The sequence below is a fragment of the Gigantopelta aegis genome, chromosome 9 (assembly GCF_016097555.1).
Source record: "Gigantopelta aegis isolate Gae_Host chromosome 9, Gae_host_genome, whole genome shotgun sequence".
Lineage (NCBI taxonomy): Eukaryota > Metazoa > Mollusca > Gastropoda > Neomphalida > Peltospiridae > Gigantopelta > Gigantopelta aegis.
The window spans coordinates 34,401,376-34,473,464 of record NC_054707.1 but is presented as its reverse complement, the minus strand read 5'-3'; the positions used below and the strand labels follow the sequence as shown (position 1 = coordinate 34,473,464).

The window sequence follows — 72,089 nt, the reverse complement described above, 5'->3', positions numbered from 1 at the left end:
CAAGTCTCAGAGCAACATTTCTTTGCGTATTGCCATCCTGAAGCCAAGCAATAGCCCTTCCTCGATCTTCGATAGTCAGTTGAAGTTGTACCATTGTCGAATTTGGTGTGCACCGTACATGAACGCAAGCTCCAATTATACGGAAATTCAGCATTGGGAACATGGAATACACGTGCAAAGCGTGCAAATGAAGCGCTTTGTGAAAAAGTAAGTTATGGGCACTTAGCAGACCTTTCGCTTTCGCCCTAATTTACGTGCAAATGTAAGCATGTTTTCGCCATTAGAACTAGTCGACAGTGTCAATGACAGTGGATTTTAATTCATTTATGGGTTGCTTAGACCCACTTTCGTCAAAATGGAACAATACCATGCGTGACATTATGGTCTAGCTAATATAATTGACATTCAGAAAATAATGTCGAAAATATCGTCTGACCCTTAAATTCTTTTGAGTAGTATATACTAGACATGGTGTACTGGCTGGAACAAAAAATAACCCACTGGGTCCACCGACGAGGATTAATCCCAGACCGACCATGCATTGAGCGAGTGCTTTACCTCTGTGCTACGTCCCACTCTACGGTGCCCAGTACTGGTTATACCTTTAATACCGAGACATACAGAAAAGTAAAGTTGTATTTGTTTAAAGCTTGCACTAGCAACATTTACTAACACAATACACCAAACAAGAGTTATTGTCAATTATTTCAATAGCTGGTTTAAACTCTTAATGGAGGAAACTGTTTCCTCCAAGTCTTTTGTTACTAAAATTTCTCCGAGTTCCTTAATTTACTAGATGCTACATTTTGTGATGTCAAAGACCATGCCATGACCATTGATCTACATAAACCAGTGATACATGGATTGGAACAGAAAATAGAACACAATGGGTCTACAGTTATACTCTGAGCTGGTGCCAAGACCTAAAATACACCTTGCTCAAACATTGAGAGAAAAACATTAACAGGAAGGAAATGTTTTATTTAACAACACATTCAACATTTTAATTATGGTTATATTGTGTTGACATATGGTTAATGACCACACATATTAAGAGAAAACTTACCGCTTTCACACAATTAGCAGCAAGGGATCTTTTATATGCATCATCTCAAGACAGGATAGTACATACCACAGCCTTTGTTACACTAGTTGCAAACACTGGCTGGAATGAAAAATAGCCCATCATGGGGGTCAATCCTAGACTGATCATGCATCAAGCAAACGCATGATCAAGCAAACACTTTACCACTGTGCTACGTTCCAGCCAAGAAGTAAAAACAACAGTAAAAAATATCAATCAATAATATTTTATTAACGATAACAATTTTTTGTATGTTAACAAAGTTCAAGATTCACAATGGTTGATGATGATACAATCTGAACAAATTTTGTTTTTAATAACAATCTCGTAGGTATTACATTTATGAATCATAGTAATATTCATGGTTCATAATGGTTGACAATGCATACACGTTGCAACGAGTACAACCAGAATTGTTAACATAATCAGTCTTGAGCACCAAATGTATTCCTCTAGATATATTCAGTTCATCAAACAACGGAAATAACAGGACAGCACCATCCAGTCGGCTGCAACTGAAATATTCTAAAACCATTTTATTAGTTGAACAAAGTCAATATATGCAGGTTGATTAAAAAAACGGACACATTTTCAGTACACCAACATGTTTGTTTGAAAATGCAAGGTTACCTTTTACAAGCAAAGAATAGCACTGTAGTTTTAACATCGATAAACGTGATGAGCTTTAAAAGTGGCTATAAGCTTAAAATGTCTTGGGATGTCCCCACATTCCACATTTCTGGTCACATACATTTATAGGCAGATGAAAATATTTTTTAATAACTTAAAGCTCAGAATGTTGAGTGGGCTAAGGGGAGATATTGATGCAGCTGGTAACACACCAACATTAATGACCAGTCTACTCTGGCATTATATGTCATATTTTAAACTCCTGAGTACTAAGCAAAGTTCTGTGTATTTCTGGCTAGATAGAAGTATATTAACTAGAAGGACGTTCCGTTGATTGCTCACGACAATTACAAGTAAATTTAGTGGTAACTATTTTCTTAGTTCACTTTAACTAGGTCATCTGAACACTGGAATGTGTGATGGTAAAAGAAAGTATTTCTGTCTAATTAAAATATTTCTGTCTAATTATAAAGTAACAACCAGATCAAGTGATGTGATTTTCACAAGAGTACGTGAACGTACATCAATGCTAGCAACAAATGTTCATTCGATTCAGTGCACTATTTTGTTAGTATCTAAACTACACGAATTACTATTTGTTTTTCTAAAAATATTTGCTTAAAAAACTATAGTAGTTTAGATATTGACAAATAACATACTGCTCTGAACAAAATAAACTGATTTCTAGCATTGATGTGTGTTCATCAACACTTGTGCATATCTTGCCAGGCATACACTGCTCGTACGTTGTAAAGTGCACATTATAAAATAACATGGTACCCCATAAAAGCAGCCTTATTATGGCCTTTCACTAGCTACTGTGTCACTACATATGCTTATCCTTCATATCCATGTTGATTATTTAAGTTTATTTAAAATGCAATCTGATTAAAATTAGCTCTACTGGTCTACCAGTAGATCTAACAGCATTGCGTGGACTCCCATGTCCAGGTGACATAACAATTTAAATATCGACCAATTACACTTCGCCTGTTATAGCGTTATTCGGGAGCAAACAAACTCTAAAAATATAGGGCGAGACTATTTATACAATAGGCGAACTTGTTGGTCCATTTCAACAAAAAATAGGGGCAAAAGTGCAGTAATAAACTCTGGATTGTATACTAGTATAAACAGATTTGTTTTTTTCGTCTTGAAACGAACTTTATATAAAATTTTATATTGAAATTAGTTACCAGCATACTTCGTAATTCACCCGAATCTTTTCGTATACCCTCTGCATAATCCTGAATGTTTTCAAATTCTTTTCAAATCACTGGCATGATTTTGGAAGTAAGGTTTGCTTGGTCGAATGAAAGGTCAACTGAACATGAGCTCCAACGGGGTGCTGTTAGATCCACAGGTAATAGTAATTAACCAGTGGAGCTAATTGATTTAAAATGCTGCCTACTGGGTCACTATATATGCTTATCCTTCACTTCCATGTTGACTACTTAAGTCGATTTAAAAAAAAAATATATATTGTATATATATTAAGATGGTCTCTATGATATGTATGATTACTAAACAGTAATACTAATGGGCATCCAAACAGTTTGGACCAAACTGAATTATAATTTTGAAAATGCAAAGGAAAAACCGCCAGTAAAGTATTCGAAAGAGAAAGCACTGAATCCTTAGGATTGTTCACAAACAAAAGTTTTTATAATCAGGATTATTGAACACTATTGTTTGTATAACAGTTTTTAGAAATTATTTTTAAAAGACATCTTATTATTGTTGTTTTAAAATGACCATTTCTTGACCTGTAATTTGTATAGTAGTAGTATTTTAATGTGTTTATGAGTATTGGCAAATTCATCATAAGTGAATGATGACACATACCAGTACTCAAACCGGTATATAATGTCTTCAGCAGTACACATTACGGTTACATAATACAAGTATACTTTTACCCTGTTACATAAATCTGACTTTACCCCGATGTTATCCGCAGATCTATTGCCTAATCAATTAATAACCATTCAATGTCTTGAGACATTCATTGGTCACATTTAAATGTTTACATCACACAACCTCAACAAAAGCCTTCTTGTCAGTAGGACATGTATGAATATAAAAGAATGTGGGTGGAAAGTGTTGCCAATGCATGTGGTGCCTGCCACATTTTGGATCTGCACCCAATATCACCTTACATTTTTGTTTGAATCATGACAACCTATTTGTTTAACATACTAAGATGAATAAATCAGCAACAGTGACCTCTGGACAATATTAATTTAAGGTTACTTACGAATATTGTAAGAATCGACCCATGCTGCCCCAAACCAATGAAACAAAACCCCAACTTGATAATAAATGCTTGTCTAAAGATAACCTTGCATTATATTATAAACACTTATTACTTGTTTCAATTATAATTACAGCACACAATGTTAAGTTTTAAAAATAATAATTTTTAAAGCATGCATATATAAACATAATTCACAAATTAATTTAAAACCAGTATCAAAATATGTTTTAACTCGAGCTGATTAACATAAACCAGTTTGTAAGTTACGCTTAGTCTAGTCATTTAATGCACTTGACTGCACACTGTATTTGACAGACGTTGGTATTTATTAATACAGTATTGATGGTTAAAACTGTTATCATGTGCATGTATACAACTGTTTCATTCAAAAAGACTAATCTGATTTTGCTGTCATTGTGCACATATTCCAACTAACAGAACCTCTTTAACGATCAAAATTACATAAATGCACTACATACATTTTTGTTTATAATATCGGTGTCTTTATATTCTATGATTCTAATTGTTGTAATGTTTGTAGTAGTTCAAACTTCATTTTATTTCCTAATATAAATGTTTTTGTACATACAAAATTATTTGAAGGCAAAATCAAGTATGGGCTACTACAAACCATATAAGTAGACCAGAAACACACTGAATGTAAAAACACTGATATTCTAAACATTAAATTAATATGTAAATTTAGTCGCTTTAAAAGGGTTCATCACTAGGAAATGTAATGGCAGCAAATTCTAGTAAAGTCTGCGAAGCAAAATAACTTCCACCAATGGAAGTCTAGGATTTTATTAAAACTGGAGAATGGATGCATTTATAGTCGAAATTACAAAAAAAACCTGAAAATGATATTTATATTAAATAAAATGCTCAATATTTAAACTGTCAGTATTTTTGGTGTGTAGTAATTATTTTAATTACCCTGACAAATACAACTTCGTAAAAGGGTTATAATCAAAACAATGAAGTTTGTTATTTAATTACCGTATCTATAATGCTTAATACAAATTTAAAGAACGAGTGAATATAAAATTGCTGTCTGTCTTCATGTAGATCCCAGAGTCACACAATGAATGTATATTTAATCTTGTCCATACCCCTAACCCTAAAACAACAGAGATAAAAAGACAAAATTTAATGACACAGCTTTTACAAGTACCGTATTTGACCGGAAATAAGCCCAGGGGGCCAAGACAACTCATTGTGAGCTTAGCATGGGGTGGGCTTATTCCCAGACAAGGGGCCAGTTTTGTTGAAATTTTTTTTAATAATAATAATTAAAATAAATAACAATACTAGGAAGAAAACAAAAAACGTTGAGTAGCACATCTATTAATTAGTGTTCCATTTGTTATTAATAAATAATAATTGTTTATTAAATTGTGGGTTTTTTACTAGTATCTAAACACACCTTCTATGTCACAATTACTTACCAGTGCTGTTTATTTACATCCAAAATTAATGCTGAGAAGACTTAAAACAACAGCAATTAACAACAAACTCAATAGCGTATACACACGTTTCTGACACAGGCAGCCAGCTTGCACTACAAAGAATTGTCAATCTAAGGTCATTGTTCTTAGCCAATCAGAATAAGGTATTTGCTTAATTAGCATTAACTGCGGACCCAGTGTGGTGGTAAAAATAGACATTGGTTTTAATTTTAGTTCATACTTGGGCACTTCAGAGAAATACTGCAGGCATGAAATTGAAAACAATGTTACACACTGTTATTGTTAGACTGCTAAATCTCACTGGTGGTAAAATATTGTGTTACATTTGTGTTTAATTATCTGCAGGAGGTATGACCTTTTAAATTAACTTTGAGCAAACTTGCAATTTCATGTTATTTATAAGGTGACGAAGTTGGGGATGGGCTCATTTACGAATGAGGGCCTAATTTCTTAAATGCTATCAAAACGGAGGGGGGCTTATTCAAAGACATGGGCTTATTTCCGGTCAAATACGGTAATAATGTCAGTCTAAATCAATATTACTTAAAGCCTTAATAAACAGTTATCATTTTATGGATGCAATTTCTTTTTTAATCACCATTTCGAGAATGTGATTTCTGGTTCACTTGGGATTTTCAAAATAATGTCTGCTTTATAAATAAAGTGATTATTAGGTAGTGTTAACCCTGTTTGCAATCTGACATGTTTGTGAGTGTCATAGTTTTTACACAGCACACACACACACGTACACAAATATGATTATCATCAGAAATGAAGGTGCCTTAAAACAGTAAAAGTAATGAGGTTGTTTTTCTGTGGTCTTGAAATCTTTTTAGAGACATAAAAATCCTATAGATGTGATACTCAATTTACCAATTTGTTTTTAAGATACTACATTATTTGTCGATGTGTAATAAATAAAATACCACACTCTTTTTCATTAGATATAATTTTTACAAAACTTGTGAATTTCCCATGATATCTGACCTCAATTTTGTTCGGTCAGCTCCTAAGAAAGTTCATTTGTTTTACAAAAATGAAATCCAACAAAAACTTGTGCAATCTATATTAACCATACTGTCAATACTACAGTGACTCAATCAAGTGCAAAATAGTTTTATAATCAGTGGACAGTGAAAAATAATGGCATATGGAGTACAGACAAATAATACATTTTAAAAACATTCATGTGCTGTCTTTGTTTTTCATTTAGAGTAATGTTTAAAATAATGTACACTACAGTATAATTAAACATGATTGTCTGGAATTATAAAATTATATTAGATCAATCCTTCAAAATACAACATTACAACACTCAGCTATATTGTTACTACCAATATATTAAACTGTTTCATAATTGCACTGTTCAGTAACCTAGATAACCTGTAGAAGTACTATAACCTGCAGAAGTATTAATGACACATATTGATGTACAGTAATTTAAATTACATTTAAATCACTTACAACAGATAAAGGGTTTGCTAGGTACTTTAGAAATAATGACAAACTAATTTAAGATTCCATTTTAAAATACTGAAACTTTGTTTAACGTTATAATCTAAAGCCAACTTTCCATTAACACGATTCTGTGCATTTCCACATGTAAATTTGCTTTTCCATATTCGCATTTTTGCTAGCAGATTACTTTTCAAAATCTGATGTTGCCCAAGTGTAGATGTACTTTTAATCCACTAGTAAACTCTTCATTGTGCAGTATAAATCAATCAATTACCCCCACAGAAACGCTGAATGCAGAAACGCATATATGGAAACGGTACTACGGATGTGCACTATATTGATAAACTCTCTTGTGGAATCACATGCAGACCTAACAGGTGAACAGAAGTAGTAATAAAATCAATATAGGAGATGTGACGCAATCCTTGATGACTGATGCAATACCTAGCCAAACTTTGAGAAGTGTGTGAAGTACAAAGTAAACCCAAGCGTATGCAATATATTCTACGAACCCTGCATCCAGTATGTCAGTGTTTCTATTAGTTTTATATTTAGAATGACAGCGCACATGTGTGGTTTAAATTTCTATATACATAGTACAACGGTTATCTTAAGAAAGACAATTCAAACCAAATGTATTAAAATAAATGTAGGAGAAATAAATTGCATGTGAACTCTGATCAACATTAATTGAATGCTTTGTAATATATATCATGTAAAAAACAAATAAAACATTTAACACTTCACCCCAACCTAATCACCCATATCCAATGCTCCACATAATTATTAAAAGAAAAGAGTATTAAAGAAACCAAGACATAATTGATTGAACATTGTTGACAAATGTATAAAGTCTCATATAAAATGGCAACAAAAATCCAAGCCACACAAACATTAACTTAACGGCTAACTTCTCTTTTCAGCCAGTGCAACACAACTGGTGCATCAAAGGCGATGGTATTTCCTATCATGTCTGTGGGATGGTGCATATAAAAGATCCCTTGCTACTAATGAAAGAATGTAGCGGGTTTCCTCTCTAAGACTGTATGTCAAAGTCACCAAACGTTTGACATCCAGTAACAAATGATTAATAAACCAATGTGCTCTAGTGGTGTCGTAAAACAAAACTAACTAAAGTGAGGTGTCCTCATTACATACATGTGTATTTGTTATACATCTATATCCCCTGTATCTGTTCCAATCAAATTACTTCAATTGTAACACATGTGTATTTGTTATACATCTATATACCCGGTATCTGTTCCAATCAAATTACTTCAGTTGTAACACATGTGTATTTGTTATACATCTATATACCCGGTATCTGTTCCAATCAAATTACTTCAGTTGTAACACATGTGTATTTGTTATACATCTATATCCCCTGTATCTGTTCCAATCAAATTACTTCAATTGTAACACATGTGTTTTTGTTATACATCTATATCCCCTGTATCTGTTCCAATCAAATTACTTCAATTGTAACACATGTGTATTTGTTATACATCTATATCCCCTGTATCTGTTCCAATCAAATTACTTCAATTGTAACACATGTGTATTTGTTATACATCTATATACCCGGTATCTGTTCCAATCAAATTACTTCAATTGTAACACATGTGTATTTGTTATACATCTATATACCCGGTATCTGTTCCAATCAAATTACTTCAATTGTAACACATGTGTTTTTGTTATACATCTATATCCCCTGTATCTGTTCCAATCAAATTACTTCAATTGTAACACATGTGTATTTGTTATACATCTATATCCCCTGTATCTGTTCCAATCAAATTACTTCAATTGTAACACATGTGTTTTTGTTATACATCTATATACCCGGTATCTGTTCCAATCAAATTACTTCAATTGTAACACATGTGTTTTTGTTATACATCTATATACCATGTATCTGTTCCAATCAAATTACTTCAATTGTAACACATGTGTATTTGTTATACATCTATATACCCTGTATCTGTTCCAATCAAATTACTTCAATTGTAACACATGTGTATTTGTTATACATCTATATCCCCTGTATCTGTTCCAATCAAATTACTTCAATTGTAACACGTGTATTTGTTATACATCTATATCCCCTGTATCTGTTCCAATCAAATTACTTCAATTGTAACACATGTGTATTTGTTATACATCTATATCCCCTGTATCTGTTCCAATCAAATTACTTCAATTGTAACACATGTGTATTTGTTATACATCTATATCCCCGGTATCTGTTCCAATCAAATTACTTCAATTGTAACACATGTGTTTTTGTTATACATCTATATCCCCTGTATCTGTTCCAATCAAATTACTTCAATTGTAACACATGTGTATTTGTTATACATCTATATACCCGGTATCTGTTCCAATCAAATTACTTCAATTGTAACACATGTGTATTTGTTATACATCTATATCCCCTGTATCTGTTCCAATCAAATTACTTCAATTGTAACACATGTGTATTTGTTATACATCTATATCCCCGGTATCTGTTCCAATCAAATTACTTCAATTGTAACACATGTGTATTTGTTATACATCTATATCCCCTGTATCTGTTCCAATCAAATTACTTCAATTGTAACACATGTGTATTTGTTATACATCTATATACCCGGTATCTGTTCCAATCAAATTACTTCAATTGTAACACATGTGTATTTGTTATACATCTATATACCCGGTATCTGTTCCAATCAAATTACTTCAATTGTAACACATGTGTATTTGTTATACATCTATATACCCGGTATCTGTTCCAATCAAATTACTTCAATTGTAACACATGTGTATTTGTTATACATCTATATCCCCTGTATCTGTTCCAATCAAATTACTTCAATTGTAACACATGTGTTTTTGTTATACATCTATATACCCGGTATCTGTTCCAATCAAATTACTTCAATTGTAACACATGTGTTTTTGTTATACATCTATATACCCTGTATCTGTTCCAATCAAATTACTTCAATTGTAACACATGTGTATTTGTTATACATCTATATACCCGGTATCTGTTCCAATCAAATTACTTCAATTGTAACACATGTGTATTTGTTATACATCTATATCCCCGGTATCTGTTCCAATCAAATTACTTCAATTGTAACACATGTGTTTTTGTTATACATCTATATCCCCTGTATCTGTTCCAATCAAATTACTTCAATTGTAACACATGTGTATTTGTTATACATCTATATCCCCTGTATCTGTTCCAATCAAATTACTTCAATTGTAACACATGTGTATTTGTTATACATCTATATACCCGGTATCTGTTCCAATCAAATTACTTCAATTGTAACACATGTGTTTTTGTTATACATCTATATACCCTGTATCTGTTCCAATCAAATTACTTCAATTGTAACACATGTGTATTTGTTATACATCTATATACCCTGTATCTGTTCCAATCAAATTACTTCAATTGTAACACATGTGTATTTGTTACATCTATATCCCCTGTATCTGTTCCAATTTACTTCAATTGTAACACATGTGTATTTGTTATACATCTATATCCCCTGTATCTGTTCCAATCAAATTACTTCAATTGTAACACATGTGTTTTTGTTATACATCTATATCCCCTGTACTGTTCCAATCAAATTACTTCAATTGTAACACATGTGTGTTTGTTATACATCTATATCCCCTGTATCTGTTCTCAAATCTTCAATTGTAACCATGTGTATTTGTTATACATCTATATCCCCTGTATCTGTTCCAATCAAATTACTTCAATTGTAACACATGTGTGTTTGTTATACATCTATATGTATCTGTTCCAATCACATTACATCAATTGTAACACATTGTATATACATCTATATCCCCTGTATCTGTTCCAATCAAATTACTTCAATTGTAACACGTGTGTTTGTTATACATCTATCACCTGTATCTGTTCCAATCAAATACTTCAATTGTAACACATGTGTATTTGTTATACACATATCCCCTGTATCTGTTCCAATCAAATTACTTCAATTGTAACACATGTGTGTTTGTTATACATCTATATCCCCGGTATCTGTTCCAATCAAATTACTTCAGTTGTAACACATGTGTATTTGTTATACATCTATATCCCCTGTATCTGTTCCAATCAAATTACTTCAATTGTAACACATGTGTATTTGTTATACATCTATATCCCCTGTATCTGTTCCAATCAAATTACTTCAATTGTAACACATGTGTATTTGTTATACATCTATATCCCCTGTATCTGTTCCAATCAAATTACTTCAGTTGTAACACATGATTAAACAGCAGTCTTGTACACAAAGAGTGTTACTGAATGCTGAAAAGTGTCACTGGAGACTAAAAAGTGTAATTGTATGGTAAAATCTGTACTGGATACACATGCATGTTGCAATGGAAAATGGATGTCACTTGTTTGTTTACCTCCCTCGTTTTCACTAACACTGCATGACCTAAGACAGAGTTAAACACTGCTGGTAATGCTGTCCAAAGAGGCAAATAAACATACTCTTCACCCAACCTAATGTATGTTTTAGCATTCAATAGGCTCAAATCTACATTTCCATTTGTTTTTTAGGTGTGAATTATAACCATCAGAACATACATGCTCATCACATACATATATAATTATATAGATCTATACTTGATGTGTTCACTCGGTGTGTATTTTCACCAACCTATATCTGGTTGTGTATTTAGGACAGAGCTCTCACTCTTCATTACATTTTGTTATTCACACTACTAACAACGGACAGCCACAGCAATGAAATGGAAGATAACAAATCAACATCACCTCAGAGAACTATTGCAGGCCGTTCAGTATATAACAAAGAACAGGTACATAGTTGACCCTACTCACAAGACTGAATGAGATATAGGAAGGTATGATAGATACAATGTCGATCTGCCAAACAGAACAGTTGAATCTCTATTGTTTCTTTCACACTGGGAATACTTGTTATGCTAAAGGTACTTTTGTGGGATGGTGAATGGAAAATGAGTATTAAGCAGCAATTAAAAAAAAGTCACCCTCTGGCCTGTTATACCCTACGAAAGTGGGAAATGTGTTGTGTCTCATTAGAAGGGTGGAAATACTTTGTAATTTTATTTTTATTTTATTAATTTGTTTATGTTAGCAATATGTACATGTGGATATTTGAACTCATACGATGCATACTGACTAGCAGGCTAGTTGATGTACAGATTCTACTGACTAATGCTGGCATACTTTTTCAGCAGTGTGTAGTTCTGGACAAAGCATAAAAGCCAATAGGGATTGCCAGGATAATGCAGAATGACAACAGATGTGTAAATATCAAAGAGCAAATTTCTTCAGTATCTATACAAATTATCTGCAGTGTGATTCAGATACAATTTTACACGGAGCGTAATATAGCAGAAGTGACTGCCTAGGAAGAAATATGCTTAAACAACTTGTCCGTACAGGGTCTCATATCAAACACTCTCTCAAAACCTGGATATCCAGAAAGGACAGAACACTTTGATTAGTGAGTCCAATCTGTTTGGTTCTACATATCCAAAGATGTAATTTTTTGAAAATATAATCCATAAGATGTTTCTGAAGCTCATCTAAGAACAAGAATATTGCGGTATTAAATGTCTCACCTACCATAAATTTGTTCAGTGCACTATGATGAACGTTCATAGGTTTAACTATAAACCAAGCTTGAATTACCTGGGATTTATAATTTGTTACAAACTGATCTAATCACAAAACTTTAACATTAAACTTTAACACAAAAAGTTGACACCGTCACCATCGCCACTGCCATCCGAAAAGTAAAATATTTGTATCTGTATATCTGAGACAAAAATGGCTTGAGGTAAACACTTGCTTTTTCATCAACTTTGGTTGCCATGTGCACCATTATTATTACAAACAAATTATGGAATCTCAATATCAAAATGAGGCAGGGAACCACTCTTTCATATGATATTTAAAAATTCCCATTGAAATATGCTATAAATACGATTGCACTGGGGGGGTTCTCAAACAACTCCTGGATTGTTGCCAAGGTTTGGGAATTCGGCCACTGTAATTGGTCCAATCAGGTTACATGCTAATGGCAGCATCCATCAGTCATCATTTTTGTAGGGTAGCCAGTCTCATTTTCCAAACTACTTCTCAAGAAAGAAACACATCTCAAAGTGTTTTATATCAAAATATATTTGTCATTATGAACTGTATCACAATCATGAATGGTTGCAGAGTAAGCTGAAGGTGATCTGAGCATCATTTATGATGCAATAATGACGGAAAAGGCAGCAACGGTGCAGGAAGAGTTGGCCTACTTTGTATAGCATTGCTGTAGACACTGCTGCATATAAATACAAAGTTGACAAATTTACAAGAAAATAAACTTCAGGAAGGTAAATTTTAATATTTATCTGTGGAAATATGCAATCCAAGCACTTTTCAAGATATGTCTCAAATTCAGCACTTTTCATGGGGTTTGACAAAGTCCAAGGACTTTTCATCATGAAACAGTCAATTTGAAGCACTTTTAAAATCTGTATAACTCTGGTGAGTCACTATACAGCTGCTATGAAATGTTCAGGTTAGAAAATAGAACCAAAATGAATTTACAATTAAATGTACATGGCATGAGCAGTTATACTTGGAACTCAAGAGCAATCTTTCTTGTTTTTGACTCTGAGGAAGAAGACTGTTTTAATGTCTATTAAATTATTCTTCTTGTGCTTTACCATAACACATTTCTTATTACATGTTATCATCACACATTTCATGCCAAATGGGAACTTTGTACATGAAGAACCCAAAATCACAGTTACATATTACAATCAAAACAACACTGCCTTGTGTTTAGGATGAGTTCAGAATGTGTGCCTGTATGTCAAGTAAAGATTCTACAACTAACTAAACATTTTGACAGTTGGCTGTATTTTAACTGTTCGCCGGTTAAGTACATTTGTAGCTGTTATTAACTTGTTTTACATGTAACAAATGTGTTAAGTTGGCTTAAAAGGCTAATTTTAATGGGGTCATGCAAACTGATCTTTTATTACGGTACCATATCTAATGTAATATATGTCTGACCACAATTGAACTTTTTTTTTTTTTTTTTTTTTTAATATTACATTAACTCTTTCACTGCCATTCTGAACTGTTGTCAAGACATGTAAAACTAACATAAAAAACACATTCAAGGCTGTAGTCGAGATGTGATTAGTCTTGGTAAACACAGCTGTCAACATTCACAAGAGTTATCTATCTTGATTCTGTGAACACTAGAACATAAAATAGTAGATTAACAATCGGGCAGGTTCAGTGTATTTTTTAAACTCGTGTTTGAATTTATGTTGTTATCGCAACATCAAACAGAAAACAAACATAAAACGGTCTACATTTTTGTAGTGTGCACATGGGTCTTATAATTTCTTGAAATGTGTAAATTATTTCTTTTAAAACGATAATTTAAAGGATATATTTGCTGACAATGAGAAGAGCTTTCATTGGGATTACTCATCGTCAAGTGAAAGTAAAATTAAACTATGTTCGTGAAAAATCATAAATAAATGTCAACAATATTAAATAAGTTCTTGAGTAATTAGACTCATTAGGATGTCCGCTAAAACGTTAGACACATCAAGATAGGTTTTTTTTAAGTTGTTTTCTTACACTCTGAGGTTGAAAAATGTACCAGATAAGTTCAAAATGACAAATTATTTTGGAAACTTGATTCAATGATGATGTTTTCTGAGTGTAAAGCTGGATGCATAAGATAAAAATGGAAGAAAAAAAATAACAGAAGAAGAAATTAAGAAAAGAAAATGAAAGAAGTTGGATTCATTTTTATGAACAATATAAGAGCTATTCCAGAAGTGATCACTCAGTGGGGATGGGGGAAGAGGGGGAGGAGCAGGTGGCAACTTAATCATTTTCTTGTTCATTATTATCTTGTTAATCTATAATTATTTTTTATTTCTATGCATGGGTGCATATTATTTTATTTTATTTTTGTAATGTTCCCCCTTCCCACCACCACCACCACCACTGACAATATAATTAATTCCAGAATAGCCCTCATGTTGGCACTATTAGTGACATCCAAACTAAACAAGGTTAACTAAAACATGTATAAAATACTAACTTGAATACCATACTAAAAAATTATCAAACAACTTTATGGTTTCTGTATCATAAAGCATTCTGTATGGCATTGTGAAATTCTTCATGATTTATCATGTACAGTAACTAAATAGTGTTATAAAAAATATTAGCAGCTTATATTTCCAGACAATCATGTTTAAAAGCATGTACATTAATTATTAAAGTTTACATTTATAACAAACATGTTGGTGTATGAGCAAATATGTATAGAGGAACAAAGCCTGAAATACAATAAAACAATGAAATATTTAAAAAAACCTATAACATACCGTTAGTCAGGGTGCATATCTGTTATCAGCAGAACTTCTAACTGTACTTAAACAAGTGGTCTTGGGGTGGTCTGAATTTTCTTCTTATCTTACCACAGCTTAATATGTAACCTACTATGTTAATATTAAAACAGTCATAAATATACCTTGTGAATCATAAATGAGTAAAAAAATAATACCGACTCACAACAAAAGTAATATCTGCTATCAGACAACACAATCACACAAATTTATGTAGACATGTAAGACAACAGAAATTACCCGTTTCGAGAATTAGGTGATTGGCAGTGAAATATGTGTATCAACACAATTGTAGAACATTTCTAAAACATTTGTTTATCACATATATGATGTAAATGTATTTTTTTTCATCATCTGAAAACATGGTTAAAATTTATCTAAAACATTTTAAATGCTTATAAAATAATTTTAAAAAATATATGTAATAAAAATAACTGTCAAAAAAGGAACTCCTTCTTGCAACAACAAATATCACACTAATGGTTTATCGAATTGCAACATTCATAAGATTGTCAAAGCATCCTCCTGACTCTGCCTTGTGCAGAGATATGATTTTGAAAATTTTAATGGTTTTCTTTTTCAGATTTACATATCATTAAACAGTGTTAAGTTCAGAAAGTAAAACTGGTGAACAGCATTTTTTTTTTTAAACAAAAAGTATGATTATGTTTAAAAAAGTATATTAAAATTAACTTACACCTATATAATTTTGAGCAATTGTGAGATGTGGACTTCATCACAGTAAACAGTGATAATAACAGAATTCACCTGTGTTTAATGAAACGTTGTCATCTAATGAGAAATGAATGACAGATTAAAATTAAAATAAATTAAAATGTAAAATACTCAATTCTGGGCAAACTAAGTCTTTCAAAAAGTTTATATAAAATAAAAATAAATGTTGACCATGATATCAAATAATTTAAAGACAGAGAGTTAAAAAAAACATCAGCTTATCGTACACTTAAAATGATAGAAGGATCATAAACATCTGGTATTAGGCCTACTGGGGAAAATGCATATAAGTATTGCATTACTTTAAAACAAAAGAACAAAATGAAAATTATTTGACTATTCAATTTAAAAAGACTAACTTAAAAATTATTTCCACAAAACAAAAATTTTAATTAAAATTTGATGACATACTGTGAAATCACTTTTATTCATAGGTGTGCTGTTTTTCTGTTGACAGTAATTTGAAAAATTAAGAATACAACAAAATACAGCTGTGCAGTCTTCTGAAATTAAGTTCAAATTATGCTAATTAGATTCTATTTTAACCCTTTGATGTGGAGAACATTTACATCTTTTACTGTTTTACAGGAAAAGCGACATCTGTGTCATTTTAGAAGTGTGGTGAATCAAGCATGTTTTTTTACTAAGCATTGCACACGAATGTGTTTTTATCAGTCATTAATTTAACAGGAAATATAATTCTATTAATAATAAAGGTAATTTGTTTACTTTACATCACTTAGTATTTGGCAAAGACGTAAACAAAATGGCGGTGCCCATGAAATTTGCATGTGATTTGTTGGCTATTTTATTTACAAAGCAACTGTTATAAACTGTATATAAATTATTTTAAATTCTACGTAGTTAAGTAATATATCTGTTTTTACTACTTTACAGTTATACTTTTTATTTTATGAATTAAAGTTGAATTTAATTTATTTGATTTTTCAGTGATTTTTGTCAACTCAATTTCCCCCAGGGAGGTTTGGCTTAAAAATATATCTCCCCTTAAAAAGGTTAATAATGAGTGAGTTACCTGTTATTATCACATTTGGATGTACTTCCCCCCCCCCCACCCCCACTTACAAAACCACAAATTTATTACCACCATAAAAAGTATTAAAAAAAATATTTTATAAAAGCTTGTGTCCATCTGTTGTACACCATCTATATAATTAATTTTCATCTGCACATTTAGCACTTACTTCAATATGTTTACCATTTACCCTTGTGGTATACCATATATGACAACAATAAATTGACTTCAAAAATAAAAATTAAACGGGTGCCCATGCAAACAAACAAAATGCAATTTCACAGTATGCTCAAGTTACTTTCGATTATGGTCATCATATTAAATTCTAAAATAAAAATTTTGCTAGACTGAATTTAAAAAAAATATTTTAATAAGAAAAATTCTAATTAATCAGCATATTTCAGTTATTAAATGTACCTACAATTAATTTGACACCTATAGTTTATTTTACCGACTATATTTCGTAATATCAACAAATTAGGTTTCTCTATTAATCATTCTATCATGGTGATTTCTCAAGGGAAATAACAGTAACTAGTAACTAAAAAGAGGATGGCACATAGGATCATGGTCAATAGATTTAAAAATGAAATATCAAACTGAAGTATTTATCTGCATAACAATATTAATTTACGTATTACATGTATATATTTTTGAGTGGTTTTGCAAGTTTATAAGTTAATGTGAAAATCTGTGAGAAAAGAAGCTAAAAAGTTGTTGGGTTTTTGTTTTGTTTTTAATGAGCAAATTATATTAACTTCATACTGAAAAAAACAAAGGAAAAGGTTTCAAGTGTATTTGCCTATTTCATGATAAATAGTAACTTAAATGCAGTTATGTTTTCGAAATTTAATAAACTATACATGATACATAACCTATTAAGACTTTTAACTTTATATTTTAGTCCTTACATTCACAAGGAATTAATTTTAGTGGAATAAATTATCCATTATTGTTTTAGGGTTTTTTCCCCCAATTAGTATGAAACACTGTTTTGTTTTCACCATAGTAAACACCAATGACAAAAATAAATAACAATTAAAACAGTAATATATCTAAATGAAAAAAACCCAGTGAAATATATTGTTGTTTATATTAGAAAATATTACCGAGACAGAAAAACAAATTTAGTAAAAAAAATGGGAGAAACTAATGAATATATTTCTTAAAATGTAACTAGTTATATCACGTAATACATCACCAGTATGTTTCTACTAAAACATAAATCACTTACGGTACTTTATCCAAATATAATGTAAAACATTATATAGTAGCTATACTTAGCTTATGCAAGATCAGTTATACTAAGAAAGCTCTGAATAAAATTAAGAAATGCATTCAACATGAACATATATTTATAATCAGTAACATATGTGGCAAGAAAACTATTGTTATGCAGCAATAAGAAATTGTTTTTAACCTCTAAGACCATAATGTTTTTTTAATGTATTTGATTTGCTCAAAGTGAACACTTATTGTATATCAATTATTTCAAAGCTGAAAGCTTAAATCAGTGATAAAACAATTTATCGTGCACATTTACAGTAATCTGATAAAACTTATTTGATAATTCAAGTGTTATCAGGTTAATAGGAAGTGATGTCTGAGCATGACAACTGCAGCTAAGAAAATAACATAACACAGAGAAAGGGTTGCTGCGAGTTTCTCGTCAAACAACAAAAAAAGGTTTGCAGTAGCACTAAAATCCTGAAAAATCTTTATCATTTTCATCTCTACAACTGGATTTGATTGCTTAGCCATTCGATTATAATTTCAAGAATGAATGAATGAATAAATGAATGAATAAATGAATGAATGAATGAATGACATCCAGTACAAAGAACACATCGGCTAATGGAAGTTACATGAATGCAGTGATTAGAAAATCAATATGAAAATTCAAAACTTAAATTAAATCACAGTGTACAGAGCTGTATAAAAATATAAATATCACAGGTAAGCAAATTAAAATCTGAAGCAAAATTCTGAATCTGTAAAAACAATTTAACACTAGTTCAGGTTGGAATCGAAATAATTCCATCACATTTCTCCTACCAAATATATCTTTGTTTGATTAAGATGATTGCACTCCACCAAAATGTAAAATTTCAGAAATAAACATTCACTTTACATTTCTCGAATCCTCTATACTCTTCATTCTATGTTTTTTTAATAGAAAAAAACCTCTTGTATTATTATCATGCAATTTCAACTTTCAAATTTCAGTTCTAACATAGTCTTACCTACATGTATGTTGAACATTACTATCTATTTATATTAGGTTTTAATATTTTTTGTTTTGCTGTAAACAAGTGAAGCAAGACATCTGTAATTATAAATATTAAGGAATTTAGATAATTTAGAAATAAAAAACAAAGAAATGAATATTTGAAAAAAGAAAGAAAGAAAAAAACTATTGATTCCAAAGTAGTTTTAAATATTTATTGCGATAAATCATTCTTTTTCAAATGTGAAAATTACTAAGATTAATATAGTTAACCTTTATTAAATTGTATAAATTGATTGGTAATGGTATTTAATTTTTAATTAATATAGGGTTTTTTTTATTAAAAAGAAATAAATGTTTTAAATGTTTGCCCTCAAATGTAAGCTTTAAAAATTTATTAAACTAAATACAATTTAGACTTTTTGATACAGACTTGAAAGTCCAAAATATTGGACTCGAGGGTCAAACTCGACCTGGACCTGAGTACCCGACACTAGATGATAATGAGATTAAGAAATAAAATAAAATAGTATTATGTATTTTAATTGCAGTGCTGAACATGGATGCTGAATCATGTCATTGTACTGCACACAGTCTCATAGCCCTGTAATGTAACTGGCTACAACCATGTGGCAAAATGTCGTCTAAAAATATAATTAAATGAGAATGCTCTTCCTTGCACGGTCCTTGAACCCTAATTGGATATAGGTAAGTTAATATATTATCCTATCCTATTCATTGAACGGGTACTCGAGTCCTGTGAACGGACTTGAGTCTTGCCATACTCGACCCGTGCCCGTGCACTCGAGTACTTGCAAGCATCATTTTTCATTAAATTACATCAAAATCCATTTGGATTCCTTCAACTTTACATCAATGGAATCCATAAGAATGCTTTAAAAAAAAGAAGAAAAAAAAGAAGATGTTATTGGAATCTAATTTGAATGGCATGATTTTTACTGACAGAAATATTATGGGAATTGATTTCCAAGAATCCCTATCAAATGTTATAATATTACTTTAACATAAAATTAAGTTTTAAGTTAAATAAGGTTAAATGAGGTTTAATGTTATACTAACAATGAATCAGTACTAAGCACTTTGAGATGTGAATAATTCTTATACTTTTAAAACCAGATTTATGCAAAATCTTCCAGTGCAGTCTTCTCCGACATACACCATAAACTTACTATGAAACCAGGTGAATAAAGGAATAAACGAATAATGACACACCAGCATGAAAAAAAAACATGCAAGAGGCTACTGTGTGTTAAGCAAAAGTGTGTGTATGAAAAATGGATGATCAATAATTTATTTAATGACACCACTAGAGCACACTGATTTATTAATCAATGGCTATTGGATTAGGATGATTAATAAATATACAAATTTAATTTGCTATTAAAAAAAAGAAAAGATATGGATATAGGTCTAAGATTAATCACTTCAGCTTAATATAAATTTACTAGATATGTTTTATAAATATCTGAGAGGTACACTGTTAGTTTTAGTTTCAAAACTCTGTGTAGACAAAACAAAAAATATTAATATAAAAATATGTTAGCCATATCTGTAGAAAATAGACACTGCAATTAATAATTAATTTTAAAAGAATAATAATTTATTATTTTTAACTTTTAGTGTTTTCATTTATTTTCCAGATATACCTAGGAAATATTTTAGTTTTTATATTTTAATATTAACCTACAGTTATCATTATGTGCAACACTTTTACTTGCACGTTACATACCTCAATACATAAATTTATGTAAGAAAATGTAATGGAAGGGTTGTTGTTGGTTTTTGTTGGTTTTAAAAAAAATAAAAAATTCTTAATTTAAATCTATAACTCAAAACTTGGAAAAATACTATAAACATAACACTGCTGTTAAAAATAGGCAACAGCAAAAAAACAGAAACCTGTATTAATAAATAAAATGTTTAGGGACACAGTCCATCACAATACAAATATCGGCTATTAGGTAAAACCTATCTATATATATATATATATACCTATCTATATATATATATATATATATATATGTGTTTAACTTTCAGTTAAAATGTGAAATTAACAATGGCAAAAACACCATTTTCACTTCTTTTTTTAAATATCAATTTCAACATCAACATAATTAACATGTTTTTAAAATAATAATGTATATAGGAATGTATAAAATATATGTAACATCTTTGTAAAATTTAATAAATACTCACCAAGAGAACTTGATAACAATGTCATCAACACAATAATGACCTACTATTAATGAAACACAGTGTGTTGTAATATTCTTTTCGTTTATACTTTCATTCGTGGAACAAACATATTCCACAAATTTCCACTCACCCTCACCCCATTTGAAAACACAAATTGTTTAAACATATACAGACATTATCTGTACAAGTGCAAAAACATTAAACAGTGAAAACTGTTTTAATGAAAGCAATAGAAGCTGCTTGCTTACGTTAAATTAGAAACATACAAACATACTACACCACAAAGTTAAAAAGTAAACCAAACAAAACTTTTGGATGATAATAAGACATGATTTTGTTTTATTACAATAAGACATCATATTTGGAAAAGGAATTTCCAAAAATACAACATGAATAATCAACAGAATATTTGTTGTTCTGTTATTTTTCTGCACATTATCATCAACACATTTGTATGAATGTCTTTAACAACTGTACATTATCTGTCTGAATGTCTTTACCAACTGTATATTCTCTGTCTGAATGCCTTTACCAACTGTACATTATCTGTCTGAATGTCTTTACCAACTGTATATTATCTATCAACTATAGACTGTCTCAATGTCTTTACCAACTGTACATCATGTCTGAATGTATTTACCAACCGGACATTATCTGTCTGAATGTCTTTACCAATTGTACAGTATCTGTCTGAATGTCTTTACCAATTGTACATTATCTGTCTGAATGCCTTTACCAACTGTACATTATCTGTCTGAATGTCTTTACCAACTGTACATTATCTGTCTGAATGCCTTTATCAACTGTACATTATCTGTTTTACATTATCTGCTTAAATGTATTTACCAACTGCACATAATCTGTCTGAATGTCTTTACGAAATGTACATTATCTGTCTGAATGTATTTTTCAAAAGTACATTATCTGTCTGAATGTCTTTACCAATTGTACATTATCGCTCTGAGTATCTTTACCAACTGTACATTATCTGTCTGAATGCCTTTATCAACTGTACATTATCTGTTTGAATGTATTTACCAACCGGACATTATATGTGTGAATGTCTTTACCAGTTGTGCATTATCTGTCTGAATGTCTTTACCAACTGTACATTATCTGTCTGAATGCCTTTACCAAATGCATATTATCTGTCTGAATGTCTTTATCAACTGTACACTGTCTGAATGTCTTTACCAACTATACATTATCTGCCTGAATGTCTTTACCAATTGTACATCATCTGTCTGAATGACTTTATCAACTGTACATTATCTGTCTGAATGTCTTTACCAACTGTACATTGTCTGTCACAATGTCTGTACCAACTGTACATTATCTGTCTGAATGTCTTTACCAACTGTACATTCTGTCTAAATGTTGTTACCAACTGTCCATTATCTGTCTGAATGTCTACCAATTGTACATCATCTGTCTGAATGTCTTTACCAATTATACATTATCTGTCTAAATGTCTTTACCAATTGTACATCATCTGTCTGAATGTCTTTACCAACTGTACATCATGTCTGAATGTCTTTACCAACTGGACATTATCTGTCTGAATGTCTTTACCAATTGTACATTATCTGTCTGAATGTCTTTACCAACTGTATATGATCTGCCTGAATGCCTTTACCAAATGCACATTATCTGTCTGAAAGTCTTTATCAACTGTAGACTGTCTGAATGTCTTTACCAACTGTACATCATGTCTGAATGTCTTTACCAACCGGACATTATCTGTCTGAATGTCTTTACCAATTGTACAGTATCTGTCTGAATGTCTTTACCAACTGTATATTATCTGTCTGAATGTCTTTACCAACTGTACATTATCTGTCTGAATGCCTTTACCAAATGCACATTATCTGTCTGAATGTCTTTATCAACTGTACACTGTCTGAATGTCTTTACCAATTGTACATTATCTGTCTGAATGCCATTACCAACTGTACATTATCTGTCTGAATGTCTTTATCAACTGTACACTGTCTGAATGTCTTTACCAACTGTACATTATCTGTCTGAATACCTTTACCAAATGCATATTATCTGTCTGAATGTCTTTATCAACTGTACACTGTCTGAATGTCTTTACCAATTGTACATTATCTGTCTGAATGTCTTTACCAACTGTAATTATCTGTCTGAATGTCTTTACTAAATATACATTATCTGTCTGAATGTCTTTACTAAATATACATTATCTGTCTGAATGTCTTTATTAGACACATGTAAGTTGATTGCCCGTAACAGTTTATAGTCTGCCCCACTGGGATGACAACAGTTAACCACTGATAGTCATTTGCTTGCTTGTTGAACTTATTTAAGGAATGATACAGTTATGCATTTGAATCCCAGCTAATCTATTTAAAAAGTTATTCATTTGACTATTAATTAACAGATTAAAAAACTTTATATGCATCGGACTGTTAAATAACATTAAAAATATATTTACATATTTCTTTGCTAATTAGCCTATTTAAAAATAGGTCTGTATGACAGTTAACCTAATAAAAAAAAAGAAAACAAAAGAGTAATGTTTTATCACTATTAAACCTATTTAAAATGGTAGCCGATGTTTCATTGCTAGTATTAAAATTTAAAATGATACCTATGTTTAATTGTAAGCTAACTTATTTAAAACGAGTCACGTTTTATTGCTAGCTCACAATTAAAATGATAGTAGTGTGTTTGTTGCTGATAATCGGTATTATCTACTGTTTATTAATTTAAAAAGACAATCACATCTAACACCCGTTTATTTTTATTCCAATATAAACAGTTGGAACTTGCTGCTAATGCTATTAAAATTAACCATCACCATACTGAGGTATTTTTCTACATCTGCACACCGAAATTAAGGGAGCAAAGATACAAATTACATAAATAAATACAAGCCATGGTAACGAAGATGGCAATGTTTACCGTAAACAAAAACATTCATCTAAGAATTGCACTTCTCAAACCAACATGTTTTAGTGGGACACCATTTGCATATAGTACTGCTGGGATCTCTACAAGCTAAGCGGATTTATTCATTCCATGTCTTTAACCCACTAATCTCTATGTAATGGTACAAAACTTCATTAGCTAATTCGTTCTATATGTATCAGTGTTAAAAGAATTGCAATATTGCATTTTTACATATTTATAACGATGATGCTAATTAAACACATTTAAAATAAATTGTGCTTTTCTTTAGTAAACTGAACTCAATTAAAATGAAGATGATGTCTTTTTTCACTATTCACTAGTTGACAAAAAGAGAATATTAGATTTTTAATACCAGTCAACTTACTTTAAAAAAATTAAGTTTGTTTTGTTTAATGACACCACAAGAGCTCATTTAAAAAAGAGTTCTATGTTTCACTGTTAGCTAACATTTAAATCAAGTGTATGAATGAATGTTTAACAAAACCCCAGCATAAAAATATGTTAAGTATGTTGTTTGACTTTGATGATGTGAAGATCGACTCATGCTGAAAGTACCTCATGATTCTACCCTAACCACACAAGTCCAACTCCTGTCCACAATATTCATTCAGATTATTTATTGTGTTGTCACCTTGTTTAGTCTACTGCCGACGGATAATTCATTCAGATCTACCGGTTGATGGGGGTACTATTGCCATCTGTGTAGCAAATCAGTTACCGTGTTTAACAGTTCTAATTCTGAGTAGTTAATCAGTGGTCTTATATAACACGTGTTTCTCTGATGATCTTTGTTTATTCTTACCAGGATAACAAGTGTATTAACATTGTTTTATGGTCTAGCTTGTGCAGAAAAAATCTACTTTTAACTAACAAGAACATAACTAAATGAATAAATAATTATAATGTCATTTCCATTTTGGTGTCAAACATACTTTTTTTTTTTAACTATCTTTATCAGAACACCTTTGCTTCATTAGATGTTCGTTTTAACAGAATTATTTTTATTAAATACATAAATCTGTTTTAATATTTTTTTTGTAATACAAGAGTTACATCCCAGGAGGCAGACCTACATTTTGTAAATATTGACGACAGATACACCTTTGGGAAACCATTACTTGAAAAAGTCCTTCAGAACCAATAGTTCCATGACTGACTGTTCAAAAACAATTAATTTTCTAATTCGTAGCCATGGAATACGTAATAATAAAAAATCTCCCAATGCCAGTTATTTCTGGCAAAACTCCAAGTCAACTTGATTGTCATTTATCATAGAAAACGTCTCAACTGGGTCTCAGCTTCTGTTACAAACAAATAGGTTGTAAGCCTGTCACACGGCAAGTTAAACAGAACTGAAGTTCTGTTGAGGTAAATATTTTGGGTGACGGGAATTCCCTGTCACACCCACAGAACAGTGGACTCTTCATAACATCTGATTCTGCACCAATTCATTGTCAGTCTCTCTCACACAGTACATATATACAACAACAACAACAAACAGTGTTGTCAACTTGAAGACTTGATCCAGGGGACTCGGGGTCCTGGTCTTGTTCTTTCTTGATTCTTGCTTGATTAGAGCTGGCTGTCGTGTAAACGATGCACAATGTTGTAGCCTTCATATTTTCCATCTTGTATCAAGTCTTAATGTTCAGTATCTCTTGAAACCACCAAGTTTCTTCAGGTTAACAAGATCAGCAATTAGCTTCAACATATCATCATCATTTCAACACTTTCTCAACATATCATGATATCATTGGACTCTCAACAATGCAAACTTGCATTCTTGAAGTCAGATATACAATATATATATACATCTAAACAATATGTCTGACAGCATTAACTGCCCTCAGTTTCTAACCAGCATATTAAAAGCAAGATACTTTTCACACTGAACCCATAAACAAAGGCATCGTCCAACATAAACTGAGAACCAGATTACAGAGTACATATACAAACAAGCATTGTACGTCATCTAATTACAGTGATCAAACTTTGTCATGCCGGGGTACAGCAATGGTGACACTTTACTTTACCATCATTAGAGAAGACCAACACCGTTCAGGATGACAGAACACGGACTGTGAGGTGAGACAGGTCAAGCATGTATCTGAAAATCAAACAGGTTTTTTTTATTAAACAAGAATTTTCTAAAATTAAATGTCTCGTCCAACATAAACTTTTTCGGTGCACTGTGATGAAGGTGCAACTATAAACCAAGTTTCACTGAACTAGGACTTAACAGTAAAGTGAGAAACTAATCTAAATGCAAAACTTTAACATTATATGTGAATGCAAAATTTGAAGCCGTCACCACTACTGCTGCAGGACGAGTAATACCTTTATCTCATCTTTTTACTTCATAAATGTGAGGCAATAAAAGCTTGAAAGAAAACGAGCATTGGGAGTGGTTATCTTTTGAGAGGACCAGGGTTCACCCTGGATCAAAAATACCTGTAGCCAAATGGAATTTTTATTAGCCATATTGAAAATGCTTTAGCCAAATTTGTTTTACGCAGTACTGTATATAGTATTTATATATGAATAAGAAAATGTATCTTTTTCAGCTAATGGTGTATAAACTGGAATAAATAGGAATAACAAAACCTCAATGGGGTAGGGGCAGTTAATATATTACTTTGATTTTTCAGAAGCGGGGTGGGGATGGGGTTATGCATTATCTTCAGAGTTTGAAGTCAGTACCCCATACACCCACCCCCACTTCTAAGGCCTATGACATTAAATTAACAAACATACAGAAATATGTAAGTGGATGTTTATTGAGGGTAGTTGTTTTTTCTTTCTTCCTTTTTTCCCCAAATAAAAATTTGAGAGCTTTTTTTTTATATAGAGCTCATTATTTCTTTAAATAGCAATCTTTATGTTAATTAGAATTTTTTTTTGACCCATCAATTCCCTACCCCGAACAATTTCATAATTTGTGCCATGTTGTTGATGTTGATTTCAGCGTCGTGTTAAATGCTTGTTGTGATTTCTGCTTGCAAAATACCTCGGCTAAGAATGTCGACTTCACAGTATACTCCATTTATTTATATAAAAAAAAAAAAAAAAAAAAAAAAGTTAATAAAATTAAAATTTACGGTCTTTTTAAAATCCAGCTAACTTATTAAATGTCACCTCACAGTCTTACAAATTTATAGCTAAAATTATCTAACAAATATGATTATTGTAAACTACTTTTATTCAGTGTACATTTAAGTTTAACTGCAATTTGTGTAAATACTGCATGTTCATTTCCCGCGATAGCGATCTGCATGCGTGCTCTCGACCATGGGTACGAAATTAACAAAGACAAAGGAATAAACAAAAACTGCAGTTAGGTATTCATTAATGCGAACAACTATTGTTTTTCTACAAATTTACATCAAGATTTACTTTTGTGTAATCGTATTGTTTAATGTCCATCCCTTTCTCCTGCAAAAATGTTTTTTGTAAATAATTTCAGGTTTGTTTGATGTAAGAAGAAAAGTAAAAGTGGTTTGGAAATAACAAGAAAATACTGTTTTTGTGTCCAATTTTGAAAACAATCAGCTCAGAAATAAATAACTTGTAGTCATTTCCATAGCATGAAAAAAGGTGTTCCCTGTGGAAGTCTAGTGCTCAATCACCACGCTACATCCCACCCCTGTGTAATAACACAGATTGGTAGTTAACATTTAATGTATCACATCTTTATCACTTTTAATGTAGTCATTGAATCTTCTTTTCATGAAAATTCAACAATGTAATTTTGAGGTGAATGCTTTTCAGAGTTGTTTAAAGTAAACTGTATAAACTATTATAGGTCTAAATTGGACATTTTGTTTATGCAGTTTGTTCAAAGCAGTCTAAAATCTTTTTATTTCCCTTCCCATCAGCTCTATCACTTCAGGTTTCGTCCAATACTCAAATTTATCACAGAACAAGCCTGACCGTACCTGTTATATTTGCCCGTAAATTCAGCAGCATGCACTGGATTTGAAAATGTAACCATGGCCTTCTTTTGTGATCTGATCATTGCAACTGACTGAAAGAAAGGAAAAGAAATGTTTTATTTAACGAGGCACTCAACACATTTTATTTACGGTTATATGGCGTCGGCTGATGAAAGAAGACCCATAAATACAAATATTCTACTGACATTAGTTTGTGAACACTTATGCAAAAAGTACTTACATTATGTGACATAATAATTTGGTCATCACAGCCATACCATCTAATGAAATAAGCATGATCAAAACTGATTGCTCTGTGACATATTAACTTAAACTAAAACTGATTGCTCAGTTTAACTGCAAGCATCCTAGATTTAAAAAAATTATTTTAAACTTTGTTTTTGAGGAAACAGAATACTACTTTTGTGTCCTTTTGATACCATTTACCTTACAAACATTGTTTAAAAATCTATGCAACTTGGTTTTGCTCATTATCATTTCAACTTATTTTCGTGCTTATATCCAATTAAGGTTCAAGCACGCTGTCCTGGGCACACATCTCAGCTATCTGGGCTGTCTGTCCAGGACAGTGGGTTAGTTGTTAGTTGGTTTGTGGTTAGTGAGAGAGAAGAAGGTGTAGTGGCCTTACACCTACCCACTGAGCCCTTAAGAACTCGCTCTGGGTGGGAGCCAGTACCGGGCTGTGAACCCTGTACCTACCAGCCTGTTGTCCGATGGCTTAACCACTGCGCCACCGAAACAACAAGTAAGATACATGGTATCTAATGGCCACTTTTGTAAAATTCTCTATAGATGAAAAAGATTTCTCTTATTTTCATCACCATTAATCAGGGCCCAATTTCACAAAACATTGTAAGCCTAGTTTTGCACGTAAACGTAAATCTATGACAAAGCCACAATTCTTATTACTGTTAAAAATACAATAAATATAGTTTGAGCTATACATATTTAATTTTTGTTTGTCATTAAAATGCTCGATCCCAAGTAATGATGTAATTTTCTGCCTGAAATAGATGCCAAACACAATGTAAACATATGGCCAGTTTAATTGCTAGTCGCAGACGTAAATTTACAATGTTTCGTGAAATTGGCCCCCGGATAGTCTTTCTAGCTAAGTCTTCAGTTGGAGTATATGACTAGTACTTAAATCTAAAGTTGATTACTTACAACACAGACAGTAAATAGTACAGGAGCAATGCTTTATGAGTGAAAAAAATATGTTTAACATGTAACAAGCATTTCAGAAAATAGGAAACACATAAAAACATTTAAGAACTAGCCCACACAAGAAGAATGTGAACGACTGCTATAGAAGAAGTTACAGATGTATTAATTTTTTTTGTAAAAAGTCAAACCTCTGGTTCTCCAACTGATTTGCAAAGCTTCCGAACATCTTCCTCAGATGTTGACGCAGAAAGGTTGTCAATGGATACTAACGTTGCGCCTGTCTTTTGACTTACAACACGCTAAAACAAATAATTTTCCATAATTCAATCATTTTAGACATATAAATGAATACACACGATATGAAATAACTATCCATTTTACTTTTTAATACTTTCTTGTTTCTATACACTGATTGATTCCAATAATGAAAAAAGAAAAAAGTCTTCAATCCAATCAATCATATGTAACTGCAGACTTCATGAGATATCAGATATTCTATTTGTTATGTAACTTTCAATATTTTGTATTTTTTTCTGAAAAAAGTCTAAGAAAGTCTTCTTCTTCTTTTTTTATCCCACTACCCCCTTTTCTTTTACTCCTTTGAATTCCATCTCATTTCTTCGTGATCTAGCAACTCCTCCTAACTTTCAACTTCTTTCGCTGTCCACATCCACATCCCAGTCCTTCTCTCCAACCGCGACAGGTGCTTGTCTCTTGTGGCTATCTGTGCCACACACCTGTCATTCCCCATCAGCTTTTAGCTGTGGGCTTAGTCTGACCACTTCGGGGAGTGTTCAGTAGTTACTTCTGGCATTGTTAAGAGGCACTATGCACCCCTACTACCGGTGGTCGTTAGTTATGCCGTGGGTCAGACCAGCTTTATTAGCGGCAGAGGACGAGGATGCCAGGTGGGTGCAGGGAAATACACAGAGACTGCATCCGTGGAGGAAGTTGAGACAGGTAAGCGACAAGAGTTCGACAAATCCGCTAGCCCGACGCCCGTGGCTAGTGTTTTTTAAGTTCAGGCTAGTGAGAAACGCAAAACCCCCTATCCTTATCACTCGATCGTGTGTTTTTTTTGTTTGTTTTTTTCTCTCAGCTGAAATTTTATTTAATAAATTTGATTGTGACGTTTGTCATAGAATAATATCAACAACACCATCAGTATATAATAATAATCTTACAAAAATTAGATAAAAATCCAGTTATAATTGATCAAGAATTTGGGCTGGTGCTTTATCTTGGTGGGCTAGTGGTTTTCACAAACGCACTAGCCCTGTGGCTAGTGACTTTTCAAAATATTTGTCATACTCTGTAAGCGATGGTGTGGACAGCTCAGAAGACAGAGTCGAAGGAAACTGACAGAAAGGGTCGAAACAGATTGAAATCATGGGAGAAATTGGAAAGTTTTTTATATTAAGATAATGAGAATGATAGGCAGAAGGTGATAGATGAGAAAGATGAATGAATGTGTGAGCCAGCTTTGACTGGATTTGAACCACTGTCGTCAGCTTGATTGTCCAGCAGCTTATCCACTAGACCACGGAGCTCACTTATTAAAATCACGGAGTATGTATTAGCATTATGATTAACCAACACAACAATGTAGTATTTGTCATACATATACAGTACAAATGAGAAATAGAATTTTACGTCTACATGTAATTAGCAGCAGACAACCTATTAGGAATATGAGTAGTAATTCTGGAGTACAGAGATGTTGATATACAGACATAAAAAAAAAACCCATCAGGTTGTAGAAAAGTAGAAAAACATAAAATTCTGTATTAAAGTGGAACAATGGAGAATGTTTTTGTTCTTTTGTTGGGTTTTTTTTTTGGGGGGGGGGGGGGGGGGGGTGGGTGGTGTTGTTGTGTTTTTTGTTTGTTGTTTTTGTTTTGTTTTTTTGTTTTTTTGTTGGGGGTTGTTTTTTTTTGGGGGGGGGGGGGGGGTAAATATAAAACAAGTAACATTAGTTCATACCCTTCCAGAGTTGGCCTGACCTCTCCCTCGTGCTGCACCAGGCTGCTTGGACACAACTGTGCGAGGCGGACCACCCATCTTCACTGGAGACTGTTTAACAACCGTGCGAGTCTGTACAGGTGAAGTGATTACCGTACGCGACACTGGAATTTGCTGCTGACCGGCTTGCTCTGTGCCACCTGCTGTAGTGTCCTTGCCCCCTCCTAGGACAGGTCCTTTCACCACCTGTTTAATGTTTTGGCGATTCCCCACTGGTCCGTTATTAGCCTGAGTTCTTAAGGAGGCATTCCCTTGCTGTCCCATGTTCATAAACCCTTGCTGATTGACACCAGCCCTGCCCCTCCCTCTGAAATTTCCTTGATTCAGTCCCCGGTTCATCATACCAGGGTTCATGCCCCTGTTCATCATCCCCCTGTTCATCATCCCCCTATTCATCATGCCTCTGTTCATACCAGAGTTCATACCCCTGTTGACCAAACCCCGGGACATGTTCGGATTCATCCGGAGATTCACGCCTTGGTTCATTCCGGGCATCATGCCTTGGTTCATTCCACGGTTCATGCCATGACTGGTGCCTCTGTTCATGCCATTATCCATGCCTCGGTTCATTCCACGATTCGATCCCCTGGCCCTGAATGCCTGCCCTCTGCCAGTGAACTGCTGTGCTGCATTCCCTTGCATCTGCATGTGATCATCCCCAGTGCCATGCATCTGTACACCGTCCTGCAAGACAATGTTCTTGACCACATTCTGCTGAGACACGTTGACACCCAGCAAACTTCCAGGCTGGCCTCGAGTCATCCCACGTTGTTTCTGTGGGGTCTGCTGCCTCTGGTTCACCATACCTGCCTGCAGTTCCACTGGTTGCTGCATGTTCACGTTTTGAGGCATATTGGTCTGGCCATGAGTCTGCTGCTGCTGTCCCTGCTGCTGGATTGGCTTACCTCGGGCCTGACCAGTGTGTGTAACTGATGCTCGACCACGCAGTCCTCGGCCGCGACCAGCCTGGAGTGTTTTCTTACCCTGAATTCCAGTCTGACCTGGAGACTTCAGCTGGTTCACTTTGGCCTGAGACTGAACTTGGAGCTGGGTAAACGAGCCCCGACCCCTAACTGCGGTTTTTAATCCTCTGCCACGACCGGCTTGGACTTGAGATTTGGTAGCAGTTCCCTGCCGAGATATGGTTTGGATCTGCTGTCCTTTGGCAATCTGCACACTGGCTAAAGACTTCACCGGATTTGGCTGGGCTTTAGTTTCTGCAGTTTGTACTGGGCCAACTATATCCTCTATTGATTTTCCTAAAACAAAATATACCCCGTGTTATCAATTAATTTTATGTGAATACCATAACACTAACAAATTATATATATATAATTACATTTTTTTTTTTTTTTTTTTTTTTTTTAAATGTTTTGTTAAAACTAAAGACAAAAGAATTATTTATTATTTGAAGTTTTCTTCAAATTAGTTTATAATGCACATGAACAGGGCCCCTTCAAACATGTACAACGAATCCCTATTTGAGAGCTACTTTCAGTTATTTATATAATTTTTGCATGGTAACCACCTTATCCAATCAGATTCAAGAATGCCTATTCTGTGCGCTCCCTACCGAAGCTACATATGCAGATATTTACATATACACACAACTTCAGCCAATCAGGCACAAGTATCCCATGCTCATATCCAGAGTTTCGTAGAGTTGTCATATTCTGTGCTTCATGGTCATGCATATAGTAAGAGTGTTTTTTTAAATTTCTAATTTCAAGTTAAAAGTTCAAACTGTTCCGTACAGCTACGTTAACACTCAATATAAAATGAATCATGGACGACCTACGAGACGAGGCGGCTCGCAAAGAATAATTACAACACCTTCGCCAAAACCAACTGCTGCGAGACAACGAAGAGCAACAACCCCCGAAAAAGATGACGTGTCCAACAGTCAGACGGTTGCAGACGCAAAAAAGGGGAGAAAGAATAAAGGAAAACTAAATCAGGACAACCCTATAAACTGGACAACAACCGAGCTAAGGAATTTTCTAGCGAAGAAGGGATTAAAAACCCCGCTGTCTATAATGCGGAGAGATCTAATTAAATTCACGCAGTGTAATTTGTCATCAAACGAACGCGAACTTTCTGACACGAACAGGCCTAATGTGAATGAAGAAACAGACGATTTGTTTGAGGTGAGTGCCCAGACGGGCACTATTTCTTCAGCAGAAGAAATGCAAGCCGTGTTACCGTGCGTCATCCTGCCAGTGCGCAGTAACACACGTCCAGATCTCGCACCTGCGCAAACAGTGGTTTCCGACGACAACATCCGCCCAAACGATGTCAATGGGGAAATTGGCCTACTGAGGCAAGAGGTGACAAATCTACAGGCCACTGTTCAAAATTTCATCGAGGGACAGCTGAGGGTTAATGCTTCTAGAAACCAGCAACCAACAGCAAGCCTCTTCCCACAACCGGAAAACAGACAGTTGCCAGGTATGCATTTATTACTGGGTAGAAGTACGTAAACGTAGCATTGTTGCTACTCCAACCCCATGAAGCTATTAACACTATCAGAACGATAGCTGACTCAGATGGCAATGTCATAACGATCAAAGGGGCACCAAATTCTAAAATAAACCGGTCACTATCGTCAACTGAATTAGTATTGGCATTTCAAAGTATACAGACATATTATGTGAACAAGAACCCACAAAGAGACAGGAACTACACGCATATATGCAAGATGTGGTAGAAATAGCACAACAGTTTGGCAGTAATGTGGGTTATGAGTACCATGTGGCTTTTGCTACCAGAGCAGGAACATTGTGGCAAGTTTACAACATCAGTATAGACTGGTCCATTCGTGATCCTGTGTTGTTCAACACATTGACAGCGGGAAGAAGACAACCTGGCTGCAGTCAGTGTACTAGCCCTCTACATCCCACAGACCAGTGTGGCAGGTGAGACGGTACTTCGAAATTTGCTAATGGAGCAGTATAGAGACGCCAGAGGACCCAATATCATCATGCATCAAAATAAACAAATATGTAACAATTTCAATGAAGACAAAGGGTGCTCCCACACATCATGTGTTTTTGTACATGCACGCCTTTCATGTAAAGGAAATCACTCCAAAACTAAGTGTTCGCAAAACAATGTTTGACATCTGGACTGAGATACTGTTAAAAGGTCACCTATTAATGTGGACCAGATGAGTGCAGAATTGGTACACCATCCAGACAGGAATTTTGTGAACAACTTAATTACAGGGTTTAAGGGTGGTTTCTATACAGGGATAGACAATAAACCAAACACCACCTACCACTGTAAAAACAATCAGTCAGCCCGACATAATCCAGACTCGGTGAGTGAACTTTTACAAATTGAGAAAGAGAAAGATTTTATTATTGGGCCATTTCCACATCCACCTTTTTCAGTTTATAGGATCAGTCCACTCGGCATAGCTACCGGAAAATATTCAGGAAAGAAAAGGCTTATAGTAGACATGTCTGCACCCCATATAGATGAAGTGGATAGTCTAAATGAGCTCATTGATAAAAGGAAATATTCCATGGCATATGTAAAAATTGATGATGCAATCCGAACAATCCAAAACTTTGGGCAGGACTCATTAATGTGCAAATTTGATATTGCAGATGTGTTTAAGCAGATACCAATTCACCCATCATTGTGGCATCTCCAGGGGATTGAATGGGAAAACAAATTCTTTTTCTTCACACGTCTCGTTTTTGGGTGTCGTTCTAGTCCCAAAAATTTTGACAATTTATCGGTAGCTATTTGTTGGATAGCTCAGGAAAATTACAATGTTAAATGCGTCTATCACTTACTAGATGACTTTCTTACAATAGACAAACCAAGTTTTTGTGCAGAACGAACACTTGCTATAATGACTATGTTGTTTAAAAAACTAGGCGTCCCACTAGCAACACACAAAACTACGGGCCCAACAACATGCTTGGAATATTTGGGGATCATTTGGGATTCAGAAAAACTTGAAGCTCGTCTCCCAAGGGAAAAGATAGTCAGGATCACTGAAGTGATTCAGGAATTCTTAAATAGGAAATCATCAACCAAAAGACAGCTACAATCATTGTTAGGACACATGAACTTTGCTTCCAGAGTTATTGTTCCAGGAAGATCTTTTGTTTCCAACCTTCTGTTACTCTGCAAATCAGTTAAAGAACAACATCATTTTGTGACTCTCAACAGTGATTGCAAAAAAAGAGCTAAAACTGTGGTTATACTTTCTGACAAATTGGAATGGGTGCTCCATGTTTTCTGATCAGTGGTATACTTGTGACCATGACATGCAGCTATTCACAGATGCTTCAAGTACACTGGGGTGACTATGACATGCAGCTATTCACAGATGCTTCAAGTACACTGGGGTTAGGTGGCTACTATGACGGCAGTTGGTTCAGTGACACATGGCCACAAGAAATATCCACGGCCAAGGACAAGTCTATGGCTTTGTTAGAACTATACCCTATTGTGGTGGCAATGGTATTGTGGGGTCACTCATGGGTCAAACAACGCATTTTGTTTCACTGTGACAACGAGGCGACAGTACAGATAGTAAACAAAGGACGGTCAAGATGTGCTCATATTAATAAATTCATGCGGCGACTAACATTATGTGTCATGAAAAACAATTGTGTGATTTCAGCCAAGCATTTGCCAGGTCGAACAAATCAAATTTCTGATGCTTTGTCTCGTTTCAATTTTCAGAAATTCCGGCAGCTTGCTCCAAATGCAAGTGTCATTCCACACAAAGTGCCAATCTACAAGGAACTGACACTTTTTTGAATGCAGAGCTCGAGACACTGTGGAATGGATGCATTGCTGCATCAACTCAAAGAGCATACAGGACTGGACAAAAATGTTTCTTGCATTTCATGAACAGATATTTCCCCTGTGTTTGTAGAGGTACATGTGGCTTTCCTACAGTTGAGGAAAACGAACTTCTAATATTTGTAACCTACTGTCATACAGTACTAAATATACAGCATGTTACGATTAAATTATACCTAGCTGGGATTAGATATTCATACTTGCGGGCAGGGTTACATAACCCACTGTGTCAAGCCAATGGGGTCATATATGAACGGTTAGGTTTGATACTACGAGCAACCAAATGCTCAATTCATAATCTTCAGCAGAAGAGACAAGCAATCACCTCTGATATTTTATATCAGATGGTGAGAAAACTTCAACATGGTTGTTTTTCTAGTTTTGTAGATCTGCTGATGCAAACAGCATGTATTACCGCCTTTTTTGGTTTTCTCCGTTGTGGAGAATTTACAGTAGGTGGTATTTACAACCCAGATAATGATTTGTCTATACAAGATGTAACCTTTGATGCAAGAACATCCTCAATGGTACTTTATTTTCACGTTTTTCGCGTGTGAATGAAATTCGTGAAAATATATTCCACACGAAAATAAACTTTTTATAAAGGCCGACAAAAAATAAATAAAAATATGTCGTCTCGTTCAACTATACCACATTAGTTTCCGATGTACGAGGCTAGTAGTAACAAAGCGGTGCTCCCTCCTGTCACGGAACAAACCACAAAACACAAAAGCTGTTTAAAACTTTAAATCAAGAACACGATTGTAAGTACATACATGATAATAAAACAATACTAACACTAAAAAGCTTTATGCTGTTTTCTTTCGCATATGCTAGCGATCAGTTCATCGGAAAGAGTCTACACGTGTTCAACGACGGAAGTAAACATGCATTATCACAGTATATTAAAAATGTGGAAGTGAAAAAATCCGGACTGGGCTATGTTCAGATGTTTCACAATTTTATTTTTATTTTTGGCCTGTTAGCCAATCACAAACCGTTTTGAACTAGTATTCTGACAGCAATAAATATTGTTTCAATCACTTAAGTTACTGAGTACTAGTAGCTTGTGCCTTCAAATTTCGTTTCGTTTGTTTTCGGTTTTTGTTTTTATAACAATTATAAGGATTAAGAAAAACTGTACGCGGTAACCACCTTCTGTAAGCTTATTAACTTATAAACAATAAAGTCTTGATTGGTTAAAGCTATTGTTTTATGTGTATAGCACTCGTGTGTACATGTAGGATTAGTTCTACAGATTAAGTTCTGTTTTTAAAACAAAATTATTGACATCTGTACTTCGTTTTTTTATTGATGGGGGTTGGGAGATTCGCGAAAATAAATGTTCGAGAATTGACCCATTTTCATTAAATCGCGAAAATTTGATCCCGCGAAAATAAAGTATTCTACAGTACTTACATTGAAAGCATCAAAAACTGACCCCTTTAGGCAGGGAATTAAAATCTCCATATTTGAAAATGAAATATTCAGACCAGTGGCAACAATGCAACGATATTTGCAGTATCGATGTTCCATGTCATGCCAACACACATCTTTGTTTGTCACCTCAGAAGGCAACCCACTAACAAGGGCTTTCTTTGTAGAAAAACTTAAAGAACTGTTGTATAAGTAAGGATTAAACACATCCAATTTTAATGGCCATTCCTTTCGCATAGGAGCTGCCTCTTCGGCAGCCAAAGGTTCAGTCCAAGACCATTTAATTCAAACTCTTGGTAGATGGGCATCTTCAGCATACACACGTTATATTCGGGTTGCTAGCGAAACTATCAAACAAGCGCAATTGGCAATGTGCAGGGTTACCCCAGCTAGTAATTAAAATACTGTATTAGCAAGACAACTGTTCAGGTTTCAATGTTAATACACATACACTAGTATATACTAGTACTACTTACATTTAAACATCTTGGGGACTTTCAGCTGCATACAGCCTCAAATTTTGGAGCTTTCACTTGCCCCCAAGAATATCTTTCATCTTACATGTATATGTTATATGGATAGATATACAGTCGAACTTGTATATAACAACCACTCAAGGAACCAAAAGAAAGTGGCCATTATGGACAGGTGGCCTTTATATAGAGGTCCCAAAATATTCAATCGAGACCCTAACATATTTCACTATAAAATCTCATTATTAACTGTTTAACAGTTTGATTTGGGTGGCATTTTGTTTGTCAGTTGGTTCATAAATAAATAACTTGGATTACTCAGGTGACATGTTTAACTCATTATTAGTTTTATGTTCCCGCTAATCCAATGGTATGGTACTTGCAATGGGGTTACGTCGCGACCTGCAAACAAAATAATTTTGGTAAACAAAGGTCGCGATTTACCCAAGCATACCATGATCCCGGCTTAACTAAATTCATTAATGTTTGCCGCTTGGTGCAAACTGCTTGTGAACAACAATCATGATGATTGACAGTGGGGACTACTCAGGCACCTTGGTTATAATTGCCTTTGATAATAACACAACAATCAGATACCGTAATACATTCTGCTTTCATAGGCCACAGCCAATGGGAAGTCGCCTTGTTATTGAGTAACGATTCGAGCTGAACTATCGAATGCAAATTATGCAACCGCTGGAACCGAACAGCTGTTGACACATAACAAATTAACAAAAGGATTAAAATAATGCTTAGTATTAGTAAACGTATATTTGTTTACGACAATAACATCATATGATATAACATCACAATAAGTTGGGTTTTTTTTTGTTGAGTCAATCAAATAATCAAACATTCCGGTCACGTGACACCACAATGGCGGCATTGCAGAAAACAATGGGATTTACTGGAAACAAAATTGCTGTAGTCATTTGTGGTGGGACGAATTTGATTTATTTTTTTAAATAATATTTTGGCCGCTAATATTGTGGCCGCTAAAGCAGGTCCTGAACTTATTTTTGCTGACAAATAGTGGCCGTTGGCCGCTTTGGACAGGTGGCCATTCTATAGAGGTCAAATAAAGAAAGAAACGTGTTGGGGGGACTTCAGGGTGGCTGTTATGGGCAGGTGGTCATTATATAGAGGTGGCCGTTAGACCAAGTTCGACTGTATTTTGTTGGTAGTTTCTATATGGTTATACATATATATGTGTGTATGTTTATAAATGTTTCTATATACATGTAGTTATTAGTTATTATAAGTACAGATGTTGAGTTAAATGTAGCTCAGTTATAATTAGTATGTAGGTATTAGGAAAAGTAATGTGGATCGTAACCGGCTAGCGGACCACCAAACCTATCAGGCTGGGCTCTGCCCAGGGTAACACACACTGCCGGCTGAAGTCATGCCATGACGGATCTTGCAGTTCGTAAACAATTACACTGTCGGCTGAGGTCACTCTCGTGACTGATCTTGCAGTTCGTAAACAATTACACTGTCGGCTGAGGTCACTCTCGTGACTGATCTTGCAGTTCGTAAACAATTACACTGTCGGCTGAGGTCACTCTCGTGACTGATCTTGCAGGTTAACTAAACTGTCGGCTGAAGTTGCCAGGCAAAGGATCTTGCAGTAAACAATTAAAGACACTGTCAGCTGAGGTCACTCATGTGACTGATCTTGCAGTCATATATTTCGATCAACTTCTAAACCCATTTTTAACTTTTATATGGTGTCAGTAGTTCTCTTTACGTTTCCGTTCAAGCATTGGGTGCAGTTATGTTACAGATTCATGTATCCCACAGTAAAACTCATAGCAACTATAAATGCACCCCGTTTGTGCCAAAGAATAAATATATGAAAGATATACTCGTGTTGTTCTTGTGTGATTATAAATAAAGAATTAATTAAAAAATAAATCAAATCCTTTTAACAGTAAATAACTTAATAAAAATTATCATTCTCCTCTTAAAAACAGTTCATTCAAAACAACTTTATAATTATACAGTGCACTGTCTAAACTAGATTCTATGCGGACTAACAAAATCCACCTCCATACTCCGAGTTGTCGATTAATTCACCTAGGCTACTGTCGCTAAACACAACTGTGTGTTTGGGCTGCTTTACACAAATGCTAGTACGGACATAAAATCCTCTGTATTGATTGAATCCATACCTGCAAGTGCGATCTGCTTACCCTGGTTCGCCAGTTTCTTCAACAGCTCTTGTCGCCGCTGTTCTGCTTGCTGCTGTCTACGCAGTTCTTTCTGTCTTTGTATCATTTCTCGTTTTCTCTTCTGCTCTTCAAGTAATTTTCTCATTCGTTCTTCCTCTGGATCCAGCAGTACCTTTCGAATCAAACAAAATAAATGTTAAAAAAAATTCACACATCAAGTATTAATATAACAAAAGCTGAACACCAAATAACTTACTTTTAAGTAACAATTATTTTGTGTGTGTGTGCATGCGTGTGCATGTTTGCATGCATGTGTGCGAGTGCACATACATCTGAATATATTCACTTGTTTTAACAGTTAACTAGTCATCAATTAGCAATTATTTTCGAGGGGTTTGTTTTGTTTTTTGCTTAATGACACCACTAGAGCAAATTGATTTATTAATCATCGGCTATTGAATATCAAATTTTAAGTGTAAAACACTAACCTAGGGTATGAGGTTACTTTATTATCCATATGGTTCAACATAACCAAGTTAATAATAATCATATGAAGCACACGTGTAATAACAAGTGTAATGACGTAATGTTTGGGAAACGACGTCATAACAGTCCTAGTTAGACTGCATTTGAAATATGACATCATTTCATCATCTCCTCCTAGTTGTGGCCGAAACATTTTGAGTTGGGTCTTGTTATTCATAAACATAAAATCAATAATAATATGGATAATAAAGAAATTATTACACTCGCGTGTGAGTCATACTGATTTTACGAAACTCATGTCAGGATTCATGTATTACCCTCGCTCTCACTCGGGCAATACAAAAATCCTGACACTCGTTTCGTAAAATCAGTATGACACACAAGCTCGTGTAATAATCTCTCTATATTTTACAGTGTCTAAATAAAACTATCTGCTTCCACGAGGAAAGTCAAAATCATTTTGAGGCTGCCATTATGAAATAAATTATCACGCAATTCATTTTAAAAAATACAAACTTCCTAGAATATTAACTTAGGGATACAACAAAAACAATAATTTATAAAGAACATCCATTCTAAGCCATTGCTAAAATTTTATCATTTGATTATTGTTCAGATATAGATATTGGAAGGATTATTAACAGGCAGAACAAACAAACAAAAAGTAATTAAAAAAAATTGTGAACCCTACCTTGGGTGCTTCTTTTTTGGCTATTTTTGTTGGGCTTATAGTCATATCGCTGGTAGATGTCCGCTTCCTGGCAACAATACGATGCGGGGGTGGCGAGGGTGACGATAACACCTTAAGGTTGGGATTTGTCGCGTGCCTAACACTCGTCACATGTCTCACATTCGTTGTCTGCCTCATGATGGAAGCCTTCTTTACAACTGGGTAGACTTTCTTGTTTTCAAGCCTTTAAACAAGTAAATATCTTTGATTTGAAAAACATGTCTATTTGAAGATCGAGTAATGACTGCCATATTACCTCATAATAGTTTGTATTATTTCATTTTATGATATTTTTTGGGGGGTTGGGGTGGGGGTGGTCGGGTGTGTATGTTAAATACTGTTCGACGTGCATTCTGCATAGATGGTAAAATCATACATTTAATGTAGCAAGTAAAAGATAGAAATGTTTTATTTAACGACGCACTCAACACATTTTATTTATGGTTATATGGCGTCAGACATATGGTTAAGGACCACACAGATTTTGAGAGGAAACCCGCTGTCGCCACTATATGGACTACTCTTTCCGATTAGCAGAAAGGGATCTTTTATTTGCACTTCTCACAGGCAGGATAGCACAAACCATGGCCTTTGTTGAACCAGTTATGGACCACTGGTCGGTGCAAGTGTTTTACACCTACCCACTGAGCCTTGTGGAGCACTCACTCAGGGTTTGGAGTTGGTATCTGGATTAAAAATCCCATGCCTCGACTGGGATCCGAACCCAGTACCTACCAGCCTGTAGACCGATGGCCTAACCACGACGCCACCGAGGCCAGTTGTAGCAAGTAAGTCAAATGGAGCAATAGGCATCTCTGACATCTAATAACAACTAAAATGCCGTGGCAAATTAATTCTGCTACAGCTCTTACATTTTTCACTGCCATCATGAATTTTTAGAGCTAAAATATGTCCCTGGAAATTATACATGATGATCCCTCCCTAAACACAAAATTGCCAGGAATTTACATATTGATCAACCCTCACAAAATCCTATCTATGTCAATGAAATAGAGAATACTCGCCCAAGTGTCTTGTGATATCATAATTTATCTGCACGAGTTGATACAATTATGAAATTAGAGGCTTGCTGAGGATTTCTATAGTTTTATCAACGAGTGCTGATAAATTATGATATTACAAAACATGAGGGGGTATTCTTTTTATCATCCATTATCATTTGTTTCATTTGCGACAATTGTAAATACTGTCAGTATTGTGGGCTGAATGTCACTATATTTGGCAGCGATAGACTCATTAACTAGCAGAACGACAGTGGCGTGATGTCACCGATGATAGGTTTAGCGCTAAAACATACAGTGATGTAGCAAAAGAAGCGATATCTCCTAGGAGAATATCACAGGAGATATCGCAAATTATAGTGCCAGCGATATCTCCTACAAAAGCCTTTAATGGATGATAAATATTATATTATGGCAGAAGACACACAACATAATACTTAAATTTATAAATATTATAAACTGGACATTCATATAAATGAATAAACTGGACATTTTTCATAGTCCCTTTTGAAATATCAGCACAGAATTGAACCCCTCTAAACCAGATATCCCTTTTTACGTGACCCTATGGGTGTCTGGTTTAGAGTGGATTCACTGTACTAACATTACCTGTCAAGAGCTTGGCCACTGAAATGGCTTTGGTCCTGCATCTCAGCATTAAACGGATCCTGGTTTTGGTTCTGATTTTGATTCTGAAATGGTTGAAACTCATCAGGAGGGTACTCTTTTTGTTGAGGTGGATGTTGCTGATGTTGCTGGTGTTGTTGCTGCTGCTGATGTTGCTGTTGCTGCTGCTGGTGTTGTTGCTGCTGTGGCTGTGGCTGTGGCTGCTGTTGTTGTGAAGGAGGCAGCAGTGGAGGTGGCATGCGTTGTCGAGGTTGCTGGAATCCTGGCTGTTGCTGAAACTGTGGTGCCGTATGAATCTGTTGCATGCGGTTGGGTTCAAAATGAAGAGGCTGCCTTTGTGACCCTTTATGTAAATGAACACAAACAAAATCAATGCATGTAACTAAATGTGATCATTATTATTCATTAATTACAAAACTAGAGCAAACTGTTTTAAAATCTACATTGCTTACCTAAGTGGTAACAACCAATGCAACACACTTTTTCAACTATAGAGCTAACATGGTATGTTATTCTCAGACATTTTAACTGAATTTTAAAATAAATTTTGAAATTGTTAACAAGTATACTCAATTCTAAAAAACATTTGATAAAATGGCTAGAAATATTTTTCTTCAACACTGTCACATTCTTTTAAACTGCACTTTTTTTTTAATGGAATCAACATTGACAATCCTGCATCAAATTGAAAATATCCAACACTTCAATTCATAAACAACAAAACACTAAACCCAAGTCTTTTTATATAAAAGCCAGGACTTCTACAATTTTTATAAAATCCACTAGCCATGGGATCAGTGATTTAAAAAATTTACTAGCCACATTTAAAAATTCACTAGCCCTACTTTACTAAACAATAGTAATAATCGGATATGTCACCTAAAGAGGGAGATAGAGCATCTGGGGGTTGGGTTGGGGACAGTATATTCATATTTACAAAATAGACTTAACTGTAACATTTGACTTATTATTTTCACTAGTCATTGGGCATGGCAATAGTAGTTATTTACTAGCCCAACATTGAATATCACTAGCCATAATCTAGAAGCTCTGTAAAAGCAAATACCAACCTTGCATGTGTGGCATTCGGTGCTGCTCAAACGGCTGTCTGTGTTGCTGCTGCATGTGCCGTGGGGGACTCATTGACTGCTGAAACCTAGGATCACTGTTCAAGGGTCTTGATGGCATGTTCGGGGTCTGCGGCATTGGTCTGGGATGGAAAGGGGGCTGCCCTGCAGGAGCAGAGTGTGGGGGATAGACCTGCTGCTGCATCAACAGTCTGGGGCCAGGTCCGGGCCCCATTCTAGGTGGTTGTTGTGTAGGCACCGGAGGTCCAAGATGCCGTGGCTGATAGGGAGATCCTGGTACTGGCTGTTGTTGTAGGTGTTGAGGTTGATTAGGTGCTGCTGAATAAACAAAAAAAACATTTTTAAAAGTACAGGAATATTTGGCAACATAAAATGCATGGTTTTAATACCTTAGAATTAGTGCTTTAATAGACTGTCATTTGTCATTCAGGTTTATTACATATACTAAGTAATAAAAAGAAACCATCACCAAACATCTAAGAGTGAATATTATTTATATTTTTGTATAGAAGAAAACAAGACATTTGTTTACATTATGATTAAAAATAACATAAAAGTAAGACGGATTTTATGAACATATGTTATAGTAAATAATAAAATTTTATTTTAACTTATTGAATTCATGTTGCAAAAATCATTGTTAGGTATTCAAAATTAATTACAGATAAAATCCTTTTCCAAAAGCAGTGGATTACTAGTTTACTCAAATACAAAATAATGCCAATGACTTTAAATGAGATATTATGCGTTTAACTGTATTGATTGCCGAGTATTATTGAAAATATAGAATTGAAAATTGGCATAAACCATTTACTGAGATGGCAAAATCAAATTCAGGTATCAGGTAACCCATTTTGTTTTACATAACACATCATGATCATTTAAGTAATGTTCCATATTTAATGCAAAAACAAAACTATAGTTTTTGCAATCTTCCGAGGCCTGATTATATAATGAAGTAAAAACGAAACTAGAAACCTGGTTTGGCTGTGAAAGCTGGGGTTGTACTGGAGGGTAGGCCCGATTATATAATGAAGTAAAAACGAAACTAGAAACCTGGGTTTGGCTGTGAAAGCTGGGGTTGTACTGGAGGGTAGGCCCGATTATATAATGAAGTAAAAACGAAACTAGAAACCTGGGTTTGGCTGTGAAAGCTGGGGTTGTACTGGAGGGTAGGCCCGATTATATATATAATGAAGTAAAAATGAAACTAGAAAAAAAACAAAACTGGGTTTGGCTGTGAAAGCTGGGGTTGTACTGGAGGGTAGGCCCGATTATATAATGAAGTAAAAACGAAACTAGAAACCTGGTTTGGCTGTGAAAGCTGGGGTTGTACTGGAGGGTAGGCCCGATTATATAATGAAGTAAAAACGAAACTAGAAACCCGATGGTAAAAATGCTTGGCTGTGAAAGCTGGGGTTGTACTGGAGGGTAGGCCCGATTATATAATGAAGTAAAAACGAAACTAGAAACCTGGGCTTGGCTGTGAAAGCTGGGGTTGTACTGGAGGGTAGGCCCGATTATATAATGAAGTAAAAACAAAACTAGACACCTGGGTTGTGGGGTAGGCTGTGAAAACAAAACTAGACACCTGGGTTTGGCTGTGAAAGCTGGGGTTGTACTGGAGGGTAGGCCCGATTATATAATGAAGTAAAAACGAAACTAGAAACCTGGGTTTGGCTGTGAAAGCTGGGGTTGTACTGGAGGGTAGTAAAAACAAAACTAGAAACCTGGGTTTGGCTGTGAAAGCTGGGTTTGTACTGGAGGGTAGTAAAAACAAAACTAGAAACCTGGGTTTGGCTGTGAAAGCTGGGGTTGTAAAAACAAAACTAGAAACCTGGGTTTGGCTGTGAAAGCTGGGGTTGTACTGGAGGGTAGTTCTGATTATATAATGAAGTAAAAACTAAATTAAAAACCTGGGTTTGGCTGTGAAAGCTGGGGTTGTACCGGAGGGTAGCTCTGAACTGGAGGACCGTGCTGACTGAAGGGTACTTCTTGACGAGGTGGAGGTTGCAGTCCCTGTTGGTACTGGCTCTTGTATGGTGGCTGTCCTGTTAAAACAGCAAAGATGTTTCACCCGTGTTCAACCGACAGACAAAAATTACTAATTTAAAAATGGTCATGTTGTAATTATCTTTTAGTCTTTGAAGTGACACTGTGGTGCCAAACTAACAACAAAACATACAACCGGATTAGATAGGCTTAGCTCAGACCACACCAGTGTCTGGCGCTAAAAGTAAAATGTGCTACTGGCTTTTGAACCATAATGTTTAGTAATCCTACCGTTTATTTTGTGTACATGTACATCAAATAAATATATCAAATTCAGTACATTTACTCAATGATTTTTTTTTTTACATATAAATTGCTCATTTTGTGCTATAACAATACTGCCACTTGAGCACACTGTAGGTACAGTTTTCGTGACCAACAGCCAAATGGCCAGTTTTGTTAATACCAACTGATAATCAAAGTCTCTCTCCTGTTGACAACTTCGCCCTCTTGTAGTTAGAGGGAAAAGTGACATGCCCCAACAAACTGGACCTAGCTTCACCCCTGGTTTTACCTTGATATGGCTGAGAGACTGGAACATTGACATGAGGAGCAGCATACTGTCCCTGGGACACAACGTGCGGAGAATGTTGGGGCCATCCTTCTGGAATCTACAGTTACAAACATATATTTAACTAGATAATATAAGTTGTAGAAGCATCACGAGAGGTTTATGGATTTTTATACCCTCTGTATTCTCTTGTACCTCGGGGTGAGACGTAGCCCAGTGGTAAAGCGTTCACTTGATGCACGGTTGGTCTGGGATCGATCCCTGTCAGTGGGCCCATTGGGCTATTTCTCGCTCCAGCCAGTGCACCACGACTGGTATATCAAAGGTCATGGTATGTGCTATCCTGTCCGTGGGATGGTGCATATAAAAGATCCCTTGCTGCTAACAAAAAAAAATAGCCCATGAAGTGGCGACAGCGGGTTTCCTCTCTCAATATCTGTGTGTGGTTCTTAACCATATGTCCGACGACATATAACCGTAAAATAAAAATGTGTCGAGTGTGTCGTTAAATAAAACATTTCCTTCCTTTCTTGCACCTCGAGTCGTTGACAAATCGTTTGACAGACATGTTTTACTTACGTACTTTTGCATGGCACATTAATACAATAACAAGTCCGATGTTACAGGTGGGGTATAAGAGATTTGACTCCGCCCACGCGGGGTATAAGGGTTTTGTCCAAGGCTAAATAACCAATGAAATTTGAGTATTTTACACGAAGGCGAGATAAAGTTTTGTTTAATAACACCACTAGAGCACATTGATTAATTAATCATTGGCTACTGATGCCAAACATTTGGTAATTCTGACACATAGTCATCACAGGAAACCCGCTACATTTTACCTAATGCAACCAGTGATCTGTTATATGCACTTTTCCAGACAGAAAAGCACATGCCACATCCTTTAACCAGTTGTGGTGCACTGGTTGGAACGAGACAAAACTCAATCAGTTGAATGGATCCGAAGTGGTTCGATCATGTGATGCAAGCACCTCAAGCGAGCACTCAACCAAATGAGCTAAATTCCACCCCCATCTAACTAGATTGTTACAGAAATATCTTTAAGGTAAGGAAAGAAATTTAACCAAGTAATCAACAACGCTTCAATGAGGTATATTGGGCTGTAATGTGGTCTCTAACATATGTATAGAATTAGGTAACCCACATAATCAAGGCGACTAAAAACCACAAACATATATCAAGTTTACAATTCCCTTCTGGGTTTTTTAAACTATCAAAATCAATCACAAATACACCAATATGTTGTTATTCATTCACATAGCTGTCCTCTTATATACAAGTAAAACAAATTTGACGTAAATGCATATGGCATCAGATGCTGCCAAGAACAATGTACCATTTTCTACTTTATTGTCCTGTGGTAACTTCCCGGTAAACTGAACAAATAAAGAGTTCATTTCCAAAACACAATACATACCAATTTCCAGATACTGGAGTCAGCTAAAAAGGTAAACTGATGTTAGTACAACTCGACAACACAACAGTAAAGTTTCTGTCAAACTGTGATATAATTATGTAGACTGTTAAAACAGTTTTATCTTCAGGGGTTTATCCAGGCATCCTGTGGGTCCGAACACAGGTCCCTTCCCAAAAGAAAGTGTCACTGAAAATTCCCAATTTCTATGCTAAACATTTCTAATATATATATATATAATTATGTTTGTTCTAATAAATTAATTTAATAGTGGTATTCTGTGTTATTTAATGGCCTGAAAAAAATATCCCAAGTATGATTTATTTGCACTGGTTTTCCCCAATCCCATCAGATATGGAAAAATGCCGGATAAATCATTGATATGATATACACTATGTCATCTTGCAAAACCATGTTTTTTATTAAAATGATGTAAATGGATACACAGCGTTTTAGAAATGAACTCTTTAACTGTTTTCTACTTATTTGATGCCTCTAAGGATAGGACATCCGATGTACATTTAAGGCAAGCAGTCATTTAAGCAAATTAATTTTCAACATTCAGTAGTAGAAATGGAACTTCTAGAGCCGATTTACAAAGCCTGTTTTTCTTAAACAAAGGTGTTTAATCACTGTAAATACAATAATATGTAATTATACATGTATAAGACAATCAACAAGCGTGGTAAATTTGACCCCATATGTCCCTGCCACCAACAGGAAAAAGCACAAAGTCTGAAATGACCCACCTGAGAGGTAGGTGGAGGGAGGTTGCTAGGTGGCTGCCCAGCATGTGTTGCAGTGACGTTCTGCTGGCTGGTCCACGACACAGCGGTTGACGCCTGGATAGCCCACGACGCCGCCGATGTCACCTGCGACGTGGGACCCTTGAAGTGTGGATTTACGTGGATCTTGCGCATCTTGACGGGTGGTGCATCACTTGGTGGGGCTGCCATGAGAGGGGGTGGTGGCATCTGCTGTGGCGGTGGACCAAGGAGACCACCAGCCATGTGTGGGTGGAACTGCTGTCCTACGTTCATGTGGCCACCTCTGCCTTGATATCGGCCCATGTACTGGCCTCGGTGGCCCCTCCCACCACGTCGACCGTATTTCTGATTTTGCTTGTTAGCCAGAAACTGTTCAATTTCATGCTGCTGTTCTTCACTGATTTCTGGAGAAAATTAAAAAAAATTTGATCTAAATAGAATCTTGAAGAAATGGCCAAATTGTATTTGAGATGTATACAATTAGGGTTGCATTACTACATATAAGTACTACCATTCTGACACCCAATAGCCGATATGTATTTTTGTGCTGGTGTGTCGTCAAACATTCATTTATTCATTCATTATTCACATATAAGTATCTTCTCTTAAAGTAAGGAATTAAGTATTACCTTTTTCATCACGACTTTTCAGGCAGATAAGCTATCTTTTAATGTAAAATCTGGTGTAAAAAATTTTTTTAATGTCATTACACAACCTCTGTACAAATGCTAACCCTATAAATCAGAAACATGTTTTTAACAGCATGAAAATTACCTTTTATTAGTTTAAACATGAATTAAGTACAAAACCTATTAAGGGATCTAATTCAGGTGGAATAAAAAAGAAAGAGATTACTTATTAAGTTTGCTGTAAAACAAGACTATAATTTTTTTTACAGTGGACAAACCTAACGTGTCTGGAATATCAGTGCGTGTCTTTGTCACGGAAACTGTGCTGATCGTTGCTCGTTCCGATTTGAATCGTCCACGCCCTTTTTCCTCGTCATCACTTTCGCTGTCACTTTCACTTTCTTCACGAGCCGTAGATCTATTTTCCTGATATAAGAATATATGAGTATGTAAGTAATATTCTTTGAGAGAACGTTTTATACAGAGTAGTGCTTGTTTGCATTAGATGGAAATGGTTTTGTTTAACGATGCACTTAACACATTTTATTTACAGTTATATTGCATCAGACATATGGTTAAGGACCACACAAATATAGAGAAAGGAAACCCGCTGTCACCACTTCATGAGCTACTCTTATTCAATTAGCAGCAATGGAACTTTTATATGCACCATTCCACAGACAGGGTAGTACATACCACAGCCTTTGTTACACCAGTTGTGGAGCACTGGCTGGAATGAAAAATAGCCCAATGAGGCCACCGACTGGGATAAATCCTAAACCAACTGCGCATCAAGCAAGCGCTTTACTACTGGGCTACGTCCCGCCCCCAGTTTGCTTTAGAGATGTACCGATATTGTGATAAAGTATCATAATGTGATGCGAGGACCACAATACGATACATCGATTTGTGGCAGCTGTATCGCGATACACACAATACATGCAGGTTTCCTGTTTTGCATAAAATACATTTCAAGCTATTTTGTACTAAACAAACATCAGGATAACTTAAGCGAGACTTTGTAATTGATATGTAATTTAATGGTAAAAAGGATGAATTTGCTGAACATATTTTTACACTTTTAAATAACTAGGTTCACCATCATCAGGTATCGCAAATTACATATTCTTTTATTTGAGGCCACACCACACTTTACTCTGTCTGCAACAATCCCCCCCCCCCCCCCCCATCTTGTACGATCTTTGTATCTGATGTCCGAACTCACACACACACACACACACACCCCACCCACCCCACCTCTGGGTATACATACTGCATGTTCAGCACTTTACTAACCTCATCTTGAGAAGTACTCAGAATTTCTTCCGGACCGTCGAGCTGATCAACCTGCTCTGCTGGCTGATTGTCCATTCCTTCAACAAACTGACTGGTTTCTTCTTCAAACTGCTCCTCTTCTTCCTCCACCTGGTCAGCGTCATCGGCCTCCTCTTGTGCACCATCATCGGCCTCCTCTTGCGCATCGTCATCAAACTGTTCACCCACAGTTATCTCATCTTCAGGAGCCAGGGCATCAATGTCGTCATCCACATTGATACCGATGTCAATTATCTCCTGTAATAGTTAAAAATAAACAGTTTTTAGGCACCGTTGATACATGTACTATTAAATAATAAACACCTCAAGTGGTACTTCCAATTCAAATTACACAACTGAAATATGTTTTTGCTTGTATCATGATTTGTTCTAAGTTCAAAGTGGTTCCTGATTTCATAATTTGCATAATTTTTGACGTGAGATTTTTACACATTGAGAAAACATCAATGAATGAATGTTGTCGTACTTCATTACTGTTGAACTTGCTGTAAATGTGTTTGTTTTTTGGTTGTTGTTATTTGGGCGTTATTTTTAGTAGGGGTGATTTTTAAAATCTGCCATTGGACACAGCTGAAGTAAATTGTTTGGTAGCCACCATATTCGAGACCTATAGGAAATGTTTGATATGCCAGTCTCGACATAGTAGGAACAATATCACTGAATTGTAGAAAGAGTTGGCCTAACCGTATTATAAAGTAACATGTGAGAAAGCTCAAACTACATTAACTCATTTTAACTGAAAACACATTGTTTAAATCATACCTCTGCTTCTTCAAATTCATCACCTTCATCTGTTCTGAAATGACAAAATGCAAGTTTTAAAAAGTCATTGCATCTTACTTTACACAATATACAATATCTAAGTAAATATACTTCTTTAAAGATAATTTTGAAAAACACATTTATTTCATGCCCACTCAATCTGTTAAAGGTTTTAATTAAAACAAGACATACCACTCATACAATTTCTACCGAAAACAAGATTTAAGATTAAATAATGAAATAATTATTCTAGCTAAATTTTCAAAACCACAAATTAAGTAATTATAGCTGATACAAAATGATCCCGTTAATTCTTGTCTATCAGTTATTATAAATTACTGCCATTTGTTACCAAGGTTTTAAATCATTCGATTTCTGCAACAAACTGCAGTCCAAAATATAGTGTGAATTTCAAACAGGTGTATCTAGAAAAATATCTAGAAATAACGGTTGAAATTTTGCAGCTGCATTGAACCACTAAAAGTATTTCTGTTAATCTTTTCATAAAACTCTGAGTGGGTCACCTGAGCGTCACAAGGAGAACTGACATGGAACGACTCCCCACCTGTCCAATACACATCCATCAACTATGCTAGTTGTGTCATTTAAAATCTGCTTATAAAACACACCCTTCAGACAAGGTTAATTTTTTTAACTAATCTAGCTCGAAATTGTGCTTTACTGCTTGTTTTTTTCCTGCTCAACACTTGACCAATGGGAGTTGACCTCATTATCATGATTGGCACGGTCGACCAGTACAGAAAAATATCATATCTGATAATAACTACAATTTATTGTTTATTTTGATAATTGTTTGAAAAAACATAAAATAATTGGGGAACAATAAAGAATTCCATGACTTTCCAGGACAGAAGATGATTTTACCAGGGGAAACAGACTTTTCAGGGTAAAAATATATCTTAGAGCTTTTCATGGTTTTCCTCGATGAATGATGTTTTGTAGTTTAATTAATTGGTGAATACTAACTCCAGGTCTGGTTCGTCAGCAGTGGAGTTTCCCAGCGTCGTATTCTCAGCTGTGATAGAAATCTCTTGCTTCCCTTCGTCATCCGTGTCAAGTCCAAGCAGGGCATCCTCATCAAGTTCATCTTCTTCAGGCTACAAATGCCAAAACAAACATCTACTGTGTTAACATCTTAACAACTAATACAAAATTATCGAGGGTAAAATCCATATAAGCAAAGAAAAGAAAGAAAGAAATGTTTTATGGACCACACAGATTTTGAGAGGAAACCCGCTGTCGCCACTACATGGGCTACTCTTTACGATTAGCAGCAAGGGATCTTTTATTTGTGCTTCCCACAGGCAGGATAGCACAAACCATGGCCTTTGTTGAACCAGTTATGGATCACTGGTCGGTGCAAGTGGTTTACACCTACCCATTGAGCCTTGCGGAGCACTCACTCAGGGTTTGGAGTCGGTATCTGGATTAAAAATCCCATGCCTCGACTGGGATCCGAACCCAGTACCTACCAGCCTGTAGATCGATGGCCTATCACGACGCCACCGAGGCCGATCTCCATATAAACAACAACAAACATTAGGATGATCAGAAACATATTGAATATACATATATGTAAACAGGAAAAATTTATTTTACGTTATTCAGTCATCAAGGAGGCTCTATTAGTTACATGTTACAGCGGCAGAAAACATCCCAAATATTTTTTTAAGTCACTTTATTAAATTATGTTCAATTTAGGACATATCAGCATACGGTAATATGAAATCAGGACTAGGTGTATAAAATGTTCACACATTTGTCATGTTTCAGTTTGTCATGGAGAAAATGATAATAAAACATCCTTACTTTAGCTCTAGGAAAGGCATTGATTCCTGGCAAATCATCTTGAAGCAAGTCATCATCGCTGAAAATGTGAATGAAAACAGATTTAAAACACATGAAGATCAAGGGTGACAAAACAAAAATCATATTTGGTTGTTAAAGTGTAAGACTCCAAATTAAATGTGTTTCTAAAACTGTGTCAAAAACATTACTTTTAGTGTTGGCAAATGAAAGCATCAGGGACTGAATATCTTGTTAACAGCCCAATGCAAGTACAAATTTAAACATAAATTTAAAAATATAACCACCAGTTCAACTAGCAGTAGCGGATCCATGCGGGTCCAGAGCACCCCTTTTTGAAAACTGATCATAACCTTTAAGGGGAAACGTGATTATATTAACTGTTCTGTGTAAAAGGAGTGATCAATCATCACATTTGGACACACACACCCCTTTCAGAAATCCTACATTTTCGCCTGTCTAGTGATATCCGGGTGCGAATTTTAAGAAAGTGTAATGTTTCCTCAGTAAATCTGAACTTGACTTCTTTTATTTTGCTTACTTTAAGTCCGTGCCCTAAGGCAATTCATACTTTACCAACAGCAAGTACCACTGGTGTCGTCATTAAATTTGAGACATGCCTGCCTAATGCACTATTCATCTATGATCGATCCCCGTCGGTAAGTCCACTGGGATATATATGGTTAAAGTCAGTGCTCCACAACAAAGGCTGTGGTATGTACTATGCTGTCAGTAGGATGGTACATATAAAATATTCCTTTCTGCTAATCGCAAATTTGATTGTAGCACATGGCATGGTTGCAAATGACTTTCTCTCCCTGTGTATTTTGACATACATGTACATATAATGTATGTAATTGTGATATATATATATATATATATATATATATATATACACATTAATCAACCCCACACATAATCTTTGAATAAAGTTCTAAGCATTCTGAGATTACTGCCAAAGCAATACATGTCCTTTACAGGGCCCAACTAATTTTTTTATCTCCGAAGTTTAATGGCCATAACTCTGTCAAAAATGGATAAATTGCCAACAGTAACAGTACATGATAAAGCTATACTGTATACACAAAATGTCAGCTCAGTATCTTTAGGCATTGCAAAAACAAAATTTGAAAACCAAATTTTTTTATCTCCGAAGTTTAAGGGTAAATTGCCATGAAAGTCAAACTTCATCAGTAACAGTACATGATAAAGCTAGCATAACATTACTGAGCAGTGTTCGAGATTAACGGTATCCCGATATCACGGGGATACCAGACTTTAATTTTAGATACCAGACTTCAAGAACCCAGTATCCCACCAGGATACCATATAATACTAAATTTTCAGGTGGGATACCAGATTTTTAAATGTTAGTATCCAACTGGGATACTGCCCAAAATTTTTAATCTCGAACACTGCTGAGTAATTGACTCAAATGAACTTGTCCCACTCCATCAAAAGATTCCAGCCATTAAAGGGGAGCTATCAGTATCACTCTCAATTCCCATGATGGGCCCCACCACTTCATAGCTCCCCTTTGACTGTGAATTTATAGGGTAACTATCAACATGGTAATATCTTAAATTGATCCACATAATCTAAGTTAGGGGAGCAATCAATCACTTCAGTCAATTTTTTGTTTTATGTCAAGGTCTGCACATTGATGACACTCATAGCAGAGGGCAAAAGTCGCCTATTACTTCATTATCACCTGTTAAGTCTATTGTCAATCACATCACTGGATACAAACCTATCCCAAGCTGATTCCGTTGGCCTTCTATGGGATGACATCATGCCAGGAATCAGTCTTCAAGACAGTCTGTGGACATGGCCGATAAGATTCTATGAAGAAAAAAAACACACATCAAATACAAATACTTTTCAGTGAAATTGGAGATTTCCATTTCTTGCTTTTTATTTTTAACATTCATTAACTTATTCAGGCATTGAAATACATGTAATCATAGTGGTTGGGAACCCTTGTATAATGTATGTAGGTTCCAACAAAATACAGACCTACTAGTAGCATGTGACACCTTTATCAAGTTTACAGTTCCCATTATTAAATGTATAACTACAAAACCACAAATATAGAATATAAACTGAGCCTCTCAGGCCCTTTGTTACTCATTCAAATCACTGTTCTCATTGTACCAGTTGATACATGTATGTATACTACTCAAAAGAATTCAAGGGTCAGACGATATTTTCGACATTATTTTCTGAATGTCAATTATATTAGCTAGACCATAATATCATGCATGGTATTGTTCCATTTTGACGAAAGTGGGTCTAAGCAACCCATAAATGAATTAAAATCCACTGTCATTGACACTGTCGACTAGTTCTAATGGCGAAAACATGCTTACATTTGCACGTAAATTAGGGCGAAAGCGAAAGGTCTGCTAAGTGCCCATAACTTGCTTTTTCACAAAGCGCTTCATTTGCACGCTTTGCATGTGTATTCCATGTTCCCAATGCTGAAATTCCGTATAATAGAAGCTTGCGTTCGTGTACGGTGCACACTCCAAATTCGACAATGGTACGATGTCAACGGACTATCGAAGATCGAGGGAGGGCTATTGCTTGGCTTCAGGATGGCAATACGCAAAGAAATGTTGCTCTGAGACTTGGTGTCGGTCAGAGTGTCGTTGGCCGACCGTGGCAACGGTACCAAGCAACGAATTCTGTTCGAAATCGTCCACGTTTGGGAAGACCCCGAAGCACTACAAATAGAGGGGACCGCTACATCACCAATATGGCTCTACGTCAACGCACAACCACTGCACGCCGATTACGTGACAATCTGCAGACTGCGACTGGAACTCGAGTGTCTGATCAAACCATACGCAATCGTCTGAGAGCCAATAATCTACGCTGCCGTCGCCAGGCTGTTCGACCACCACTCCTACCACGTCACAGAACGGCCAGACGTCACTGGTGCACACTTCATCTGCGGTGGCAACGTGTTCAGTGGGGTCGAGTGATGTTCACTGATGAGTCCAGGTTTAGTCTCCAGTTCAACGACGGTCGGGTTCGTGTCTACAGACGTCCTGGGGAGCGCTTCGCTGACGTTAACGTTAGACAACGTCACCGGTTCGGTGGTGGCAGCATCATGGTGTGGAGCGGCATCTCTATCCACCACAGGACCACCCTCTATGTGGTGGATGGCAATGTGAATGGAATCCGCTATCTGAATGAGATTATCCGGCCGTTGGTTCTCCCAGGCCTTCAGCAGATTGGCGGCGGGGCAGTTCTGCAGGATGACAATGCCAGACCCCACCGCGCCAGGGTGGTAACGGACTTTCTCAGACAACAAGGTATCGCCAGGATGGATTGGCCAGCATATTCGCCTGATTTGGCCCCAATAGAGCCGCCTGGGACAAATTAGGCAGGAGAGTTCGGGATAACCATGCCCCTCCGGCCAACCTTCATGATCTGGGTCAACTTCTTATGGCAGAGTGGCAGGCCATTCCCCAAGAGTTCTTCAGACGTCTGATCAACAGCATGAGGCAACGATGTGTCGAGTGTATTCGCGCCAGGGGTGGCTTCACACACTATTAAACGAATGTTCTAATGTGTAAAATCCATGTTTGACAACCTTCAACTTTGACAGCATGTCATGTGACTTTCTTGTATACAGTGACGTTTATTTGTGGTTTTTTGTAAATATGGAACAATAAATTATATTTTTGGTGTAGTTTACATCATCAATCTAATACACTCTGAAACTTATTTGGTTATAAATTTTTTACCCTTAAATTCTTTTGAGTAGTATATATTTGATGAAAGCTACAGCTCATCAAGTTAGAGGGTGTAGTTTTTCTTTAAGTAAGATTTTGTGGAAGAACAAAGTGCCATCTCAAATTTCTTGACATATAGTAACCTCCCCATTTGAAATTAGCATTGCAGTCGATATAAAGTAAGCACTTTGTAGGCACCGCAGTGATACAAAGTCCGTGCAGTCTTTAGAAGTCTTAAAAAAAAGTTTAGTTACATAGTTGTACGTTCCCTTTGATCATTTCGTTATGTGCACAAAATCATATGCTGTTCGGACATAAAAGGGACTGTCCTGAGTTTGTCATAGTAAGAGTTCTGTCCCTCACCCACAAACAAAATAAACATATATCCTACTTTTTTATTTTTTAAACAATGTCTTATTTTAAATGTATAAAAACACACGTATAAAAACATTCAGGATTTCCCATGACTTGATTATTTCAAATTTCAAAAAAAATTACAGTGCATAAAATTTGGCATGCACAATTTTGTCGTTCGTCTGTAGGTTATGCAAAACGAATATCAACATAAACGACAGATCATTCATGTGCTAGCTGTAAACACTCATCAAAAAATCCAAACAAATGTGTGTTGGCTAATATCAATGTTTTGGAAGACGGCATGCAGTGGAAAATCCCTGATCTAGCAATCTTTATATATTTATACATGCATTTATAATATATTTATGTATGTGTGTCCCCATTTTATGACACCTTCCTACGCCCGTGCCTAGATGTACGTCATATGCGCTTGATGGTAATGTCCTAACCAGCTTTTGCTCCATCATTCAACGTGTCCAGCTATTTCCTTCACAACCACCGTCTACTTTTGTTATAAAATGCTACCTGCATTGTAGTTTCTTAGAATATTATATTATATACCGATGCAATTTAATGACACTGGTGAATACAAAATGTTTAAAAAATCATAGATGGGTGTCATGAAAATCTCTCTCACAGCTATTCCAAGCCAATCGGAATAACTTCAATAAGTCAGCTGATTGCAGATTCTCCATGGTGTTCAACACTTGTATAGCTTCTTTCAGACTGAATTGGGTCTATTAATAGCAAATGCAATGGCATTCTAGTGAGTCTGACTGTACCTAGTGTCGGGCAAAATGACCGTTAATATTAACTTTGTGACTGTCAAAGCATGCCAATACATAGCCTCATCTGGCTTTCGCGAAGGTACCTATGCAGCTACCGATAGACTGATTTAGTTTAAAACCCATTTTGCCTGTCACAAGAGCATGTACTGTGTACTATGAACACACACTGTGGTGCGCAAGGTCCCGTGCCACAGTCTTGAGAAAATTGTGTTCTTGTTACTATGAATAGCACTTTACAGAATTTCTAATTTCCAATGAATCGAAACTAATGTTAATAAATGTTGGTTACATTATATCGAGGTTTTAAAATGTTGACAAATATCAACAGATCAAATTTATACTTGTTGAAGCCTAAATTGAAATTAGTTTAATATTTAAAAAATAATAATAACAATAAATCTCCCCCAAAAGATGTCAAAAACGATTTTGATATGAGTTGATTTTTGTGGGTTGGTCAGGTTGGAACAAACAAACCTAATTTTTATTTTCGTTTGGTAGCTTTTAAGTTAGTCCTAGAGCACAAAAAGTATATTTTCGTATTTATGATAGGAGAAAAGCTACGAAAATTGCTCATCTCAGATTCTCGATTGAAAATCGTTGCCCATTAACCTTTTCATTTGTATCTCAACTACTGAAGAAAATTGTTTGTGCAAAAAAAAAAAAAACACAAACGACATATTCGTAATTGTAATTTTATGCCCTGTCCTATCTCCCCTATATAGACAGAATTTAAAAAAAAATAAAACAAAGTAATAATAGAGAGATGTTTTATTGAAGATATCATCTTTCACAACTTTAATGATACCGTTTTTAACCATAGTGTGTGTGTGGGGGGGGGGGGGGGGGGGGGTGTCTGTTTCAACCATATAGCCATAGATTGTGGTGACGTTTTAGCCAACGCTAGGTTCTGTTTTTTCCAATTTGATTCCATGTTCGTTTGGGGACGTTTTGGCATGGTTCCATTTTCACTATAACCTGTTTCCGGAATGTCTCGCTTGTGCAGTTTGGAAGTCAAAAGTTTACATATATATATATATATATATATAAAACTAAATAAATAAATAAAATTATAACACAGTCAGTCAGAAAAAGAAAGATCGCCCGTCGGACTGGTAGTTGCATTTTTTAACTCGTTCGTTGGATTTTTTTACTCGCATTTGGCAAAAACAACAAAAACACGAATACAATATTTACGGAAATACTATTCAAAAATTTTCAGCTACGATATGTGAAACAAAATAGAATGCAATCAGTTAACGTAAAAAATCAACAATGTGGATGTAAAACAAATCCAGTAAACAGGAGAGTGGAACATTTCTAGGTGCATGCGTTTGCAAAAAGTATCGTACTGCACATGTGTGGTTCGCCATTTTCCATTTTTAAGGCCACTATCAGGGTTTCTGCCAGAGGGTAAAATGGGTATGGCGCCATACCCACATTTCTTTGCAGATTTTATTATTTTAAGTTAACCTTTTGATAAAATTAATGACTCTTATCATTACTGTATAATTTTCTTATCCCTAACCCTAAAACTAACCCATTTTCTTTCTGGGGTAGGCCCCACATACCTCCAGTTGACTGTGGTTGCATTCAGTTCCATTGTGCCATGTACCCAAAAATTTACTTTATTTTCGCGATTTAATGAAAATGGGTCAATTCGCGAACATTTATTTTTGCGAATCCCCCAAACCCCATCAATTAAAAAAATGAAGTACAGATTTTGTTTCCAATAATTTTGTTTTAAAAACGGAACTTAGTTTTGCCGGTTGTTACGCTAATCTGTAGAAGTTAGAACTAATCCTACATGATTAAACCCATTCATGCCCAGTGGCTTATTCACGCACATGATGCTATGAAAAGAAAAACAGATTTAATACGAACAGGTTTCAGACTTGCAGGCCTTTGCGAAAAACAAAAATAAAATTGTGAAACATCTGAACATAGCCCAGTCCAGATTTTTTCACTTCCACATTTTTAATATACTGTGATAATGCATGTTTACTTCCGTCATTGGACACATGTGACCAGCCTCGGTGGCGTCGTGGTTAGGCCATCGGTCTACAGACTGGTAGGTACTGGGTTTGGATCCCAGTCGAGGCATGGGATTTTTAATCCAGATACCGACTCCAAACCCTGAGTGAGTGCTCCGCAAGGCTCAATGGGTAGGTGTAAACCACTTGCACCGACCAGTGATCCATAACTGGTTCAACAAAGCCATGGTTTGTGTTATCCTGCCTGTGGGAAGCGCAAATAAAAGATCCCTTGCTGCTAATAGGAAAGAGTAGCCCATGTAGTGGCGACAGCGGGTTTCCTCTCAAAATCTGTGTGTTCCTTACATCCGACGCCATATAACCGTAAATAAAATGTGTTGAGTGCGTTGTTAAATAAAACATTTCTTTCTTTCTTTGAACACGTGTAGACTCTGTCCAATGAACCGATCGCTAGCACATGCGAAAGAAAACAGCATAAAGCTTTTTAGTGTTAGTATTGTTTTATTATCATGTATGTACTTATCGTGTTCTTGATTTAAAGTTTTAAACAGCTTTTGTGGTTTGTGGTTTGTTCTGTGACAGGAGGGAGCACCGCTTTGTTACTACTAGCCTTGTACATCGGAAACTAATGTGGTATAGTTGAACGAGACTACATATTTTTTTTATTTTTTTTGTCGGCCTTTATTTTCGCTTGGAATATATTTTCACGAATTTCATTCACACGCGAAAAACGTGAAAATAAATTCCACGCAAAAATAAAGTATTCTACAGTATATATATGAAAAAAAATATGTTTCTTGACTAAAAATTCAGTTTGTCAAGCATTCTAGTCCGACTTGCATTTTACTAACACTAAATGTCAATACTGATAGGCATTACGTTCATACCAGTGAATAGTTTGTATATAATCTTCTCTTTTTTTAATGAATTGATTCTTAATGACCATAATTTACTCAAAATGATTTACAATTTTTATGAATGGATTATGAATACTATTTGCTATAGTAGAGGCATAAAAATGTACCATACCTTTTGCAGATCAAATATAATAAATGAAAACAACAATTCTAAAAATTAAATGATTTGGCCTTGAATGTCTGGCATGTGTGAGGTTATGTGACACGCACTGAATGTTAATTCATCTTTCTCTATTTTAAGTCAATTTCTACAAGTCATGTGGACTTGATATCGGTAATTTTAATTAATAAACAAAAACGACTTCATAAAATTAATGATTTTAGGGGTTTGTACAGTTTTGTATTTAGATACTTACCTGTTAGACATAGAAAGTGTGGTTCTTTCTACGTTTGAATACAGTGTTTCTGCCAGAAAGAAATTTTTGGGTATGGAACTAGGGAATTAAATGCAACCACAGTCAACAGGAGGTATAGAGGGCCTCCCCAGAAAGAAAATGGGTTAAGTTTAGGGTTAAGGTTAAGAAAATCGTACAATAATGATAAGAGTAGTTAATTTTGTCAAAAGGATACCTTTAAAACAAAAAAATCTGGGTATGGCGCCATACCCATTTTACCCTCTGGCAGAAACCCTGGAATATTGTTATATACCCTATATATAGCTGGTATTCAAAACTTGGGGCACCATGTTTCAACCGTTTCTCAACCAAAATAGTGCAACAAATGGACAAACAAACCGTATAACTTACCACTCATTAAATCCCGACTGAAGCATTTGCATCATTATTAACAAAATAAATCTTCCATTGACAATATAAAACATTTGCCCACACCCCCACCCCATTTTAAATTTGCTAAATAGAGGGAAGCAACTTGCCCTGCACATTAATTAAGAAAAGTATTGACTTAAAGGTGCATTCCTGAGTTTGCTGCAATTTTTAAAATGAGACTTTTTAACAATTGTAATTACATATCAAATATATTTTTCTGCATAAAATATTTGTAACTGTATATTAAACGTGTTTCTGATCATTCTAATATTTGTATTAGGTTAAATTTCATTTTATTTCCAATTTTTTTTTTTTTCGTATGTACGAAATTATTTGAAGACAAAATCCAGTTTGGGCTTCTTACAAATATTAAGACGACCAGAAACACATTGAATATACAGACATTGATGTTCTAAACAAGAAAATATATTTAATATGTAAGTTTAATCGTAGAAATATTTTATTAGTCGGAAACATCTTGCAATGCAGCAAACTCACTGTTATTCAGGAATGTCCATTTAATGTGCACCCTGCACTACTTACTTGTCTGAACATTATTGTTAATGAAAATGTTATAGAACTGAAGAAAAACCTCACAAATGAAAGACAAGCAGACAACAACAAATTGGATGATGACTGCGTGAACCATGCACAAGAAAACAAACTAAATGGAGTTGGAAACATAACCCTTCTAACGCAGTTAAGGACTTTGAGATACCTGTTGAACATTGTTTTTACAAACTGCATATGAACAGGAGAATATTGTTATTTTGAAAACAGTTTTTCCTTTCTCTTTACATCAAATCAAACTGGAATTATTAACATAAACATTTAAAACGGAGGCTGGTACAGGGCATGTATACCGCTCTTTTCGGCCACTTCCGGTGATCCAAAAAAGAACACTGAACAGTTTGCTTGCTTTCAATTGCTAAATCATGTAAATGCATCGTGGGTGTGCAACCTTACAAAACATTTAAAAACATACAGTTACAAACATACCTAAGAAAGTAATCCTTGGCTTGTAAAAGAAGTATATTTATAAAGGAGTTTTATTTTATGTATGTTCATGCTTTGCTTGAAAAACAAAATTTAAGTAAAGACGTCATTTTAACCTGAGACTCATTCCTTTAATAATACATTCCTCCATTATATTTTGAGAACCGCTAAATTTAACAATTATTAATAGTTGATAACTGCACAAAAATCGAAGATACATATAAAGTATAAACACATTTTACTCATGCAGATAGTGTTACCTTCGTTGCACATGCCACATGCTGTACAAAATGAAAATAATTAGATTTACTTGAACAAAATGTTTGATTTCTGCCAAAGTAGCCTACACAATTCAAGTTCCCAACTGTATACAATATACCGTACGTTTAAATATGTATGATTGGTGCATTATCTTAGTTTTATTCCGTAACCTGTTACACTACTAGGGTAGGCTACCTGAAAATATATAAATTTTATTTACCTCAAAACACTATTTATTCATCCTTCTAAATTATGGTCAGCATTTCCCACTAGCCATCAACCATATTTTTCAAACGCCTCGGAAGCCGATATCTTTCCAACGTCTATTGTTTTGTACACTGTTACATATATGTATCTCTAGAGCTTTGAAGATATTATTAGCGTGTATATTTGTTTGGTAGTTAAGTGTCGTAAACGATAGCATGTTGAATTTAAGTACTTTCACTGGTCATACTGTGCTGGTGATATATATATGAATTATGATATCATTATTATGTGAACCGAAAAATAATACGTAGTCGCTGTTGCTCGATAGTCTATATGGACATTAATACTATTTTTTCTTAAATTAACTTTACGTAGATTGTCATAAATTTTGTAAATGCATGTGTTGTCATTAAAAACATCATTCTTGCATTTAAAATAAATACAGGTCCACTATATATAATATTAAAAAGAAGTAGGGGATATTCAAATATAACACAGTATAACAGAGGTGTATTATTTTTATTGCAATATTAATTAATGGTAAAACACAAGCACTCTTGTTACAAGGGATTAGAATTAAAGATTATAGCTAGGATAGTGATGTAGGTCCGGAGGAGACACACATAGGCAACAGGGATAGTGCTTGTCAATTCGACGTTTTCAAAATTTGCACTAGTAATAGGTAAAACCCCTGCGGTTTGCCAAGCACGCACGAATTCGACGTGGCATGCTCCTGATTAAACGTCCAATACCATTTTGAGGGATCCTGTCCCATTCTTCTTGGATAGCGGCGTCTAATTCAGCCAAGTTGGTTGATAGGGTCTCCACGGGTACTCGAGTACTAGGGCACGGGTCGAGTCTAGCAAGGTGGAATATAATGATCAACTATAATACAATGGACAACGTAGGACAATGATTTCAGCAGTAGATAATCAACAATAAAAGTTACACAATAATTATATGAGCATGCGCTAGTTTCTCTTTTCAATCTGGCCGTCCATCAGTCACAATATGTTCAGTGTGGATGCCAAATCATGCCATTGCATTGCATTTACAAACCGGATGATACGTTCAGTATTGTGACGGACGGACGGCCATATTGAAACCCTGAGTGAGTGCTCCGCAAGGCTCATTGGGTAGGTGTAAACCACTTGCACCGACCAGTGATCCATAACTGGTTCAACAAAGGCCATGGTTTGTGCTATCCTACCTGTGGGAGGCGCAAATAAAAGATCCCTTGCTGCCTGTCGTAAAAGAGTAGTCTATGTGGCGACAGCGGGTTTCCTCTACCCAAAAAAACCAATGTCAGAATGACCATATGTTTGATGTCCAATAGCCGATAAGATAAAAAAAAAATCAATATGCTCTATTGGCATCGTTAAATAAAACAAACTTTACTATGTTCAGCGTATATGCTATTTTACTTTATTCCTTAATCTCATCATCATCTACTGTAAGTGTCGGGTTCTCGGATCCGGGTCGAGTTTGACCCTCGAGTAATCGAGTCCAATATTTTGGCTGGGTGTGTATTAGAAGTACAGCTCAAAGACCGTCGCGCAAAGGTATCACGTAACAAGTTGCCCACCTGGGCTAAGTGCATTTGGAACTGCACACGGCCCTCTAAAACAATTAATATCGCCACAGGCGAAAACAAATTAAGAGCATATACCGTCACACCCCCCCCCCCCCCCCCCCCCCCCCCTCCTCAAAAAGGATATTTCCTGTACTCTAGGAATAGGGAAATATACTACATTAAAACAAAAAGTGCGTTAACCGACGCATCCGGGCATTTATAACACATGTAATAATAAGGTGACTACCAGTAATCACACTGAGTCTCTGAGTCCCTGGTATACAAATAAAATATATAAAAACAAAACAGAAATCAAGAATGTCAACACATTATCATAACGTTCAACTTCGGGACAGGGCATCAGCGATTACATTGGATGTGCCCTTGATATGTTCAATGGTAATTGGGTATTCTTGCAGAAGAAGACTCCACCTCAAAACTCTCTGGTTGGTGGCTTTCATTCTGTGAATGAAGATAAGCGGATTATGATCAGTAAAGACCACCACTTGATGCACTGCCAATTTCACGTAGATCTGAAAATGCTTCAAAGCTTGTACCATGGCCAAAGCTTCCTTCTCTATAGTGGAATAGTTCACCTGGTGTTTGTCAAACTTTTTGGAGAAGAAACTTACAGGATGGTCAAGTGCATTTTCATCTTCTTGGAACAGCACAGCTCCAGCTCCCACGTCACTGGCATCCATAGCTAGCTTGAACGGCATTCGGTAGTCTGGTGCTGCCATCACGGGAGACGAGTAGCGCGTCTGCTTGAGACGGTTGAATGACTTCTCGCATTCACCTGACCACTGGAACTTCGTTTCTTTCTTTTTCAGTGTCGCACGTTTTCCAGGTTTTCTCCGATAGGCATGCTGTCGAATCGGTGTAGCGTTGGGTTCCAAGCGCACATCCTGGCTTAAGGTATTGGTAACCGTTGGAAGGTCCTGACAAATGGAAACATTGTCATGTTTCGACGTAGTCAACTTTTCTCGCTGGGGTTTCAAGTCTGCTAGAATCTGGCTGTTGGTTAATTTTCTCTCGGCAGTCTTGACGTCATCACGGGAAATTGAGTGACCCTCAATTTGGACCGGTATGACTGGAACTATCGGCAGTCTGTCAAAATAACCTTTTAGCAAATTGATGTGACAATACCTACTTTTCCTAACCCTATCAGGAGTGTTTATCACATACCCTGTCTCATTAACCCGTTTGTGCACAACATAGGGCCCGAAATACCTGTTCTGCAATGAACCCCGTTTAATGGGAAGGTACAGCAGCACCTTATCCCCTGGTTTAAATTCCCGACTCCTAGTCTTCCTATCAAACACTGATTTTATTTTGCTCTGAGCATGGCTCAGTTGCTTCCTAGCCTTCCTGTCAAACACTGATTTTATTTTGCTCTGAGCATGGCTCAGTTGCTTCCTAGCCTTCCTATCTCTAACTCTCTTATTCATTAATACTCCCTTGCCCATATCATAACCTGACATCTGATCCTCCATCTCACCCTCTGTTAACAATGTAGTGCGAGCTGCCAACAATTTTGGATCAGCCCCCTGCTCTAGAATTAACTCTTGTCTATTACAAGGTAAATCCCCGCTATCAAACACAACTGGTTCAATTCCCCTCTGCTGGAGATCAACAGGTTCCACCACATTTAGTTCGTCAGTTGACTTATCTACCAATTTACTGATAACCTCATCCACTCCAATTTCATGGCTCACACACGTATCAGACAAATCACAAATATCCTCTGGGTATCGTGTTACCCTACTGGCCATAGCCCTAGTCTTTACACACGCAGGATATCTAATCTCATCAACCTCACACTCTCCTACTAGTAAAGGGCTGTCTTTAATTAACAATTGGTCACATTTCGGCTGACAACATTGACTAGTCAAATCATTACCCAACAAAACTCCTATGTTTTCAACAGGCAAGTCCTTCACAACACCCATAACGACTGGTCCCGTCACAAACTTCGAACACAAGAAAACGTTATGTAACCGGACAACCATTTTTTCTCCAGTAACCGAGGTTAAGGCCAAACTACGTCCTGTATCTGAATTCTTAATACCAGCTAAACACTCCGACGTGATCAGCGACTGACTACAACCTGTATCTCGATAGATTGATATTGTCTTAGGACTCAATTCTTGTTTCACATCACAAACCATACCAGTGGACACATACGGGTTTACTTTCTCTGCCATGGGACTAACCATTAACTCTCTCGCTAAAGGAGCTGACCTCACTAAACCGACCACTTGCGCATTATCGCGTTTCCTTTTAAAACAATCCCCGACAAGATGGTTATACTTTTTACAGTAACTGCAATGTGGACGAAAAGTTCGTGCATTGGCTGATAATGCAGGCCTATCCTTACTTTGCCCACCAGGTGCATTCCTTGTCTGACTAGCTGACCAACTAGATGACTCTCCCCGATATTTACTTTCCCGGGGAAAACCTGGCTGAAATTTCTTCTTATCACCCTGTTGTATAGAGCTACCCTGTACTGCCTGAGCCTTGTGTATTAACACGTAGTCATCTGCCACTATGCCTGCCTCCTCTATCTTTGTGACATCACGATCCTCTAAATGAATACGTAAGCTAACTGGTAATCCATTTTTAATGTCCTGTAAGATCAACAACTCCCGTAACTCGGTATATGACTCTACCTGATGAGACACCACCCATTTATCAAACATCCCTGCCTTCTTAGCCACAAACTCACTATAAGACTGACCCTGCGTTTTTCTCAACTCGCTATACCGTAAACGATAATCCGCAGGTCGTAATTCATAAGCTCTCAACACTGCAGCCTTAACTAGGTCGTACTGACTTGCTCGCTCATCACTCATTGAATTATAAGCTACACTAGCCTTCCCCTTAAACTTAGACACGGCTAACAATGTTCACTTAGACTGCGGCCAATTTAGCTGCTTAGCGGCCCGTTCAAAAAATTGGAAGAACATATCTACCTCCTGGTCATCAAATACAGGCACTGATCTATAAGCCTCCGACATGTTAAAACTATTTCCTGCCTCTCGTCTAACTTCTTCAGTATTCAACTTTAACTCATGTTCCACTTTTAATTTTTCTAACTGGAATTCTCTATCCCTCTCTTCTCTTTTTCTCTCTCTCTCTATCCCTATGTCTATCTTCTCTATCTCTCTCTCTCTCCCTCTCTCTATCCCTATCTTCCTTCTCTCTATCTCTCTCTTCTCTTTCTCTCTCTATCTTCTCTATCCCTATCTTCTTTCTCTCTATCCCTCTCTTCTTTCTCTCTATCCCTCTCTCTATCTAATATACGTTCTTCTCTTTCGTACTCAAGCTTTTTAAAAGCTAATTGTTGTTCCACACTTAACTCATTTATCTCTATCTCTGGAACAATCTCACTTTCTTCCATAACAGGACTATCACCAAAAACTTCCTGGATAATCATTGTCCTTATATCTCCTAAGGTTTTAGCTGATGTTAAATCAATTTCTCGCTCACCCGCGATTTCAACTAACTCGGCCTTACGTGCTCGCTTAATCTCCACTACACTGAGCGTAGGCCTATCCAGCAAATTCTTATCCATGTTTAGATATGACGCACTTATTATTAATTAATTTTCTAGTGAACAACGTTGCTACTTCTAGTTAGTTTGTAAAAATAATTTATAAAGCCCCCATTTACAAACAATACTTTTTTAAATATGCATGTCCCGTTTCAGATCCCGGACGAGCGCCCAATTTTCCACTCCTGTCACGGGGATCCTATAATACCCGTAACTGGATGAAACACGATTATCCAAATATCTCTCCTAACTGTATATCTATTAGATCTCTCTGTAACGGGCGGTTATACCCTAATGTGGCTCGTCTAGGTATGATCAGAGATAAGATCTTATATGAGTATATATTATTATAGCACGTTTAGTTCACTAGAAAACACAACAAAACACAATACACTTTGGAATCTGTATTAACCTACGCTGACAAATGTACTGCCGCAGTAGTTAATTAACAACAACAAATAATAACAACCCAGAACTGATCACTCAATTAGTTAATCTCTAGGTGTCTAGTTTACACAATATGCTAATCACTTCACCGTGACACAACACCCACACGTGTGATAATTGAGAAACGCTAACACACACACGTGTGATAATGGGGAAACGCTTCCAGGGGAACTTAATTAATAAAGGAATTTCAACTCTATTCCTAACTGGTTAATTTTTAATTAACCCTAACTACTCATTCAATAACCTTGTAACACAGAATTAATACTGGTACCTATCACAATAAAGACAATAACCTACAGTTTACCTAGGTCCTCTAGGATGACTGGTTAAGCTTTTTATAATTATTTAGGACAGTGAGCCTACAGATTACTGCGTCAGAAGACCGGCAGCACCGTCTAAATAATATTGGCATAATACAGTATTAAAATATTTAAAGTCACATCAATCACATCAAGGTTATACACAGAGCAGAAAATAATATATTTACCAAAGTCCCGTCTGAACTAATATAGATCGTTCAGTGGACGACGACCGTTCCCCTGGATACTTCCAAATGTCTCTCCTCGATATATCTAAAATCCTAGCTATTTATTCAAAACTCTCAGAGACAGCGAATATCGCCTGGGGGTACAAGGCGGTACCCCACGTATCATGTGGATTTTCCACAGCCACCATGCCGACATATTTTTCTCTGATCGTCAGACTGGCTGTCGCCATTCGCTAGAGATACCCCGGTCGCGCGGAGGTATTACGTAACTACTCGCCACATGGGCTCCGCACCTGGGCTGGGTGTGTATTAGAAGTACAGCTCAACGACCGTCGCGCAAAGGTATCACGTAACAAGTTGCCCACCTGGGCTAAGTGCATTTGGAACTGCACACGGCCCTCTAAAACAATTAATATCGCCACAGGCGAAAACAAATTAAGAGCATATACCGTCACACTACTATTGAAAAAATGTAGTGGGTTTCCTCTCCAAGACTTTATAATCAAAATTACCAAATGTTTGACATCCAATAGCCGATGATTAATAAATCAATGTGTTCTACTAGTGTCGTTCAACAAAACAAAACTTAACTTTTAACTTTTTTAGATTTTAAACCTAAACACGTCGGAAACACGTTAACAATGCCAACAAATTCAAGCTAATCCCGTTAAAATTAATTATTTTCATTTCAACTTAATATGTTCGTGCTTATATCTAAACTCAAGCTAATCCCGTTAAAATTAATTTTCGTTTCAATTTATGTTCGTGCTTATATCCAACTAAGGTTCAAACACACTGTTCTGGGCACACACCTCAGCTATCTGGGCTGTCTATCCAGGACAGCGGGTTAATTGCTAGTTGTACGTGAGAGAGAAAAGGGTGTAGTGGTCTTACACCTATCCATTAAGTCGTTAAAACTTGCTCTGGGTGGGAGCCGGTACCGGGCTGCGAACCCAGTAACTAACCAGCCTTATGTCCGATGGCTTAACCACGACATCACAGAGGCCAGTTTAAAATTTTAAGCTATATAGGCTGTACATATTCGTAAAATAATTTGACAACAAAACAAAAGCGCAATGTTACATAAAGTAAAGTTTAATCTTCAGACTACACGGTGTTCGAATAACAATTATATTTGACGTATGAATAAAACTAAACAAAAACAAAAATACAAATAAATTGTTTAAGGTGGATATTTATATTTAAGAGCGTATATATATATATATATATATATATATATATATATATATATATATATATATATATATATATATATATATATTCTTTTTTATTGAATACATGATGCAATAATCAGTGGCGTAGCCGGGGCAGGGGGCATGCTCCAATCCCGGGAAATTTTACCTTTTCGCTTATTAATAACATTAAAAAGGTTCCTGTGTCATATCCCACTACACAGGTGCGCCCCCCCCCCCCCCCATACAAAATCCTGCCTACGCCACTGGCAATAATAACCACATCAATACAATATCATTATGCAATCTACAAACCAGGGGTGTCACAATACACTGAAGCATCAATGTATCACGATCCTATTACTGACGATACGATACACGATACCCTTGCTTGTACTGAGATGTACTTCTTGACAAGTTATTTCCTTCAAAGAAAACCAGTGAGTGAAGAGAGAATATGTGCCTGCTTGTGTCTGATGTGGTGTTACATTAAAACTGTGTTTAATCAGTGTTTCACTTCTATTATGTGTATTTCTTATTGTAAAATCATTTCACCCAAGCCTCAGCTTCTTATTGTACTGGGAAAACACCATGAATCAGGTATCGTATCGCGGGTTATTTATTGTAATACGTATCGTATCGCGGGTTATGTATCGTGATACGTATCGTATCGCAGGTTATGTATCGCGGATTATGTATCGTGATACGTATCGTATCGTAGATTATTTTTCGTGATACGTATTGTACCGCAGGTTATGTATCGTGAATCGTATCGTATCGCGGGTTATGTATCGTGAATCGTATCGTATCGCGGGTTATATATTGTGAAGTCAGTGTATCATGACACCCCTAATACAGACCTGTTTTATAGGGCCACTCAATTAGTCATAGGAGAAGACAAATGTGACCGCTTAGGACAGGTGCACACTGAAAACAGGTTGTAATTTTTACAGGTTTTTGTTTTTTTAATTTGTG

General features: G+C 35.7%; 1 protein-coding gene across 1 annotated transcript; it reads right to left on the bottom strand.

Moving 5' to 3' along the window:
* Window positions 1-21,884: 21,884 nt before the first annotated feature.
* LOC121380912 (RNA-binding protein 33-like) lies at window positions 21,885-63,506 on the bottom strand. Its single transcript, XM_041509943.1, has 18 exons — window positions 63,394-63,506; window positions 55,582-55,673; window positions 53,835-53,892; window positions 52,992-53,122; window positions 52,005-52,038; window positions 51,204-51,479; window positions 50,186-50,333; window positions 49,261-49,682; window positions 47,080-47,176; window positions 46,430-46,564; window positions 44,496-44,831; window positions 43,408-43,768; window positions 41,738-41,960; window positions 40,582-40,732; window positions 31,611-32,908; window positions 29,816-29,926; window positions 28,443-28,531; window positions 21,885-26,614 (listed from the first exon to the last, which is right to left on the bottom strand). Exons 2-18 carry the CDS (start codon window positions 55,623-55,625, stop codon window positions 26,566-26,568), a joined length of 3,963 nt encoding a protein of 1,320 aa, XP_041365877.1. The 5' UTR covers window positions 55,626-55,673; window positions 63,394-63,506; the 3' UTR covers window positions 21,885-26,565.
* Window positions 63,507-72,089: the final 8,583 nt, after the last annotated feature.

Coding starts and splice junctions, on each gene's coding strand:
- LOC121380912 (XM_041509943.1), bottom strand. CDS start 55,625: ATGATGTCATCCCATAGAAGGCCAACGGAATCAGCTTGGGATAG. Junction 52,039..52,991: donor GCTGACGAACCAGACCTGGA/GTTAGTATTCAC, acceptor TTGTCATTTCAG/AACAGATGAAGGTGATGAAT. Junction 47,177..49,260: donor TCCCTCCACCTACCTCTCAG/GTGGGTCATTTC, acceptor TTGTAACTGTAG/ATTCCAGAAGGATGGCCCCA.